Source organism: Emydura macquarii, unplaced genomic scaffold, assembly GCF_026122565.2.
Source record: "Emydura macquarii macquarii isolate MOO-44397 ecotype Brisbane River unplaced genomic scaffold, CSIRO-AGI_Emac_v2 contig_1827, whole genome shotgun sequence".
In the NCBI taxonomy this organism is placed as follows: Eukaryota; Metazoa; Chordata; order Testudines; family Chelidae; genus Emydura; species Emydura macquarii.
The window spans coordinates 685,523-757,611 of record NW_027131964.1 but is presented as its reverse complement, the minus strand read 5'-3'; the positions used below and the strand labels follow the sequence as shown (position 1 = coordinate 757,611).

At 44.9% G+C, this 72,089-nt stretch overlaps 2 protein-coding genes across 2 annotated transcripts; one reads left to right on the top strand and one right to left on the bottom strand.

The window, feature by feature from the left end:
- Window positions 1-27,021: 27,021 nt before the first annotated feature.
- On the bottom strand, window positions 27,022-48,920 carry NDUFS6 (NADH:ubiquinone oxidoreductase subunit S6). The gene is made up of 4 exons (XM_067557418.1): window positions 48,631-48,920; window positions 42,816-42,869; window positions 31,918-32,040; window positions 27,022-27,169 (listed from the first exon to the last, which is right to left on the bottom strand). The coding sequence occupies exons 1-4, from the start codon at window positions 48,769-48,771 to the stop codon at window positions 27,101-27,103; spliced, it is 387 nt and encodes a 128-aa protein (XP_067413519.1). The 5' UTR covers window positions 48,772-48,920; the 3' UTR covers window positions 27,022-27,100.
- Window positions 48,921-48,958: 38 nt separating this feature from the next.
- On the top strand, window positions 48,959-50,240 carry MRPL36 (mitochondrial ribosomal protein L36). Its single transcript, XM_067557419.1, has 2 exons — window positions 48,959-49,146; window positions 49,531-50,240. Exons 1-2 carry the CDS (start codon window positions 49,112-49,114, stop codon window positions 49,880-49,882), a joined length of 387 nt encoding a protein of 128 aa, XP_067413520.1. The 5' UTR covers window positions 48,959-49,111; the 3' UTR covers window positions 49,883-50,240.
- Window positions 50,241-72,089: the final 21,849 nt, after the last annotated feature.

The window sequence follows — 72,089 nt, the reverse complement described above, 5'->3', positions numbered from 1 at the left end:
TTAATAGAGTAATATACACATACCTGGAAGGTAGGGATAGGATACAGAAGGACCTAAACAAACTGGAGGATTGGGCAAAAAGAAATCTGATGAGGTTCAACAAGGACAAGTGCAGAGTCGTGCACTTAGGACAGAAGAATCCAATGCACAACTACAGACTGGGGACCAACGAGCTAGGCAGCAGTTCTGCAGAAAAGGACCTGGGGGTTACAGTGGATAAAAAGCTGGATATGAGTCAGCAGTGTGCCCTGGTTGCCAAGAAGGCTAATTGCATATTGGGCTGCATTAGTAGGAGCATTGACAGCAGATCGCGGGAAGTGATTATTCCCCTCTATTTGGCATTGGTGATGCTGCATTTGGAGTATTGTGTCCAGTTTTGGGCCCCCCACTACAAAAAGGATGTGGAGAAGTTGGAGAGGGTCCAGTGGAGGGCAACAAAAATGATTGGGGGCTGGAGCACAAGACGTATGAGGAGAAGCTGAGGGAACTGGGCTTGTTTAGTCTGCAGAAGAGAAGAATGAGAGGGGATTTGATAGCAGCCTTTAACTACTTGAAAGAGGGTTCCAGGGAGGATGGAGCTAGGCTGTTCTCAGTGGTGGCAGACGACAGAACAAGGAGCAATGGTCTCAAGCTGCAGTGGGGGAGGTCTAGGTTGGACATTAGGAAAAAGTTTTTCACTAGTAGGGTGGTGAAGCACTGGAATGGGTTACCTAGGGAGGTGGTGGAATCTCCTTCTTTAGAGGTTTTTAAGCTGTGGCTTGACAAAACCCTCGCTGAGATTATTTAACTGAGGTTAGTCCTGCTTTGAGCAGGGGGTTGGACTAGATGACCTCCTGAGGTCCCTTCCAACTCTATGATTCTATGATTCTATGAATAAGCTCTTGCAATTGATGACTAAAACTTTTATTTTTAAATCATGTGGGGTCAAACGAAACATATTTGAATCAAAATGAAACATTTCCTTTCATTTTTGAGGGGTTTCTGGTTACCTTTTTTGAATTGTTTAAAATAAAATAGAAATAAAATTTGAAACAAAAAGTCGTTTCAAACTGAAAAGTCAAAATGTATTATTTTGAAAATGTCAGAATGAAATGCTTCAGTTTTTTTGGAATTTTTTGTGTTTAGGCTTTTTTGGACACAAAAAATTTGGTGAATTCAACACGCATTTGATACATTTTTCAGTCAACCAAATCTGCATTTTTCTGTGAAAAAAGGTTTCTCTAAAAATTTCACCCAGCTCTTGCGTGCTCCCTCCCTCCCTTCTTCATATGTCCCAAAAAGCCTTCCATAGTCAACTCCACATCACTGGGACTCTGACTGACTCACACATATCATGTCTGGGGAACAGAACCACGGAACATCCACAGTGTGAAGTATGTTCTGTCCCCAAACAACTGAAAAACAGATGGCAAAAACATCTAGCAAGAGGATTAACTGCCACTCAACTCTCTCCTCCCTGACACGGCAGGAGAAGAGAATGAATGGCAGCATTATTCCCAGGACCCAAATGCCAGGAGGGAGGGAGAACCCAAAGTGCACCAGGGAGAGGCATCTCTTCATTGAAACTTCCTTTCCCTTATGCCCCGTCCTCCTCCACAGGCCCCTGTTCTTCCTAAGGAAGAGCAATGAACATGACTTGGAAATGCTGAGTTCCATGGTAAAAAGTATTCTGTCCATACTGAAGGGTTTTATGACAGAAAAGCATGATACAGATCACAGTACACAAATATCAAGCAATTATTTCTCCCTCTGTTCTCATCTGGGGTACAAATAAAAGATAGGGAAAGCATGTGTTATTCCACTGCTCAAATCTTTGGAGTAATATATATACATTTTATGTTACAGATTCATAGATGTTAAAAATGGAGAGGGAGAATGTACAATGAGCAGAGCACTGGACTGGCAGTCAGGAGCGCTGGATTCTGTTATCAGCTTTGCTACTCTTCTGTTGTGTGACCATAAGCAAGCCACTTCAGCTCTCTGTGCCTCTGTTTTCATTCCTATGTTTTGCCTCTCTTGTCTCTCTTCGGGTCAGGGATTTTCTCTTCCTCTCTGTATGTAGTGTGCCGAGCACAAAAGGGCCCAAAATGTTTTGAGGCCTTTAGGTGCTAGTTTAACACAATTATTATTAGTAGTAGAAGTTATAAAATGGAAGATGTCTATTAGGACAATGAGGTCATCACATTGCAAGTAAAAGACATGGGCACTGAAAGAGGACATATCAGATGAATATCTGATATGACACTTGATCTATAGTAAAAGAGGCCAGGTCTGCAAAAATGCAAAGTAAAGTACAGTATTTTTCTGGGCATAAAATTACAAAATATTTTAGGCAAATCCTATCACTCAAATTATTTTATCTTAATTTAATCCGTTTCCATTGTCAGCATACATATTTAATCATGTTTACACAGCTGAAAATAAGCTCTCATAGCTTTTGACTTTGAATTATGAAATTGACTAAAATCCTCAAAGGGAGACATCAAATGTATAGATACGACTATTAAAGTGCAATCGCGAGAATATAGTATGCATGAAACAGGCCAATGACTTTAGTGCCAAGTTAGGTCAAATCAGTTTTCAATATTGTATCCCTTCTGATCATAGATCAGCTCTTTACTTCCTAATATCTACTGTGTGACATGGCAATTTGAAAGACTGATCATTTATATGAAGATTAAATTGTTATAAAAGTTCCAAGGAATCTTTATACATATTTTATAAAACTTTTTGTGCATTTAGAGAATGATCAACTGAAATTTAATTTGTTTAGACTTAATCATTTTAAATTTTAAATAACTGCACAAAAATAAAATTTTAAATCTAGCCATGTCTAATAAATTAGTACTATAATACTGATATTAGCCTCTCAGGAATCAAACTCGGTTTAGCATGACTAAAGAGGTTCTGTCAAATATGAATGCTCTAGCTATCTGTCATTGCTCGAGTTCATAATGTGCTAGAAGTAGTTGATATAGTGAAAGTTCAGAACATAATGTTCAAGAAGTCATGCAAGTAGCATTTTCAGGCCTGGATAAGCCCACTGGAGTTGAATCACACAATTTTATAAAAGGTTCTAAAATACTTGTCATTGAAAATGCAAGTAGGAGATAGTGCTTTAAGTATAATCAGTAAAGGCAGTTACGCCTGAATTTTCAGAAGGGGTCAACACACACATTTGGGCTAGATGCAAATGGTTATTCTCCTAACTCAGGCACCCAAATAGAGGCCAAATTTTCAAAAGAGCTCAACGTGATGAATGCATGAAGGGGGTGGATCTCTTTTGAAAATCTGGCCTTTATTTAGGTGCATAAATAGGAAATGATTGACTGTGGCCTGACCTACACTTACCGCAAAACTCGACTTCCTAAATTCTAATGAGCATGGCATCCCCATTATGCTGTGCTGATGGGAAATGCCCTCCCATCAATGCAGTGTTACTCTTCCAGGGGTGGATTTATTAAGTCAATTTCTGGATTGATAAAGCAGGTCTCCACTTCTGCACAATCAATCCCAAAGAATCAATTTGTCAGCTGCCATCAGTAAAGACATACCCTTTGAAAATTATTGGCCCCAGGAGTGGTTTCTGAGCACTTGAAAATCTGGTCCTGAACTCTCTTGAAAATATAGCACTTAGTTTCAATGGTTTGTGCTGGTTAGCTTCCTGTGCTTAGCTCCAATGTACTGTAGTTTTCTGGATGAAGGCAAATTTTCCCACTTGAGCCCTGTTTCACCTAAAGAAATAACCCAGGCCAAGTATTTTACAGTGAAGGGCTTATATTAGCCGTTCTCTGAGTACCTTTCTCAACACAGCCTTCTTGCAAACTTTCATCTTCTTCACAGTTTTGAAATTACCTCCCTGCACATTGTTAATAGCTTTTGCCTTGAAAACATGCTAACCCATAATTGTATTTAATTGCAGTGTGCTCTTTTAGAGCTTATCGAGATGGGAACGTTTTTTGGCTATAACTTTAGGGGTTTTTTGAGCATAAACTGTCCGATGTCTACACACAAAATTTCCTCCTTTGATTTAGCTGCTTTCCTATCCTGCTTTAATTAATCTGCTTTGAAAACAAATTAAATCCATTCTGGAATGAGTTATACTGGTATAAGGTACATGCAGACACATTTGTATCTTGGATTAACTATTTCGTATCCTGTATGCAGTGCTGTTGTAGCCATGTCAGTCACAGGATATTAGAGAGACAAGGTGGATGAGGTAATATCTTTTATTAGGAAAACTTCTGTTGGTGAGAGAGGCAAGCTTTTGAGCTACACAAAGCTTTTCTCCAGGTCTTGAAAAGATACTGAGGGTCAGTCTACACTATAACTTAAGTTGATCTAACTTACGAGGTGTGAAAAAGACACCCCGCTGAGTGACACAAGTTACAGTGATCTAACTGCTGTCCACACCAGCACTATGTCAACGGGAGACGCTCTCCCACCAACATAGGTTCTGTCTCTCATGAAGGTGCAGAAATTACACAGATGGGACAACACTCTCCCATCAGCATACAGCGTCTTCACCAGACATACTACAGAAGTGCAGCTGTGCCGATATAGTGCTTCTAGCATAGACCTCCCCTAAAAGTGTCACAGTTAAATACAAATTTGAACAAGTAGCATAAGTAGCTAGCACATGTTCTAAGGGACCATTCAAGTGAAGTGGCCTGTTAACACCCCTGTATTCATAGGATACAAAGGCGGTTAGTGGGTTACAAATTGTTGTAATAAGTCATAAATCCAGTGTCTTTATTAAGACCATGATTTTTACTGTCTAGCAAATTATTAATTTAATCTCCCTATCTGTTCAATCTTGTATTTAGCTGTAATACTCTTAGTACCTTTCCCAGACCTGAAGAAGAGCTTTGTGTAGCTTGAAAGCTTGTCTCTCTCCCCAACAGAACTTGGTCCAATAAAAGATATTACCTCACTCATCTTGTCTCTCTATTTCATACCTGGCAGTCCTCCCACTGCTGTCCCATACTGCATTGCTTCAAAACTGGATTGACCCATGCACTTATGTGTCCTCACCTATGCCAGGGCCATTTTGATTAGACATTATTTCCCCATGTGCTCCTTGGTGATTGCAGATTGTGGTGAATTCACACACCCAGAGTCACATACCCTTATAGCAGCCAGACCCTGTGCTTCCACATGTTCCTATCAGGAAGCCCTGGATTTCCTCACCTTCAGGAGAGAGGAGCATGTCCACTCCCATCTTAACACTAGTCACCAGAATGCCAAGAGTTACAAGTGGCTGGCAGAGCAAATTCAGAAGAAGACATTCTCCCGAGACACAGACCAATGCTGCTACAAAGCAAAGGAGCTACGCAGAATAATAAGATCACAAGAGACAAGAACAGAACCTCGGGTAATGTTCCCAATACCTGCCTGTCCTAAGAGAAGCTGGACTGGATTTTTGAAAGAGAGGCCACCGTCAAACCACAGCATGGGGTTCTTGACAGTCTGGAGTAGACTGTAGAAGGCACTCAACTGACGCTACCAGGAGGAGATTCCCTTGGACAGCCAAGATCTCTTTGGCATACCTAACCCTAAGCCAGAGACCTGGTGAAATTCTCTGGGAGTTTGAAGGAAATCTTTATTTTTTGTAATGGATACAATCTCTTGCCAGTACAGAACACATACTACTAAACCAGACAACCTACCGACAAGCTGCCTTTGGTATCTTGTGTCAAGAAACTTTTCATAGATTCAAGAGCTGAAGATCAGAAGGGACCATTAGATCATCTAGTCTGACTTCCTGTATATCACAGGCCATTAAGTTTCACACAGTTATCTTTGTATTGAACCCAATAACTTGGTTTGACAAAAGCATAACTTGTGTTTGGCTTAAACATAGCTTGCAGAAAGGCATTCAGTCTTTATCTGAAGCTATCAAGAGATGAAGAATCCACCACTAGCCTTGGTAGTTTGTCCTAATGGTTAATCACCTTCACTGTCAAAAATTTGTGCTTTATTTCTAATTTGAATTGTCTGACTTCAGCTTCCAACTATTGGTTCTTCCTGTGTCCTTTAATATCTGGTGTTTTCTCTCAGTGAAGGTACTTAGACACTATAATCAAGTCACTTCTGAGTGGTTTAATCTTTGACAAATAAAAGTGTGAAATGCAAGTGATGTATTATGTTGCACTTTGAAAAGATATCTGCCTGTTTTTGCTCCAGCAGAGTGCTTGCAGAAAGCTAATGAATGAAATACATATGTATACCAGACAAACATACGTGGCATGTATTTGGTGAAAAACAAGGTTACTTTCCAGTAACTGTTGTTCTTCGAGATGTGTTCATAGAATCATAGAATCATAGAATATTAGAGTTGGAAGGGACCTCAGGAGGTCATCTAGTCCAACCCCCTGCTCAAAGCAGGACTAACCTCTGCTATATCATCCCAACCAGGGCTTTGTCAAGCCGCTCATATCCATTCCAATATAGGTGAGTGTGTGCCCCGTGCACGAGTCTCCGGAACCTTTTTTGCCCTAACAACCCCTGCAGGGTCGTCTCCGGCGCCCCCTGGAGCGCCGCGCTCATGCCGCGGTATATATGGCGCCGCCGACCCTGCGGGCCCCCAGTCCCTTCTTTCTGCCGACTCCGACAGCGGGGACGGAGGGCGGGTTTGGAATGGATATGAGCAACACATCTCGAAAAACAACAGTTACTGGTAAGTAACCTTGTTTTCTCTCTTCGAGTGATTGCTCATATCCATTCCAATATAGGTGATTAAATAGCCATACCTTGGAGGTGGGTAGGAGTCATTGGTGAGTAGCCCTTCTCAGCACGGCCCTGCCGACACCCGCGTCCTCTCTCGCTTGCTGCACGATGGCATAGTGGGACGTGAAGGTGTGGATCGACGACCAGGTCGCTACTCTGCAGATGTCCTGCAGGGGCACTCATTCCAGGAAGGCTCTGGTTGAGTGCGCTGTCACAGCTCCTGGAAGTGGCACCTTCACCTGCTTGTAGCAGGTCCATATGCAGGCGGTGATCCAGGTGGAGATGCGTTGGGTGGAGACAGGTGAGCCTTTCATCCGGTCCACCACTGTCACGAACAGTTGCATTGATTTCCGGAATGGCCTGGTCTGTTCTATGTAGAAGGCCAGGGCTCATCTGACGTCCAGCGAGTGCCATCTCCGCTCCTCCTCCGAACCATGCGGTTTAGGAAAGAACAAGGGGAGGAAGATATCCTGGTTACAGTGAAACTGAGACACCACCTTTAGCAGGAAGGCCGGGTGGGGTCTCAGCCGCACTTTATCCTTGTAAAAGACCATATAGGGAGGCTCCGAGGTCAATGCTCTTATCTCGGAGACCCTCCTAGCCGATGTAATGGCCACCAGGAAGGCTACCTTACATGAGAGGACAAGCAGCGGGCATGTAGCTATAGGCTCGAAGGGGGGTCCTGTCAGCATGGTAAGGACCAGGTTCAGATCCCAGGGAGGCACCGGGTCATGGACCTGCGGATATAGCCTCTCCACCCCTTTGGGAACCTAAGGGACATAGGGTGTGAAAAGACCGACTTTCCTTCCATCGGCCTGTGGAAGGCCAAGATGGCCACTAGGTGTACCCTCAGGGAGGCCAGTGCCAGGCCCTGTGTCTTTAGGTGGAGCAGGTACTCCAATATCACCTGTATGGGCAAACAGCTTGGCGGGATACCCTGGGACTCTGCCCAAACAGTGAAGCGCTTCCATTTAGCCCTGTACACCACCTGGGTGGACTGCTTCCTGCTTCCCAGCAGGACCTGCTGGACCTGTGCTGAACAGGCCCTCTCTCCCTCCGTCAACCACAGAGCCTCCGTGCTGTCAGGTGGAGGGAGGCCAGGTCCAGGTGCAGCAGGCTCCCCCCGTCCTGGGAGAGCAGGTCGTAGCGCTTCGGAAGCGGTGTTGGCGTGGCTATGGACAGGTCCAGCAGCATACTGAACCAGTGCTGCCTCGGCCAAGCCGGTGCGATCAGGATGATGTCTGCTTTGTCTCTCTTGATTTTTAAGAGTACTTTGGGCAGCAGCAGAATGGGAGAAAACGCGTCCATGTTATGAGGAAGGCGTCGGAGATGGAGCCCGGCTCGCGACTCCGAAGCGAGCAGAACTTCGGGTACTTCTTGTTCCATGCCGACGCGAATAGGTCCAGTTGGGGAACACCCCAATTGCGGAAAAGAGAAGTTGTCACCTCCCAGTGTAGTGACCAGTCGTGGCAGGGTAAGAACAACCTGCTGAGGCGGTCCGCCTCGTTGTTCCTGACCCCCGGGAGGTGAGAGGCAGACAAGTGGAAGTCGTGCCTCACCGCAAGGTCCCAAAGTTGCACTGCCTTCTGGCAAAGGGCCACGGAGTGTGCTCCCCCCTGCCTGTTTATATAAGACATGGCTGCCGTATTGTCTGTCAGGACCTGAACCACCTTGCCCCTCAGGAACCTGAGGAACACCTTGCAGGCCAGCCGGACTGCCCGGAGCCCCCGAACATTGATATGGAGACATTGCTCCTGTATTGACCAGAGCCCCTGTGTGCTGAGGTCGCTGCTCATGTGAGCCCCCCAACCCACGTCGGAAGCGTCCATGATCAGGGTTATGGAGGGTGTAAAGTCTGCAAAGGGGACACCCCTCAATACCTCCCTCAGGTCTGTCCACCAATTCAAGGACGCTAATACTTGGACCGGGACAGTGACGACCTTGCTCAGAGAGTGCCTGGCCGGGGCGTATACCGAGGCCAACCAACCCTGGAGGGGCCTGAGTTTGAGACGAGCCAGCCTCACCACATAAGTGCATGCCGCCATGTGTCCCAACAGTTGAAGGTAGTACCTGGCTGTTGTCGTGGGGGACCTGTGGAGATCTGTGATTATGGCGGTCATTGCCTCGAAGCGAGGTTGTGGAAGGAAGGCCCTGGCTTGAACAGCATCCAGGGTGGCCCCGATGAAGTCTATGCATTGTACAGGTGTTAGGGTGGACTTCTGCTCGTTTATGAGCAGCCCCAGTCTGGTGCATGTTGTGCAAGTCAGTGTCAGGCTGTTCTGAACGTGATCCTTGGATCTGCCCCGGATTAACCAGTCATCCAGGTAGGGGAAGATCTGAACCCCTTTGCGGTACAGGTGGGCAGCCACCACCGCCATGCATTTTGTGAAGACCCTGGGCGCTGAAGAAAGGCCAAAGGGCAGGGCCAAAAACTGGTAGTGGCCACCAGCTACCTGAAAGCGCAGAAACCTTCTGTGTCCTGGGAGGATAGAAATATGGAAATAGGCGTCCCTGAGGTCGAGGGCGGCATACCAATCCCCTGGATCTAGAGTGGGAATGATGGAGGCTAGGGAGACCATGCGGAACTTGAGGCACCTGATAAACTTGTTTAGATGCCGAAGGTCCAGAAGAGGCCTGAGGCCTCCCTTTGCCTTGGGGATAAGGAAGTACTGGGAATAAAACCACCAGCCCTTTTCCTGGGAAGGAACCTCTTCCACCGCCCGGAGGAGGAGGAGAGTGTGTACCTCCTGGATGAGGAGCAGCTCATGAGAGGGGTCCCTGAAGAGGGACGGGGTAGGGGGAGAGTCCGGTAGGAAGGCCGAGAGTTGCAGGACATAACCTCTGTGCACTACACTCAGCACCCAGCGGTCTGAGGTTATGCTCTGCCACTGTGGGAGGAACGGCCGCAGTCTGTTCGTGAAAGGCTGGGTGAGATCCAGGGAGATGGGAGAGGATGCCACCCTTGGGCGCACCATCAAAATGGCCGTTTCGTGCCTTTCTGCGGCCCTTGTTGGGGTCCCCTGGCAGGGCCTTGGAGGTCCCGACGGTTTGATTGCCGGAACCGGTCTCGACCCCTCCTTGTCTGAGCGGGTCTGGGAGGTGGTCTGGGTGGAGGCTGCTGGTGTCTCTGGGGGCACAGTCTGCCCTGGCACCTTGCAGCTTGCGGCACATATAGGCCTAAGGACTTCAAGGTGGCCCTGGAGTCCTTCAATGCGTGCAGCTTCTCATCAGTTCTACCAGAGAAGCGGCTGGCTCCAGTAAAGGGCAGATTTTGAATGGCCTGCTGAACTTCTGTTGAAAGGCTGGACGATTGTAACCAGGCAGACCGGCGCATGACAATGCCTGATGCCATAGCCCTCCCTGCAGCATCCGTGGCATCGCTGGCCGATTGGAGGGCGGCCCCTGCCACCAATGAACCCTCCTGGACTAGCATGTTAAAGTCCATTACCAGGTCCTGGGGAAGGGCTTGGGCAAACCTCTGGAGGGAGGACCATAAATTCAAGTTGTAGCGCCCTAACAGCGCTTGATGGTTCGCGATGTGGAGCTGCAGCGTCGCTGTGGAGTAGACCTTCCTCCCTAAAAGGTCTAATTTCTTGTTCTCCTTACTTTTTGGAGTATTGGCCTGGGCACCCTGTCTGTCCCACTGGTTAACCGCGTCAACCACCAGTGTTCCCGGGGCGGGGTGGTTATAAAGATATTCAAAACCCTGAGGTGGGACATAGTACTTGTGCTCCGCTGTCTTAGAAGTGGGTGCTACTGAGGCCGGGGTCTCCAGGAGGGGCTTAACTAATTTAAGGACCTGATCGTGTACAAAGAGAGCAACCCTAGATGGCCCTGCGGTCTCTCCCCACCCCTTCCGGAGATCTACTCCAGGATGACCAAGAGCGGTCCCGGCGGTGTTCACAGTGTGGGCGTGGGGGCGAGTGGCTGGAGGAGGTGGATGAGTGTCGCCTGGGCGCCTCGGGCTTGGGGTGGCACTTGTCGGCAGGAGACCTGGAACAGTGCCACTCAAAAGAATGCCCCCTGTGATGGTGCAGTGCCAAAGGCTCGCTCGATACCAAGTGCTCCGGTGCCGAAGCCCGCACCGGACTGCGTGTCGGGGATCTGGAGTAGTGGTGATCTTGACTATGACCCCTGGGTGTGGAGAAGCGAGTATGGCTGTGTTCGGGGGCATCGGTCGGTGCTGAGCCGCTCGGTGCCGTGGACCGCAGCGGACTGGTGGCTTCATGGCGGCTGTAGGAGCGGGAATGACATCTCGCCCGCCCAGGATGTTGGGGCTGGGTTCACGCCGGGCTGTAGACCGGGGATCTAGACCGGTGCCGAGAAGTTTGAGTCCTCTCAGCCACCGGGATCAGTGCCGGGCTGCGTGCTGGAGATCGGGAGCGATGTTCATGCCTCGATACCGAAGGTTCTGGCACCTGGATTGGTGATGGTGATCGGTGCCGGGTGTCCCCTGGGGAACAGGACCGCGTAGGCAAGCAGGATCGGTGCCGCGTGTCCTTAGGCGAGTGGGACCAGTGCCGGGTGTCCCTAGGCAAGCGGGACCAGTGCCGGGTGTCCCTCGGTGAACGGGAGTACTTTGGCGAGTGGGATCGGTGCCGGGTGACCTTCGGAGAGTGGGACCACCTAAGTGAGTGGGACCTGTGCCGGCAGCGGGACCAGTGCTGGGAGTAGTTGCTCGGTGACCACATGGAGCTGCGCACCAGGGTAGTGGTGTGCCTGGTCTCTCCCGTCTTTGCCGGTGTCATGGTTCGGGTGGGAGAGTGGTGCCAGGATTCGGAGGACCGGTCACCGCAAGAGGCAGAACTGTGACGACTCCGCCTGGAACCTCGCGACCGCCCCCGGTGCCGCGATGTCAAGGCGCTCAACAAGTCTTGGTCGGAGGTGGGAGGGGAGCTCTCGCTGTCCCTCCTCAACAACCGTCTGGGGGGAGACCTCGCGTCCCGTCTCCTCCACCCACCGGGGTAACCCAGCGTGGGTTTACCCTGAGACGCCGGTCCCGGAACCCTCAGCCGAGGGGGGGACGGAGGCGTGGGTATGCCCATGAGGGCGCGTGTCATCGCAAATGCCTCCGGCGTCGATGGCCCCTGCAGGGGCGCTCCTTCACCCCATGGGGTTGGGGGAGGCTCCCTGCGCAGAGATGCCGGTGCCGGAATGATCTCGATGGCACATGGCTGGGGTATCTCGTGAGTCACCCCCTGCTGTACTGGTCGCAGGGGGAGTCCATAGGCACAGCCTTGGGCGGCTTCTTTCTCTTCAGTACCGCTTTTTGAGACGGTACTGGTGCCGGTGGAGTGCTCTGCACCGACGAGACGCTCGGTGCCACCGGAGACCTGGAGGGTTCGGAGTTCAGTCGGGGCGCTGACTCCATTAACATTGCCTTCAGGCGAGCGTCCCGCTCCTTTTGCGTCCAGGGTTTGAAGTCTTTACAGATCCTACATTTTTCTTTACGATGCTGCTCCCTGAGACATCGGAGGCATCGGTCATTGACCAGGAAGGCCTTTGCACAGGTCAATCAGGCTTTAAACCCCGTCGAGCCCGGCATGACTCAGTCCAAGCCCCTAAGGGCTAACTATCTACTACTTAACACTAATCACTACTTAACACTATCTAACCTACTTAACACTTATCTAAACTATGTAAGAACAATAACTATAGAAAAACGGGGATTGCTACTTGCTCAGCGAAGCAAGGGGCAAGCGTTCCAGGTACCGTCACAGGCGGAAAGAAGGAATTGGGGGCCCGCAGGGTCAGCGGCGCCATATACACTGCGGCATGAGCGCGGCACTCCAGGGGGCGCCAGAGCCGGCCCTGCGGGGGTTGCTAGGGCAAAAAAGGATCCAGAGACTTGTGCACGGGGCGTGCACTCACCTATATTGGAATGAATATGAGCAATCACTCGAGGAGAGAACAACGGACATTTGTTGAAAATATTTGGAAATCAGACACGACACATGTGTTAACCATTTGAAAGAGACCTTTTATTCTGATAATTTACATCAGCATTGGCAAAAACAGAACCTGCACCTCCCTCCCTTCCTCAAGATAGCAGCACTGTAAGGCTTTAAAAATCAAATATTATATGGTAGGCATGTTTAGTGTAACAGCAGATAGAAAAAAAAATGTTTACCTTTCTGCATTCCTCAGCTTTGGAGTCACCTGAGCAGGATGTCCACCTTTGTTCAAATACCATTTGCACAACTCTGTCCCACACTCCCATCTCCCTAAATCTGTGTGCTCCCTCAGCCCCATAACAATGTACCCCATTCTCCTGCCCCATGCCAAGATCTCTGTGTTTACCCCATTTGTCCCTCAACAGCATCCAGAAGCTCCCCACTGTTATTGTGATGACAGAGGCAAATCAGTCAATCAACCATTTTAGTATATATAAGGCTTTTCTGGTTTTCCAGTTGTTTCCAAAATCAGTAAGATTCTGCTTACTGATACCTAGAACAGTCCCAGAAATCGTGGAATTGGATGGATATAGTTTTTAAAAGTTTTGTTATATGCAGTCCAGGGCCGGATTTAGGGGCAGGTGACCCAGGCAACTGCGTGGGGTGCCAGGCTTGGGGCATGATGGGTTCAGAGTGCTGTTTTGTTGTTAGCAACAAAAGGGAAAATGGAATGTTTGAAGTAAAATGTTTCAAGTATTCCATGTGTTGATTCATTTTTCACTAACCTTCTAGAAGGTTCTGGACCTTTGCAGAAACTCATGGAACCTTCCAGACTTTGAGAACTACATTTTCCTCAAACCTCCTAGAATGCTGTCAGCCATGCTCTCATGGGTATATAAGGGGCAGGATATCACCAGTCAATCAGTGAAATAGAAGAACAAACTGAAGTGAAATGAGAGCCAAGCTGCACTATTGTGAACCTTATTTTATTGTGTAATTGTGGTATGAATAACTACAGATTTACAGATCCTAGCATGCAAATTTATCATCTTATATGACAGGGATAAATCATGCATGCAAATCTTGCATCAAAGTCGTAAAATGGGCTACAAATGCAATAAAAAAATGAAGGTACTAAAAAGATTAACAAATGGAGAACAGGGGCACCGAAGATGCTCCTTGCCTGGTGTGCCACTTGGTCTAGGGCCGGCCCTGATGCCGACAGACAGACAAACAGATAAATGCCATTGAGTTGAGTATAGGGCCTCACTTCACTCAGCCAAAAATCATTTTTGTTGTAAGTTTTTACAGTCTACAAATATTTAGGTTTTATGGTCTGTTATAAAGCACCATCCCCTTTTGTCTTTTAATAGTTACTCTCCTTCCCTTTGGTCATTATTGTTACTCTTGCCTGAACAATTTGACAGTCTGGTAGTGTATTGTGCAGAACTGAACACTTTATTCCAGATGTAATCCAACCAGAGCTGTACAAAGAAGCACTATTAGCAATTTGCTCTGTAATATGATGTCCCTGATTATGGAGCCCAAAACAACATTGTCCTTGGACTTGTGACAGTTACAGACATTGTACCTTACTGAAATCTAATGGAGAGAGGGTTTTTTTTAAAAAGGTAAGTTTTATCTGTGTCAACTGTTCACTTTGACTGTTCAATTATGTTTCAAATCATATTCCCAAGAAAGATTTCATGCAAGTTACATGTTGTTTTCTGACAGATTGCTGATAGGTTATGGTACAGCTTTCGTCTGCCTTTTCCACTGTAGGTAAGGACACATCCATTCTGAAAACTGGGAACCAGGTCTGAAGACTTCCTTATGTTGTTCCTTTTTATGATTTTTAATATCTCCCAAGTAGTATTGTTGTATATCAATTTGAAATATACTTCATTTTTTCCCCTATGGTATCTGGTATTTAGTGTTTTCCAAAACTTCTGACATATGACAGATACTATTTTCTGTAATCTGAGAAAATCTGAGCAAAAGTAATTAAAATAACCTGGTGTGAATATCATTAACCCCCAATACATTGGATTTGGTGGCATATGTAATTTTTTATTCAGAATACCATCCATGGCTCTTGGCAACAAAGAACTTCTAAAAATGGACACCATGCAGGCAATTCATAGAGTTTAATAGCTATGAAACAGAAAGTAACTCAGGAATTTTAGTGAATATTTAGCACATACTTTTCCCAATGGAATTTGTTTGGAGAGAGGAAGGGAGAAATTGATTTTTGCCTGGACATGTATATTTAGCTAAAGCCACATATATACTAGGACACAAAGAATGTATTAGTTTTGTTTCACATTTTGTATTAAAAATAATAAACTTTTGACAGAAAATATTTCATAGGTGAGCTGCTGCAAAGAAGGATTTGAATTATTTTGAGGCATTTTTAGTTATGAGGTCTCAGGATAAAAGAATAGAACATTAAGAATAAGAATTAACTCACTTAACCTAATAGTCCCGAAGGAACACACTGCTAAAGTGAACCACATATTCATGTTGCCTTACCTGCTGTAATGAATGATACATGAAACACATTAGATAGTACCCTGGGGTTCATGGTGATGAGCTGCCAGTGTGAGTTGCCTTGGATTCATTGGCAAACTATCCAAATAATTTATTAAACCATTTTTATCTAATTTTGTACACATTCACAAATAAGGTCCATAACTGTTCTTAAATTATATATTTTTAAAAGACAGAAGATTTACTCCACTCCACATGATGAACAAATATAGCATATATATATTAAAAAAAAAACAAAAAAACCCCCGATAACTTCCTTGTATGTAAGACAAGATTTACCAAAATAGAGAAGCATACATTACTCATTACCACCTATTGTAGTGCTCATTTCATAAATATGATTAAGAGAAAATTTCATGAAAGTATGAAGAAATGAAGATGAACAACCCCAAATATCTCTGAGAATACAATTATCTTAAATTCATATAGTATCTACTAGCTAATTTATTTGTAGTTTCATCCACTCTGGTTCCACAGTTTCACTGATGTGAAATAATTAAGGAAAGGTAAAAGGAAAGAATGCTATATATTCATCTTGGCACAAGACTTTACTTAGGAACTGAATATCTAGCACTGTCAGTGAATTGGCCTATGCTGGAATCCATCTTTCCACTACTTGTTATATGTACTTTTAAAAATACTATTTTATTGCTATTCACCAAAAGAAAAGCATAAAATGTATATACCATTGCACACCACCCAGCATAACTTGTCCAACAGTGTACATATACATGGTCTTTACAGGTCCCTACAGGGGACCCTGCAGTCCTATTACACCCCACCCTAAGAAAGAGCAGCAAAGGTGGGCTCTGCTGGCCTGCCTAGAGAAGCTGCACAGAAGCAGCCAATCACAGACCAGCAGCTCAGATAAAAAGAGTTGCAGGAAACGTAACTGTACAGTTCCTGCCTGGCACCAAAGGGGCATGGATGGATGTTCCTCCTGCCCTCTTTAGCCAAAGGTACTTGAGGAATAACCAGAGTTTGGTTCTGGGTACATTTGCTTTAGTTGGAAGAGAGAAGACCTGAGGACTTAAATCCTGAGATAAGGGGTGAAGATAAAGGGGCCAGATGGAAAGAGATCCAGGGAAGTAGCAGCAATGAACTGAAGTGACTGGTACATGGCTGCTGTTTATAGGGTCCCAGGGTTGGAATAATGGTTAGAATAATGGACAAGCCTGGGTTCCACCACTGGCAAAATGGTGTAAACCCCGAGAAAAGGAGAGTAGAGGGGGAAGTTTTGTTTGGAAGCCTGAGCAAAGGGCTTAATTTAAAGGGCCCAGAGTCAGGGCTGAAGATGCTGATGAGGGTGGATAGAAGAAGTCTAACAAAACTGTTCATTTTGATTGTATGACTTGGCAGGTCTTTAGTGGCTCAGCCCTTCAGCTAAGTGGGGTTGATAACTTAAAGAGGGTGCCAGAAGTGGGAAAAGGCCTGCAGTACCACATGCATCAGCAGGGAGTGCTCATGCCCTCTATTATAAGATCAACAGAATGAGTGCCTTTAATTGCACTCATTGTCCCAAATTCCTTCCCTTTCCTCAAAATAATCAAACCATAATAATAACTGTCTTAAGACCTGGGGCCAGAACCTTAGCTTGTATAAAACTGAATTCGATTAAGCTATGCTGATTTACACCAGCTAAGGATCTGGCCCTTTCTGCCCACGCTATCCCCTGATGGGGTGAGAAACCTCCCTTTAAACTTCTATACATTTGCTGTGGACTATATCCCTGAAACGTCTGTCTCTTGAATTCACGCAGAGAAAGAGTTCAGAATGATTTCCAGTCCTTATATCAACTGTCAATTTCATGTAATTTGGCAATGTTTTCCCCCTCCATGGAGATGATTTGCAGAAATGCTGAGTTCCATGGAGATAAAATAGAGGGGAAGTCACTTATCCAGTCTATAGGGTTACATTCTGTACTGCAAAAGTGATAAAGCTGAGAAGCTCCTGACAAAAACATTCCAACACCCTTCTAATCTGAGGTCTAACAAAAGTTCCTGTTCTAATTAATAATTCATTTATGAGAGATATACAGGAACCTGGGTATCCAGCCTGGATTCCAGGAGTGAAAGACATAGGCCAATGTCTACTTCACATATATGTGATTCTGTGAGGCTTCTAAACTGAAGTTAAGCAAGAAAATCAGATCTAGGAAGCGCTCTTTTCTGTAATTCTGTAAGAGTACAGACCTCTGAGACTATATATATCAGTCAGATATATAATATCAGCTTTCCTTCAAGCCCTGAACATTGACTTAGTTGAGATAGATGGGGAAAGAAACTGGATTTAATGGAGATAGAATTGGAAACTTACCAATCCATGCTGCCTACCAAATAACTATTAGAGAATAGAATATTCAGTTTTGAGGATCTGACAGTCCAAAAAGAAGTTTAGTTGCCATATTGAAAGAAGAAAGCACAACATTTATTTGATCTTTTTTTTTAATCTGGATGAGTTATTTGGGAATCAGCAAATTAAAAATGCTATACCACTAACAAGGTGAATTCAGTTTCAGGACAGGAAAGCCAGATACAGCCCCCCCTTTCACTGAAAAAAGTGCAGGTCTATCACGTGCAGGATTTTTGGTCCACAATTTTTTTTTGGAAAATAACTTGTGCTGTTTCAAAAAGACCGAACTGAAAATTATCAATAGTTGTTAATTATATTGTATACAAGGCATAATTTTCACTGTAAAGACTAATTCTCAAATAAGTAAATGGAAAGTAGCAGCCATCTTAATGAGTCAATCCTAGATGTTGTTAGTTCAGGAAGGGATGTTACTAGAGCTCGTAAAAACATTATCTTAAAAAAAAACTTGACAAAATTACTTTCTGACCAAATATTTTTTGGAGAAAATTTCTACTTTCATCATTTTTTCAAGCTTAATCAAAAAATACCCAATTATACACATCATTTTTATTGCTGTTTTCACCTCTGTTCTTAACCAGGATTAATTATTTATTTCAACTGACAAAGTCGCCTTTTGTGATCCCAGAAGTGTGGGGCCTGTGGCATCTAGTAAAGGTGGAGAGCAACAATAAAACAACTATGAGCAAAATTGACTGAAATAAAATTTTCATATACACACAAACCACCCAAATATTATTTATATTGTTTTATTTAATGTTTTTCATCCTGAGCAGTTTTGCTCATAATTATGTTCAGCTTCAGGAATTTGATTACTTTAAAGCACTGAAAAGATGTATGACTGTTTGGGATGATACTCTGTTTGCACATAAATATAACTAGATCATGATCACTTGCAACTAGGCAACACTCATCTTAGTGCAGTGATCAATTCGTCTTTAACTGAAAACAAAGATTGCCTTTGGGAATTAGACCAATCACAAAGTGGGAATTCAGGTCTCAAGATAATCTAAGTATTGGTATGAGGCTTTCCCTTGTCCAATCCCTGTCCTCAGTGCAGACATTCAGACTGTACCTGGAAGAGGAGGATACAGAGACAAGTTACATGAACTGCAATATATGGATACGCTATGTACTAGTTTGTGATACAAAGTAACTTGCATGATATATTCATACCATCTAAAAAAGGTTACCACCTCTCGCTAATATTAGTCCAGAAACTTAAAATCAGTATTGTTCCCAAAATTTGAGAGCTCCAGAAAATCAGGTGGAATTGCTCAGTGGTAAAAGAGTGGATTGGTTATTGCTGTGAACTTTGGTTTGTCATCCAGAAACCTAATCTAATGGCAACTGACTTTAAGTAAAGGCTGCCCCACTTCATTTTAGCAAACTAAACACATCATGTATTACATATATAGATTTAAGGAAGGCACTCGTGAAAGTGGCTTTTATTGTTACAAAAGACATATTCAGAATTTACCAGTACACTCCAGCTGCTTTGCACCTCTACAGCAACATAAAACAGCCATAAATGCAGCTTACCTGGCCAGCCTAAGTGCCATTCTAAACTGATGGTAGAAAAATGTCCCAGCCACAGCCTCTCCAGCTTCCTCCAACATACCAATTACACTGAAAGGAACAGAATGTAGAGCTAAAGCTGTTGGAATGGGGCTATTGAACTAACCTAACTATGAGCCCTTGGTATTTATCTCTCTGCTCAAGATACACTTCTGAACTTAAACTTCACAAAGTTAGAGTTACGATTTTAAATACAAATCAATTACTTCACTGAGGAGTAGGTGCTCAGCAAACTTTGTCCTCAACCCTTTTTCTGCTCATAGAATGTAAAAAAAAAAATCATCATCTTGGCTGTGTTCATTATTAGGATTTCCTCAATAACTTTTGAGCTTTTGGGGTTTTAGTTATTTTAAAGTGATTGTGAACAGTTTGCTTTGGTAAGTCTTGATTTTTTAAATTTGAGTTCTGTTAATTGATTGTGATTGGTTCTATTCCCAGAGCGGGTGAACATAACTTATTCACATGCAACAATTTCTTTAATAGTTAAGGTTACAATTATACAATAGTGACCTGTGATGCTTGTGTTCTTGATGAAGGTACATTTCAATCCCCAAACCTCAAGAAATGGAAAACCAGGAAATGTGAAATTAAAGCTCCTCTATATATATCTTCCAAGAGTATTAGACTTACAGTAAAAACAAGAACATTAAAAAGTTGGGAAAACAGAGTTAATACACAACCACATGCCCTTAACTCCACCCCATTTGAGCTGCCAACAACTTGTTTCATCATTCTTTTGGAAGTGGGAATATTTGCCTTTAGTGATCTGACCTTCAGGAAAAAGACTCAACAAAATCCTCTAACGTACTGTCAGCCTCTTTCACTGGAGTCATACAGCTGGAAGCAAGGAAGAGAGGCAGCTCAGTGTCTCAGATGAGATCTGTGACCTGCAGCACTTACTTTCCTGATCAATGTTGCTACAAGGATCAAACTGAAGGCCTCATTGGACTGTGTGACTTTGATTTGAAATTGCAGTGGTTACAGTAAAAATGGCAGATTTTTTTGAGGACGGGGTAAGGCATGTTGATGTTTTTTGTTTTGCTACATCCCTATGAGACTAGAGTTAAAGATGTATGGTTATATTCTGAGGAAAGTACGATTAATTCCCACATTTTCCCACATTTCTCATGTTTTAAGCTTACTTTGGGAACTGATCCTCTGTTGTTCAGGAAGGGCACAAACAGCACAAGAAGCACTGTTGCAGCTACAACCTTGAAATCCATGTGAACTTTTTAATTTGAATGTTTTTCATACTGACTACATTTTTCTCGGAATAATGAGAGAAATTAATTATGTGGTCTATGCAACCTTAATTATATGCATATGCATTGCAATACAGGAGAACTGTTTCAAAAGTGCTTGGTTTAGGAGCCTAAATCCCATTTTCCTTAGACTTAGGCATGAAGACTTGTAGTGTCTCAGAAAAAGTCAATGGGATTTAGGCTCTCATGTCACACAGGCACTGTTGAAAAGTCTTGACTGCCTAAGTCACTTAGATTTGTAAAGGTATTTAGGCACCTCAAGATGAAGATAGGTGCCAAGAAGCGGTTTTCAAAAGCACCTCGGCACTGTTACTCTGAAATACTATGGTGAGCTATTGATTATCAGATGCTCACTCAGCTTGAAACATCAAGGGCCTAATATTTCAGAGGTGATGATCACCCACAGATACCATAGAATTCACTGGGAGTGGTGAGTGTTCACTGCTTCTAAAAATCAGATCCTATTTTTTATGATTTACATTCACATACTCTATCTGTAGGTCTCAAATGTTTTGTAAATGTGAGTATGTAGAAGCAGCCTCATTCTGCAAACAACAGTCACACAGCCTCTCAGAAAGAATATATTAAATCTAGATGTTTGGCTAAGTGGATGAAACTTGGGTTTGCTATGTTAGAACTGGAAAAAGAACTTTACTCTTAAGCAAACTTTTTGGGACTCAGTTACCCTACCTACGAGATTAGAATCTCATAGCTAGCTCCATCAAGGGTAGGGATATGTGGTCTTGTTCGTTAATGGTGATGAAATAAAGAAAATTATTAATGCCATTCAGTCAGAGGTACAAGCAGGATGCATTGTCTCCTGGCTTCCAGCCCAATGTTCCTGATCCTAAACCAAATGGTGTACTGATGAAGAAAAGCAGCAATAGCAGGTCATTCATTATGCCTATGCCCTATATGGCTGAAAGCCTGACACCTCCATCATAACAAGCAGCATGGGCTCATCTAAGAAGCGATTCAGGAATTCAGCTTCCCTAGTAATGAACCTGGTATGAATGACTAGCAGGAAGTACTAAGCTGACAAACCAGAGAAAACTGTAGCATACAGACAATCTGACAGTGGCTTGCCAGAACTGTCATTCCAGAACAGAAGCCCACAGCTATTGGGGTGATTCTAAATCCAACGGAATACTATATGCCCACTGACTTGCATATCTATACCCATGTAACTTTTGCATTATGAGACAGGAAAAAGTCATTAGAATGTGTGAAGTAGAAGCAACTAACCCATTCTCTGAGATAGAGCAGTACTAGAATGCTGTAAGAAAAATTCAATCTAAGGCCCAGCTCTGCCATGCCATTTTTCAGACCTGTCAGCTTTTATTTGCAGATGTCAGAGGAAGGTGAAAATTGGGGCTGAGGATCAGGGTTACAACCTTAAAGTTGAGGTTGGGTACCACCTCCTCCATAATAATCAAAAAGGGAAAATGAAAATGCCTGTGGAACTTTGAACCTGAATGAGGTGGTAGGTTAGAGAGAGATGTTGCAGTTAAACAGAATAGGGAAATTTATGAACTTCCAAACACTTACTTGCTGCAGCCAAGGTATTACTCCAAGGTTTGTTATCTGGTATAGAGTTTAAATTATCTCTAATTACATTCACAAAGTAATTCTGTCTAGATGTAGTTCAACTGTGAAAGGTGATGTCAGCTTTCAGGCACTCTAATTCTTTGCCAGGTTGTAGTGAGTCGGGGTGGGGGTTGGTGTGTTATCCTTTGTCAAACTGTATTCTATCCCAAATAAAATCACTGCAGGTGCATGCAATTTTAAAATGTATTATCCATAAGTACTGAAAAGATGCAATCTTGAAATTTGCTGTCAGCACTCCTTTATGCCTCTGGAAGCTCAGTCACTTAAATATTTGAGGAAAGCTAACACAAGGGACATACATGATTACAGCTAAAACAAGTTCATTTTTAAATTACTGAATACTCATAGTAGAGATTTTGCACTATTTGCCCAGCTCACGCCACCATAACTTCATTTTAGAGCATTATTATTTCCTAACATCTTTCTTCCTCCACATTTGTAATTTCTCTATTGATAAAAGGCTTCCCCCCCTCTCCCCTTTCTCAACTATACGAAAAAATAAAGATTTGACTTCTTATTCCACACAAGGCTTTAACAGTTCTAGCCACATACTCAGCTACTTAAGCGCTTCATAATTACCCCAAGTAATCCATAAGAGGTCACTTTTAGATTAGTGGCTCTCAACCTTTCTAGACTATGGTATCTTCTTCAGGAGTCTTATTTGTCTTGCATACCCTCAAGTTTCACCTCACTTAAAAACTACTTGCTTACAAAATCAGACAAAAATACAAGCGTCACAGTACACTATTACTGAAAAATTGCAGTCTCTCATTTTTACCATATAATTATAAAATAAATCAATTGGAACATAAATATTGTACTTACATTTCATTGCATTGCATTGAGCAGTATAAACAAGTCATTGTCTGTAGGAAATTTTAGTTTGTACTGACATCACTAGTGCTTTTTATGTAGCCCATTGTAAAACAAGGCAAATATCTAAGAGTTGATAAACCCCTCGTTGAGAACCATTGCTTTAGATCACTTTAAGATGATACAATTTTTCAAAGATATAAATTCAGTAAAATTGGAGAACCAAAAAAAAGTTGTTTTTTTTTTTTTTTTAAACAGACATACTGAGATATCAGAAGTCCTAGGCTTGCTCTTAAATTGGAGGTGTACTAGAAACAAATGAAGTCATCCTGAGGATATCAGTTTGAATACTCGGCAATATTTACTCAGGGTGGCAAACTATACCTAGTATATCAGCATAACTACATAGTGTTTGAAGGGGGAAGAGAAAAAGGCATTCCAGCCATGGAAGTCTTTATTTGCTTTCCCTCACCCTGCATAGACATCAAACAATGCCTCCCTTGAACCTGGACCCTAACAGTGCACAGGGAATGGATTTTGCTAGTGCAGGGTCACTAGTATTACATCAGAGATGCTCTTGCTGCTGAAGCTTGTGATCTTAGTGAAACTGTTCAGCCTGAACTAGCAGCATTTCACAAAGAACGGCATCCCATGCTTTGCTGAAGAGTCTGTTCTTCATGAAACTGTGCAGATAATTAAAAGGCAGCTTTGGAGCTAGGTCTCTTCTTGCCTCAGAATCTATGAATGTATAATTTCTTAATAAATGCCCTATAAAAAAATCAATCAGCCAGAATATATAAAATCACTGCTGTTGGTGAGGGGGTAAATAAGGGCAGGTTGCTGACACAGCAAGCCAGATTGTAGGAGAGTAAAGAGTTAAAAGCTGGACAAATGGTCAGGCCTAAATTACAGGGAATGGGGTCATGGCATGGGCAAAACTTGTTACTGATAATTGGTATGAATTCTACTTAGAGTCTGATCTCTCTTTTCCTCCCTTCCTGGCCATCTGCACAAGGGATGAGACTGACATAATAACTATTGTCACTCCTGCACAAGGTCTTTGATGGGAAGAAAGCATTATCTTCTTTCCCCGCCTGGCATGCCTTTACTTCAAAGAATGTTAGTGTAAAATTAATAGGTTTTAAGGTGATGTGCCTGCCCTCTGTATGGTAATCCTGTAAACAACAAACAGGGGCGGATATAATTGTATTCATCATGTAGTTGTTAATATTCATTTTATAGGTGTCGATGTAACCAAATAAGGGTCTATGGGGAGTTGCTGACAATGTATACATTTACATACTGTTATGGATAAAAGAATTGTAAAGTAACCCCTTCGTTGCTCACTCACGGCATCAAGGTGGAACAAGCAGGCAATAAAGGGTTCCATCTCCCCAATCCGCCCTAGGGACAACCTCTTTGGTTATTTCTAACACAGATCATGTGGTAAACTGAGTGCAATTAAACATGTAATAAAGCCAAAGGGATGATCACATTTAGGAAGAAATGTAGGGCTTACTTAAAGGACAGGGGGTGAGGGGAGGGAGACAACAGACTATCCAGGAAAGCAATGACTGAAAAGGATTTAGGGATTATATTTTAACCAACTAAACACAATCTTCCACTGCAATACTGTAGCAAAAAAGCCAATTTTTCTTCTTCTTATGATTCCATGTTATTTTGAAATGCTGGACTAGATGACCTCCTGAGGTCCCTTCCACCCCTAATCTTCTATGGCTATGTCCACACTGATGGCGGCAAATTTGCCACCATCAGGTCCATTTTTCTGGTTCGATTGAGCGGCAGTGAAGACACACTCAATCGATCCGGAAGTGAATCTAATAAAACCACCTTCCCAAAAAGTGTAGCACTGCATCTACAGGTAAGCATTTCCTGTCGGCGAAGCACAGTGGAGACAGTGCGCTAAAAGAAGTGATGAAGTCAACGGGAGTTACGCAAGCTACTCTGTGTAGCATGCATAACTCCCATCAACTGCCGCCAAATTTTGACAGCCGTGTAGACCAGGCCTATGATTTTATATTGGATTGTAAAAATGGTTAGAAATAGGTACTGTTGCCTGATAAGCCTCCGACAATAAAGTGTACAGAAAGTTAACGGTTCTGAGGAGGCATTTTAACTAGACCCTAGATTGTGAATCAAATATATATTATTTAATGAAGAGTAACACATGAACCAATGAAAGAGAAATGCTCTTTTACATATTCTGTCATCAAAATATAGGGTTTGCTGTCTGAAGCTGGATTTGACAGAAGAATATTAAAATTAGTATGTGTAGCTACTCATATGCAAACATGACACAATCAAATTGGGTCTGAATAGGGATTTGGAACGGTTATGTCATTACAAGAAGTAATTGTCACTGTTCACACATTCTCACCTTCTAATCAATGGTTGTGAATAGGCCTCATCTATTCTAACTGAATGGACGTTGTTTACACCTACCCTCCCCATTGTTGTTCCTTACCCTTGGATGTATATATATACTTCCTATCTGATTTCTGTTTCTTGCATCTGACGAAGTGGGTTGCAGCCCATGAAAGCTTATGCCTGCAGAAATTAAATTTGTTAGTCTTTAAAGTGTTACAGGACTCTCGTTGTTTTTGCTATATACAGACTAACATAGCTACTCCTCCAGAACCTAATAAAATAAGTTATACTTGCAAACTATTTTAAGTGTACAGGTGGAGAAAAAAATATTTGAAAGTTTCACTCTTTCCACTCAACATGATGAAGAAAAACACAAAATTATGCTACTTGCAGTTGTACATACATGAAGGGATGAAGTGGTGATCAAAGTTCTACTTTTTTAAATTTAGTCTACGCTGAAACTAGAAAAATTTAGATGGCCTGGTTATCCACTATCCTGCACCAAATATAGTAATTTGCACCAGTACTAAGTGGATGTAAAATCCCACTAATTTGATCTGATAGCATTTTGTATCTACTTCACCATCCTGTAAATGACTATACATGATGCAGGATAATGGAGAACCAAGCCCTAAATGTCTTCTCAGTAGTTAAGATAGAAAGTGACCAAGATTTGCTGGTTATCAGCACCATAAACTTTTATGAAAAACTTTTAAAGTTTGTTTTTGGTATTTATGAAGGGAATTTAAGTGTGATCAAAACTTTTCACTGTATTTTAGACATTTGTGCTGTTTTCATGTAAAAAGGCCGAGAAATATAGCCAACTACTACATCCAGCTCTAGTCAGACATATTAACTTCTAGCTTTGAAAATGAGAAATCTTTATCCCACACAACAAAAGAACAAATGGACTTCAATTTAGTTATTTATATCAGCTGACAACTGGCACACCGTGACCAATCTGTGAACAGGAGCAATAATGAAGCCAAGAGACAAATACCTAGAATTACCAAACCACATATCTTCTAATCTAGAAACCCAAGTCTAATTCAGCCTGGAAAAGAAATTATATATATTTAACCTATCACAAGGGAAAGAGTATCAGATTTCTGTTTCCATTTGATTTCAATATCAGTAAAATGTCTTGGACTTAAAACTAACAGGCATCCCAGACAGCAAAGGTATAACCTGGCAGCATGTCGATCCCATGAATTAGTTCTAGATTAGAACTTCTACCTCAAAACTTCTTTTAATCATTCATCTTTCAAACACACTTAGGGCCATCTAAACAGCAGGAAAACGTGCATTATGGGGGTGTAATTTCTAAAGCACACTAATCTGTTGTCCATTAATTGGTCCATGTACAAGGGGTCATCAATTATTTTTATTCAAGGTCCGAATTTCTTGGTTAAGGTATAGTCAAGGTCCAGACTCCAGAGAAAATAATAAAAAAACAACGATAATAAGTAAATAAAAAGATTTTGAACGGAGTCCGTTCAAAAGCATCTGATGGTTGAGATTTGGCTTGCAATCCGCCTATTGACTACCCTGATACAGACCCTATTGGTGCACACTAAAAGTTCTCCAGTGTGATTTAACATAGCACTGATCACTACATTAAAGGGCACTCGGGAAACTTTAGTATGCATCAGCAGGGTCTACACGAACCAATTAATGTGAAACTTATTAATGTACTTCAAAAAGCACCCCTCAATCCTTGCAGGGCACGTCTGCATGGTGAGGTTAAGCCCTTAGTTTTTCAAATTTTAAGCTACAGAAACTCCATTCTTACAAGATTATTTTTAAAACAAATATAAAGACTCACTTCCAACTTTTAAATTTTATTTATTTTTAATATTTTAACACGGAAATCCTGACGGAATTCTGCAGGGCATGAAGAGATGATCTTCAGTGATGATGTTTCTGTTTAAACTGAAGTCCACAGTAACCACACGTTCCAGTTTTTGTATCTTTGTCCTGTAAAATGAAAAAACATAATAAAAATACAAGACTTGCCAAGTATAATTTTATTTTACTATTGCAGATTTTAAAAATTGTACTTCACTAAATTACCTGTATATTTATCAATCTTCTTCCTAAAATAACTAATATCCTGATTCAAATATAGTTAACTTTACATATTTCAACTATCTACACTGAAAATTGACTAGAAATGGCATTGAGAGGGTCATGTTTGACTTCCATATCATGTTCAGTTTACAAGTTATTTCTCCCCTCCTTTTAAAAAAAAAGACAGCTCTATAAGGTCGAAGTGGGATCTGAAAATCAAATTGTTATTTATTCCACCATATCAACAGTAATAAAGGTTTGTGAAGCCAAATTGGACCCACTGACAACCGTGCAATCTCACAAGTTGCAAAGTTATGTCAAAAATAACTTTACTGGATTTGCACAAGTGTCTCTGACTGAAACAATTATGTTGATGATACAAAACAGAAGTCTAACTCTCTTAAGCCATGTATACACTGGAAGTTTGGACAATAGCACAATCCCATAGTGTAGCTGACAAAGTGAAGGAAAGTTCTGAGGCTGAGTTCTGAGAGGCATCCTGAAGGGGAATTTTGGAAGAATGAGATACTGTGGAAAGTTCAGCCAAACACTGCCAAGACTTGTTAAGTAAAAACACAGAAAGTATTCATGCTCATCTGAAAGTGCAGAAAACTTGTTTCTTTTGAGGTGGAGGGATTTAAGATCAAAGGTGCCAGAGAATTACTTTGTTTACTGAATTCAGAACATAGAACACAAAGTTTTATTCTGCCAGCAAGACATTTGATGCCATTCTCACCCTCATTCCAACCTTAGAATCATAGAATCATAAAAGATTAGGGTTGGAAGGGACCTCAGGAGGTCATCTAATCCTACCCCCTGCTCAAAGCAGGACCATCCCTAATTAAATCTTCCCAGCCAGGGTTTTGTCAAGCCAGGCATTAAAAACCTCCAAGGATGGAGATTCCACCATCTCTCCAGGTAACCCATTCCAGTGCTTCACTACCCTCCTAGAGAAAAACTTTTTCCTAATATCCAATCTAGACCTCCCCCACTACAACTTGAGACCATTTCTCCTAGTTCTGTCATCTACTACCAATAAGAACAACCTAATTCCATCCTCCCTGGAACCCCCTTTCAGGTAGTTAAAGGCTGCTATCAAATCCTCCCTCATTCTTCTTTTCTGCAGACTAAACAAGCCTAGTTCCTTAGCCTCTCCTCATAAGTCTTGTGCTCCAGACCCATAATCATTTTTCTTGACATCTGCTGGAATCTCTCCAATTTGTCCGCAATCTTTCTGTATTGGGGGCCCAAAACTGGACCCATTATGCCAAATGTGGCCTCAGCAGTGCCGAATAGAGGGGAATAAGCACTTCCCTCAATCTGCTGGCAATGCTCCTACATTAGGAGCAGCCCAATATGCCATTAGCCTTCTTGGCTTCCTGTCTTCTTCAGGGCACACTGACGACTCATATCCAGCTTCTTATCCACTGTTATCCCCAGGTCCTTTTCTGCAGAACTGCTGCCTAGCTCGTCAGTCCCCAGTCTATAGCTGTGCATGGGATTCTTCCGTCCTAAGTGCAGGACTCTGCACTTGTCCTTGTTGAACCTCATCAGATTTCTTTTGGCCCAATCCTCCAGTTTGTTTAGGTCCTTCTGTATCCTATCCCTATCTTCCAGGGTATCTACCACTCCTCCCAGCTTAGTGTCATCTGCAAACTTGATGAGGATGCAATCTACCCCATCCTCCAGGTCATTGATGAAGATGTTGAACAAAACCGGCCCCAGGACCGACCCCTGGGGCACTCCGCTTGTGACCGGCTGCCAGCTAGACATGGAGCCATTGATCACTACTCGTTGAGCCCTCTGCTATAGCCAGTTCTCTATCCATTTTATAGTCCATTCATCCAACCCATACTTCTTTAACTTGCTGATAAGAATACTGTGGGAGGCGTTATCTAAAACTTTTTCCCTGTAGGGATTGTTACAGTCATTAAGTTTGTTTTTTCCTATTTAACCAGCCAACTTGTATTAATGTCATTAATTCTTTTAGTTTCTGTATTTTTCCTGTTTCTTCATTTGAAATACCTCATAGTGGACCTGACTGCCTTGGATATTTCCTCCAGATGGATTTAACAAAGTGCATCAATCACTTATTTTTTTAATTGCTAGTTAGTATAAAAGAAGGCACAGCCATTGGCCATTATCTTTGAAAACTCGTGGCGATTGCGGGAGGTCCCGGATGATTGGAAAAAGGCAAATATAGTGCCCATCTTCAAGAAAGGAAAGGAGGATCCGTGGAATGACAGACTGGTCAGCCTCACCTCAGTCTCTGGAAAAATCATGGAGCAAGTCCTCAAGGAATCCATTTTGAGGCTCTTGGAAGAGAAGAAGATAATCAGGAACAGTCAGCATGGATTCACCCTGTCTGACCAACCTGATTGCCTTCTATGATGAGATGATTAGCTGTGGATGTGGGGAAAGCAGTAGACATGATATACCATTCCTGCTTAGTGCTGAAAAGGAAGTCACAGATACCAGGTCTGCATTGCTGATGATGCCATCCAACAATGCTAAGAAAAATATTAGGTCTTTGCTATTTGCAGAAAACAAAAATAAAGTGAAAATGATGAGAACTTTTTGGATACAAAATTGCATTGAAGCTTGATCAAAAAATAGCACATATTTTACACAAGATGCTCTCGAGAGGGCGAGTAAGCTCACAAGAACAAATAAGTTTCCAGATACTTGTGTAGGGCTTGAGACTGTTTTCAGCTAACAAGTTGTACATTAAAACTCATGTAAATGGCTAGTGCAAACATCCGATCAATCAGGTAGCCAGATGTCCGCTTAGTGATTCTAATTCCAATGAGAACAGCACATTTGCTTTTAGAAATTCCTGTCTGCCACCTATCTGTAAGGATCCCCATCTCCCTTCTTCCTCCACCCTACCCCCCACCGAGTGTAACCCTAGCATCCTTGATATAAGGGAAGTGATTAAAAGTGTCTCTGCATGTATGTAACAACCACTGTTGTTATCACTGTTGTTCTCTCCGGATGGGACAATGTCTGTATTTGTAAGTGAATAGATAAAGAATTTAAAACGTACTATGTAATCAATAAGAAAGGGTATATAATTGACCACTGTAACATCATGACGTTGAAGCTGATTTATCGGACTTCCTGGTATCGTGAATAAACCTCTCCAGTATTGTTTGTTGTGCCTGATTCTTGGAGAAAGAATCCTTCATGCTTTACACTTGACAGAATGCAGACTGATGATATTGATGTTGCCATCTCAGTGAAAATCTGACAAAATCAAAAAGCTGTTCAAAGAAGCTATGGGATCTTTCCATTTGTTAACAAATGGCTGAGCCCAAACACAAACATCACAGGTTGAGACCAGAACAGGAAAAGACAGACTTGGAGTGATGGAACATAAATCCAGGGTCTTCCTCTTTCTTCTCTTCCACCATTACAACTGAAGATCCAAGTTACTACCCAAATATATATTTATAAAGGTGATTTGTTGCAATGAACTGAAATAAACAGTGAGAAATTGTGAAAGTTAAGTCACAGAAGAGAAGAGAATTTAATTAAGAACTGCAAATTAAGTTAAGTTATCTATACTTCTGTCCAATCAGCTCCACATTAACTGAGTAAATTTTCAGCATACTTGCATTAATTTGTTCAAAGCTACACAACGGCCTGAGAAGTAAAACAGCAATGTAGTGGGTAAAAGCATCTCCATCTTTCACACCAGATCTGAGAGAGATATGCCTCAATTGTTTAGAGACTGGGGATTCCATTACTTCATTTCATTCACAGAATCTCAAGCTTCCCCATTTTAGAAGATAACTGAGCCTTTTTCATGTCCGAGTAAAAAATATGCTTATAAAATTAATCATAGCCTGTGTTTTCTTCATAAAATGAATAGGGTTTTCCATGCTGGAAAAAACCATAACAATGCTGACACCAAAGAAAACCAGTAATTAAAGAGTTCTTGGTGGTCATCTTAGCCAGAGGCCACACTTAAAGATGGTTCCTCTTTGGCAGAGCAACACCCTGGAAAATGTCAGTACTTATGAATAGCAAGACAGTGAGGGGAAATTTGCACTGCACCTGCTCTTTGGATATATAAGGAACTTTCATTTTCAGAACTGTCAAACCAGCATTGTACACAAGCACTAAATTGACAGAATTTTTTTAAAAATTAAAGCATACCTAAGAAAAATCTCAATCGGAAAAGTGGAAAGAATATTATGAATCAACACAGATATTCAGGACAGAAACATCTCAATGAAGTTCCTACTTTTTATTTGTAAGGCATTAATTGTTCCTCACTTCTCTCTCCATAGCTCACTTTCTGATAAGTCTTTGTTTGGTCATGACATTCCTTCTCCTTCCTCTCCCCTGCTATCTCTTTGGGGCCTAATCCAAAACTTATTGAAGTTAATAGAAAGAATCCTGTTAATATCAATGGATTTGGAATCAGGCTCACATTGAATCATTTAAGACTGTAAACTCTTCTGAGCTGAAAACCTTAATATTGTATGTTATTATAGAAATATTAAAAGTGAAAGTCATCCTCTCCTTTACAACTCACTAAGCCAACACTTCAAAAGAGAGGGTGATTTTAGCTACCATAAATAAATTAGTAAATAAAATATACTACATGTGATACAGGACAGCAAAAAAGGAGGTTAAAGTTCTGTTACCAAATTTATGTACACTTTAGGATGTCCCAGAGCTCCACCACCACCATCGCAGGATATCACTCGGTTTTCAACTTCACTCACTGGCTCCTCAGCAATTAAGTCAATTGCAAAGGTCTCATTCACCTGCAATAAGAGAACAAGAGAAAAGATTTTTCCTGAGGTTCAGTGCTCTAAGGCACAAATCAAAAGATTACCATCTTAGTCCTCTCAGAAACCAAGTTCTGCATAGTAATTTTTAAAGAAGCATTATTAAATATTGAACAAATAACCACAGGTGATTGTTTAAGAGAACAACAAGCCACATATTAAATATCAATCAAAGCTTATCTAATTTCTACCAAACTATGGGTAAGTTTCCTAAACTTCAGTAGAATGATAGTTTGAACTCCTTCATGTTTGGGAAAAGACTGGGGCTTTTTAATACAGTGAACACTCAAGCGCACAGAAACTCCTTCAACAAAATTAATATATTTGAAACAGAAACCTCATGTTTTATAAACAGCTCATAAACATTTAAAGTAAGAATTACCTCAACTTGAAGCAAACAGATGTAAAAAATAACTATAGATCTACTCATCTGCATTAACATATGGTTTTGTCACAAACCTCTCTGTCCAGGATTTCCCAAATTCACTGTGTATTCTCTTCAAAGGCTCAGCCCACGTACTACTTTGTTTAAAAAAAAAAAAAAAACCCACACACGTCTAATTACAATGCAAACTTTTGCTGGTGTACCAAGGAACAAATTCAGCCCTCAAATCTGAACAGAACATCCAATGACTTTAATAAATTCTAAAGAGCAAATGTAGAATTCAGCATAAGTAATTCATATTTATACACACACCATTTCCTGGACAGCAAACAGGCTTTAATTTTGATCACACAGACCAAAGCGGAGAAAGTGTAGAGAAGATATTTGGAGAATATCTGTAAATGCTGAACACTAACTTTAACAGCTCTTAAAGTACAGCTTATTGAATTAATTTAAAAATATTAAGGAGAACACTTAAAATTACAGTAGCAGTTTAAATTGACCCGTATCTGTCAATGAAGACCATGCACATAGTTTTCCCTTTAAGACGTAGACACAGACTAACATACGACTTTTCCCAAAAAGATAACTTTAGTTAATACATACATGTCTGTGTGATGCCGGCCTCTATTTTACTAGAAATGCCAGGTATTTAAAAAAAAAAAAATCAGTTTTATAATACACAAGAGTAAAAAATATTTTGCAATGTCAATCCAAAAAGGCAGTATCTGCTGTATGTGTATCTTCGCAAGTATTATGCAAAACATGCAATTTAATTGGTTTTGAAAAATGCAGATACTCATGGAGAATAGAAGCATAAAGAGATACGTTTGTATCAGGTGAATCCTGAAGAGCTAAAAGTCATTACTTTATAGTTCTGGCGTAAGGCAACATGTAACAAATTCCTTGCCCCTAACTTCTCTCTTCCACCCAGGATTTAATTTCTTTAATACAAGATTGGAAAATTCATGTACCTAATCAAATCAATTATCCAGAGTGAATTTTTTGACAGCTAAAGAAGTTAATCAATAATTTCCATTTCGAACCAAATTTTAGCATGGCCTCGTGTCACATTTTAAGCTATTTGCCCACAAACATAATATATCTGCAAAAATTAGTGATTGCATTTTAAAACATGGAACTTTAAAATGATCAAATAATCATAAAATACAAAAACTCTGCTGAGCCAGTGTCTCAGAATCCCATTAGTTTTGTGCATGTGTGCATAAGTTGGATAGAACTTCAGTTAACATGTGAAGGCTTGGGTAAATTGTAAAAGTGGGCATGGAAGACGTCCTGTCTCCTTCCATACAAGAGGCAACAGGGAGCACAGAAGGAGATGGGAACCCAACTTTCCCAAGACCTAGTCAATGCCTAACAATTTCAATTGCCACGGGAATCTCTGCCTCGTTAACTACACAATTTTGCCTCATGTACTGTTCACCCCGTACATAGAGTGAAGCTACAAGCCTATGGAAAAAGAATAAGCGATTAAGTAATTAAGGACAGTAACATCATGCACATGCATGGGGTGGGGAGAATTAAGGTTACAATGTTATCTTGATGTCAGTATTTCCTACCAGTGGAGTTCCTCACTTTGCAATTTTAATATTCTTTGGCATGGACTATGAGTTAGGTTAGTGTATTGTTATGGATGACATTTACTATAATTTAAATTGACAAATATGGACAAGTAAAGCAACTGATCTGTTATACTTGCCCTTCTTGAAGGTTTAAATTTTTCCCCCTTTTCTAGTTTCATTGCATTAATTAATTGCCTCTTATGCTTACTGCATGACTTATATGTACCTATTAATTTACAACATTCAGACTGAGAAGCCAACCAGCCACTCAGAAGCTGGGAAATGCAGAGTTCAAGTTGAAACTCTGACCTCAATCTCTTTTCCTCCCTTAAAGCATCAGCAGGGCAGGGATAGCCGCTCCCCCCATACTCCTCTGGACCAGCTACCACCACTTCCAGGGCTTGTGTGTTCAAGAGGCAGAACCTAATGTGGTATAGCTCATGTTCTCTCACATGTGCTTTCTCAGGAGGAGCAGTGGCCTACATTACACCAGCAGTACTCTTGGGCAACTTGAAGCTAATATACATAATGTGTTGTTTAATCAGTGTGACAGATGTCACAATATCCAGCAACTTCCTGGACAAACCTTACTGAATTTAAATTTAAGTATTTTAGCAGTCCATTTTACTGAAAATGCAAAGGCTTGTGTACTATTGTGGAACTGTGCAGAACTTCTTTAGTGGGAAGACAAGATTAATGCAATTTCTGGGAGATATTAGGCACTTCAAAGGATTTTGTAAAGTGCATTTCCTAGGAAACACTTGGAAGGTGAGGAGGGTGGAATGCAAATGACCCACCTCAAATCCATCCTACTGAAGCTGTACTTTGAGCAAGAACCCGTTATCTGGCTAATAATCTATTAACCTTCTCTTCAAAGAGCCAAACTGGATAAATGAATGACTCTAAGAGCCATGGGTTATTCTTGTTCAGAAAAAAGGATTTGATTAATTTAAAACCAGTGTTGAAGGATTGCTCCTACCAGAGCCCATGTTGCAGTTGGGGTGGTCTCTGGTAAGCTTACTAGCAAGTGTTATGCTTTCTCCGTATTGCTTTTACCATAAGAATACAATACGCTTGCTTAAAAAGGTCAGTGAGGTAATTTATAACTGAGGCAATTATACTGAGTAACGTCTAAAGAGAGAAGCAAGCAGATCTGCTTAGGCAGACTGTCTTTTACTAGGAATAACAGTGAAGGCAGAGAACTTGTTCTGCCTGGAAATACTCCAGTCAGAAGAGAGTAGAACACTTGTCTCCACCCAAGAGAGTTATTGGCTGGCGAACTGGAAACATAGAGAGGGTGCCTTTGTTGGACCACTATCTCTGGATTCTTTGGGTTTGACACTTTATTGTTTTGCTACAAAATTCATTTTTAGTTTGTATTAACAATTTGTCATTTTTTCCAGAGACTGTTGCCCAGCCTTTGGGTGATATTCAGGGCCCCTACATGGGGAGAAAAAGGGTATACTTTACCAGGGCACAGAGGCTCTGGGGGGCCTGGCCCAGGCTGCAACCCCCATTACCATAAGGAAAAAATTTGTCATGGCTCATGAGATTGTATGTATGGAATGGGGGATTGTGGTATGTGTGTGGGAGGGCACCCGTGTCACAAGTTTGTACTGGGCCCAAAAAAATTATGCTTGGGCCCTGGTGATATTGTAACTTCATAAGAAACTGTTAAATAGTTTGGACTGAAAGCCCAAGATTTTAAAAAACAGTAGTCTACACTTAGGCTTCTAAATCCATATTTAAGCATATAAATAAAGCCCTGATTCAGCAAAGCATTTAAATACATATTTCTCTGAAGAGGCCTGGACTTAAGCATCTGCTTAAGTGGCCTGATTTTCAAAGTGCTGAGAATTCAGCAGCTTCCACTGAAAATCAGGTGACTAAAGTATCTAAATATTGATTCAGAAGCCTAAATTTAGGCTATTTTTGAAAATGCTGGCTCAAAACTACAGCTAAAAATGCACATTGTTCTAAAATATAACAATGCCTTTGCTTGTTTTAGACTATTCAATAAGAAGACTTTCATGCCTAAACAACTTTCAAGAGAGATTCTAGCATTCAGGCTAGCCAGCCTTAAAATAAAAAATATCTTAACACTAAAGAATCTGCAGAAGGTTCTTAACTTCTGATCAATTATTAGGAGTTGACATTTATGATCAATTAGATGTGCAATTGTTTGAGAGAAATCAGATTTACCTTTCTAACTGAACAGGGGAAAAAAGGAAGTTTAAAGCATTCTAATAGGTTTTAAAAGGTAAGTAGTGGTTTTACAAGTCCTTATCTTGTTTTCAATTAAGAGGTACAATGAATTATCTTGCAGTATTACAGATTGCAGTGAATGATTAAGTTAGTTACTTGTTCACACAGGTGATTTGAATTCATGGATGTTACTTGATGTTACTTCATCTGATTACTAAACCCCTTTTCCTTTCCCTGTATTTTCAATTTATTACTTCAATAAACCTAGAGGAGTACAAAGATTTGTTAGCATTTATATGTAATATTCTATCTAAAAATCTAGATTAAGTGAGCCATTACAACTACTTCATTTTTAAAAATACGGTTATCAGTAATTCTGAAACACTCAATCAGCCACCATGTTGCCTTAAAATTTTGGGGAAAGAGCTAGATCTACCCTGCAGTTTAGCACTTCAAGGGCTGTATTTCCAATTTCCAGCCACTTATGAATTAAGTGAAAGCACAATGCTGTACCTCAAGGGGGTTAACAACAACAGGTACTATCAGATTACTAGGATTTATTTCCTCACTGGGCCCCTTACGATTTATCAATTTAAGATGATGAAAAAAACTAACTCCATTCCTGCTGTATAAGAGCATATCCAACTCTTGACTTGCCCATATCAAAACAAGTACACCAGGATGCAGTGTTAAATATTTATAGCCCGCAATCACAAAATATTAGCAGTTTGATTCTCTTCAGAGGTGGTAGCTCACACCTGAGTAAAATAGCTGCTGTAATATCAAGCATAGCTCCCCACAAAGAAAAAGCAGTCTTCTTTATGCAACAGTTGGTCAGTCATTCCTTTTCAGTCCACGTCCACAGTATTGACTCATTCCATCTATGCGCTGAGTGGGTTCTGTTCCAAACCCTGTACTCCACCTGGTCACAGGGCAAGAGTCTAACTAAGGCTGCCCAGACCTTTCAGTTCTGCTAGGTAGAAAAGGGTTACCCTGGTTAACAATCCCCTTCTGAACCATCATCTTGTTTATCTTTGAACAGTCATGCATGTTTCTATTTGAACCTATCGGATAACAACAGTGACGAATATTGCAAAATACCTCCTCAGTGGAAACAGCAGTACCAGAAAATAGTCACAGTATTACTTGGGATATTCTGGGATCTCAAGCTTCAAGAATGCAAAGCAAACCCTGACTAGAGTACTTTCCCAAAAAGAGTTCCTCAATACTAGTTAATTTCCAAAATTCACTGTACCAGTAGTTAGATACCATAGCACTAGAGGATATATGCATAACCACAAACATACAGATACAATCATGCTGTAAGAGTACTAAATATGAAGGTCTCAGGAAATAATGGTACTGTATGGATTTGATTAAATCCACTGAATACACATAAACAACTTCCGTTTTCAGAAAGTGTAGCTGGCATGCTACTAAATGCAATGTAGAAAAATTGGGCTTTAAAGGCACAGACTAATTCTGCAGTTTTGGGTTCTTCTCCAGTAGTTTTCTGCCACTTATGCCAGAAGGGTAAATATGAATTCAATAAAAGAAAAACTGCATAACATTACAGTATAGCGAACTTATCTAAAAGATTCAAAAGAAAAAAGAGAGGCTACTTACATATTTTAATATCTGTACAAAAGTAGGGATTTTAAGAAAAATTGTAATATAAGTAGGCTAAGAAAGATTAATTTTAATTGGTGTCAGATTTCTTCCTTCACCCAAATAACTTTTAAGTTTCCATTTTCATAATTCAGATGTAGACTGGGCAAGTTACATTTGATCCTACTAAGATTTATTTCAAAAACTGAGCTTGCATCCAATTTTGCTTCTCTAAGATCTATAAAGAAGGCCCTCAAATCTAAGTTTCTCTTTTCTTTTTTTAACCGTTAAAAATACTAGGAATGTCAAGACTGATGTTCCCTAGTTTTATCAAAGGGAATTCAGGGAAGTCTGAGGGACTTTTTTTGTGAGCTCCAACACCATACTTCAATGGACAAAGGTGTTTAATATCAACAAAAGTCTTTTATCCAAAATGTTAGTTGAAATTAAATAGCTATTAAAAGAGATCTTTAGTCAGGCTGTTTAAAACTTTCTCTTCTCAACTGCTTAGCTTTCACTCTCCTGACTTTTGTGACGTCCAGTTTCACTAGTTCTACACAGGAACTGAATTTCTAACATAAAAAATGATAGAAAAAAACATTTTTAAAAAGTGTCAGGCCTTCTTTATACATCATAAAGAATGAAAGAAAAAAGCACAAACATTTTCTCTTTTGCAGTTCACCTTTAAAGGGACACTTCCAATTTTAAAAAGAAATTATACTTCTATCTGAAATAATTTTTATCTAGTGTTACTTTGGAAGAGAAGCTTTGTACTGGACCATTATGACAATAATTAATGCAGATATACCTATACTTATTAGGAAATGCTACCCTTGTGTCTGAGGTTCTAATAAAAACTAATATTTGAGGAACAGTACATGACCAGGTAATTTAAAACTGCAACATAACACCTATGCAGAAGGGGACAGAGTTAATGTTGCACTTGTACCCTCAACTTCAGCATGACTTGAGTGTTTGACATACTCTTAATGTTGCTTTTTGATCAGAAGTTCTCTCTAAGGTCTGTCTTACTGTTTTTCTAAGCAAATAAGAGGATTTTTTTCTCCCTCAAGGCAGATGTGTCTTGGAACAATAAACTACTGCCTCTCAAGCCGCTTCTCAGAGGATATTATAGAGGAGATTTTCAAAGGCAGAAATGGGAGCTGGGCACCCAACTCCTGTAAGCTTACGTCTGCTACATAGCAGTGAAACCATTTTGTATTTTTTATGCCACATATCCTGAAATATTCTTGAGAAAGCACAACTGCTTTCTCTGAGAATGGGTGTACTTGTTAATATTAAAATGTGTAATAAATAATTAATAGAATTTATACTCGTACATTAATTTCAGTATATTTTTAATCAGCCAAGTAGATGTAAATAGAAAATTTAACTCTTCCATAAGATGTCAAAATCATCGGCATATTTAACTGTGTATTCACATAGAGACATAAGAGGGACCTCCTTGGTTATCAAGTCTAGTCCAACAGTCATGTAATCCCGTTCATAAACTTAACAAGATCCATCTTAAACTAGTTAGGTTGTTTGTCCCCACTACTATTAGAAGGTTGTTCCAGAACCTCACTCCTCTGTAGTAACATTGTAAGATACATTAATGAACTAAGGCCCCATCCTGCAAACACACACCCATCCCATTGATTTCACTGTGTTTACAAGATCAGGACACAATACTCTAGTAGTCTAGCAAACACTTAAGTACTTGACAAATGAATAGTCCTATTGGCCTTCAATATAACTCTACGAGGAGTTTAACCGTTTTGCTGAACTGAGGCCTCACAATGCTGTAATTTAATTTTAAAGCCCTATAAATTGGTAGAACATTTTCCCTACAATTCTCAGTTGTTATGCTTCATCTGTAATATATTGTCGATGTAAGGTGTACTGAGTACTCTTCATACAAATAATGTTTAGGGACTCTAGCACACACACTAGTACAGATACTTTACACATGCAACTACGGTTGTAGAAAAATTTGTGATTATGTAATTAAAAACTATTGTAATTCATTCTCACATAGAACAGAAAGAAGGTTGCATGAGCATTCTTTGCTGTGATATGAAAGTTTAGTGCTTGACCATGCAGCCTTAATGGTCTCAACTTGTTTTTGGTATTTGCATTACTAGGAGAGGAGAGGAGAGGAGAGAGATATTTGGTTTTTAAAAAGATGTTCTACAAAAACTTCATAAAAAAGTGTTCAAATATATATAATCTTTGATTCCCATTTGTCAGCTGAACAGCAACAATGGGACTGAATGAAGTCTGTCCACCATAATACATAATATCTTAAAAGTTTTTCTATAGAAGCTTCAGGCTGTAGGACTTCAAAGTTCTGCTGGTTTCCAACAAATTGCGAACAGTGCACTGAATTTCTGCAATCTAACTCCCACATAACAATCTTATGCACCTCATGGGATCCACTGTAGCCCTTGTTTTCCCTGTGCAGTTTATGAAGTCAGTTGGAACCTGTAGGAAGGCGCAGTGGCCTTCCTCGGAGCCTGGGCCCGCGGAAGGGCCGCAGGCACCCAATCAGACTCTAGACTTGCCGGCAGCCCAGTCTGCCCGGCAACCAGGCCGCTGGGCCCCGATAGGTCCTGCCAGGCGGCCAACCCGACAACAGGGGGGCGGAGCCTTAGGGAGGGCGGCAGCCATAAAGAGCAGGCCTTGCAGCTCAGAAGCAAGAAGGCTGCCGGCGGAGGCAGATGCACTGCCTCGCCGGCTATGGCAAGGGGCTGAACCACGCCAGACTACGGCCGCAGGTAACCCCCTCCCGGCCTTGCGGCCCCGGCAACCCGCCTCTAAGGCCTGGGTTGGGCCTCCGGGCCCTCTGGACTGGCCGAGGTCTCCAGGCCCGAGGCGCAGGGCCCAGCCTCAGGCCCGCAGCGGCTGGGATGAGCCACCTGAACCAGAGAGCTGGGAGTTCCGCCCAGAAGCTGGTCCGGACCTAGAAGAGCTGCCAGACGCCCAACCCCAGGAGGCGGGATCCGACCTGGAGGAGTTGCCGGAGGCTGAACCGTACCCCCAACCCAGCAATCTGGAGGAGCTGCCCCTCGCTGAGGAGCTTCCCAGTCTACCCCCCGTGGATGCCGAAGGACTGACTGGCCTACCCCGGGCGGTGTACCCCAATGACCCCGAGGAGCCGACGGACACAGGTACCGGGGAACCCGGGGAGGAAGGAGCCCAGGGACAGCCAGAGGCGTGGCTGTACTAGGGGTAACGCCCAGTCGGCGTGTTGCGGCAGGAGCCCCGCCAACTGGGTGGCAACACCCGTGCCACTGCTAGGGCCCTGGGCTGGGACGCAGTGGAGTTGGGTGGGCCTGCGTCCCCCTCCCCTCCCCCCTGATCCTTGCCAATCCCCAAAAGGGAATTAGCCTCTGCCACCCGCTAAACTCGAGCCACTGCTCCTTGCTCGCCCGCCCTGCCTGGGGGCCGGGGCGAAAGACTCCTTGCTCGCGCGCCCTGCCTGGGGGCCGGGGCGAAAGACTCCTGAGCGAAAGACTGCTCGCCCGCCCTGCCTGAGGGCCGGGGCGAAAGACTGAAAGACTAACATTCCCCTGTGTTGTAGGAAGGCGCAGTGGCCTTCCTCTGAGCCTGGGCCCGCGGGAGGGCCGCCAGGACTGGACCGGGCAGGAGCCCGTCCTACAGAACCCTTACACAGCCCTTAAATTACCATACACGGTACATGAAAGTTCTTGTTTCAACCCTGACTCTAAGGCCCCAATCCTGCATACATTTGCACACGTAGTGCACACAAGTGCATGCTTAAGTGTCTATAATCAGAGCCTAAACTGACTGGACCATTCCTTGTGAATCTAACAGTGCACAGGCACATGCCATCAATCTTCTTCAGTGCACAATTATAAACCTAAAAAAAGTTACTTCACATGGTCATAATCCAGTTTCAAGTACCCATAAAACAGTGAAATGAAAACCTTTATCCGCTGAAATAAGGCTGAGACTGCTCTCAGTGGAAACTAATTTCATGCCAAATTTCAGCTTCAATCCTTATGCATTTAAGGCAGTAGGGCTGCCAAAACATGTATTCTTTTCACTCTCTCATTTTTTCCAGAGATTATAAATCCAGAAGGAATCACTATGATCAACAAGGCTGACCACCCTCCCAATCACCCCGCAAATATAAAACACACACCACAGGACTTCCTTAAAGTAGTTCCTGTTTGAACTAAAGCATCTCTTTTTAAAAAAAACACACAATCTTTAAATCAAGATTTCCAGTAACTGCAAATCCACCGCAAGCATGTGTTAATTGTTCAAATGGTTACTCTTACTGTAATAAATGTGCACCATATTTTTTTAGTCTGAATTTATCTAGCTTCAACTTCCAGTCAGTGGATCTTGCTATACCTTTGCCTGCCAGAATGGAGATCCCTTTGTCATCAAATTTCTTTCCTTTTCCCTACTTTCATTGAATAGATGGAATAAAATGTATTGTTATTAATTGAAATTTAGTGATCAGTTTATAGAAATTTTGAAAAGTTTAAGAGGAAATTCTTCAAAGTAACAGTATCTGAGGGATTAAAAATTTGTAATTACATATTTAAGGCTTGTCTACACCTAGTGCAATGCTGGATAATTCCATGAGTGGACACACTTAATCCAGAGTAAGAGTGCCTTGTTCCTCTTTATCTTAGCTCAATGGATTAATAGCTGTTCCTGAATAGCTCGATGTGTAGACAACCCCTTAGATCAAACCCATGAAACAGAGGAGTATATAAGCAGTCTGACATCAAAGTGAAGAAGTACACATCAGCAAGAGACTGCAGGAGCACCTTGTTCTAACACAGCACAAGAGAGATCTGTCATTTCCACTGTAACAAATTTAAAAAATTGTGGACACTAAAAATATTTATTTTGACAAACCTGAATATTTAAGACATCATTACCCAAGAAAATTAAAATCATATCTTGAAGAGTCTAGATATGTGTTTTACCTCCTTCTGTCGTGCAACAAATCGAACCTTCCTGTAGTCATTATCTTCATACACCTGAAATACAAAATTAGTTGAATCTTAATTAGAAAACAGTTACCATGACTAGGACATATGAATATTTAAAATACAATAAAAATCTGCTTGCGGTTCAAAACAAAAGTGAAATTGACTTTCTGGGCCTCAAGTTCATTGTCATCTTGGGAGTGGGGAGTAATTACTTCCCACAAAATATTTCAAATAGGCAAATGATACAAATTAGAATATAAGAACCACCATATGAGGCCAGACCAATGATCCATCTAGCCCAGTATTCTGTTTTCCAAAAGTGACCAATGCCAGGCGCTTCAGTGGGAATGAACAGAACTGGCAATCATTGAGTGATCCATCACTTGTTGCCCACTCACATATTCTGGCAATCAGATGCTAGGGATACCAAGAATATGGGGGTTGCATCCCTTACTATCTTAGCTAAAAGGCATTGATGAACATATCCTTCATTAACTTATCTAGTTCTTTTTTGAACCCCATTATAGTTTTGGACTTTGGACTTCACAACCTCCCCTTCCACAGTTGAATGTGGAAACTAGTACTTCTTTTTGTTTGTTTTAAACCTTCTGCCTATTAATTTTATTTAGTGACCCTTGGTTCTTGTGTTGAGTGAAGGAGTAAATAACACTCACTTCTTCACTGTCTCCTCACCAGTCATGATTTTTAGACCTCTCTCAGATCCCCTCTTATTCCTCTCTTTTCCAAGTTGAGAAGTCCACGTCTTTTTAATCTTTCCTCATAAGGATGCTCTTTCATATCCTTAATCATTTTTGTTGCCCTTCTCTGTACCTTTTCTAATTCTAATATAACTTTTTTAAGATGAGGAGACCAGAACTGCACGCAGTATATAAGGAATGGGCATACCATGAATTTATATAGCAGCATTATATTTTCTGTCTTATCTATTCTTTTTCTAATGGTTCCTAACATTCTGTTAGCTTTTTTGACTGCTGCTGCACACTGAGTGGATGTTTTCAGAGAACTATCCAAAGTAACTCCAAGATCTCTTTTGTGAGAGGTAATAGGTAATTTAGACCCCATCACTTTGTATATATAGATTGTTTTCCAATGTGCATTACTTTGCATTTATTAACATTGAAATTCATCTGCCATTTTGTTACCCAGTCATCCACTTTTGTGAGATCTCTTGGTAACTCTTTGCAGTCTGTTTTGGACTTAACTGTCTTGAGTAGTTTTGTCTCATCTGCAAATGTTGCCACCTCACTGTCAGCCCCTTTTGCCAGATCATTTATGAATATGTTGAACAGCACTGGTCCCAGTACAGATCCCTGGGGGACACCACTATTTACCTCTTTTCATTCTGCAAACTGGCCATTTATTCCTACCCTTTGTTTTCTGTCTTTTAACCAGTTACTGATCCACGAGAGAACCTTCTCTCTTATGCCACGACGGCTTACTTCGCTTAAAAGCCTTCGGAGAGAAACTTTGTCAAAGGCTTTCTGGAAGTCCAAGTAAACTAAGTATCTATTGGATGACCCTTGTCAACATGTTTGATGACCCACTCAAAGAAAACTAATAGATTGGTAAGGCATAATTTCCCTTTACAAAAGCCATGTTGACTCTTCCCAAATAACTCATATTCATCTGTGTCTGATAATTCTGTTCTTTACTATAACTTCAATCAATTTGCCTGGTACTGAAATTAGGGTTATTATCTTATAATTGCCAGGATCATCTCCAGAGTCTTTCCTAAAAATTGGTGTCACATTAGCCATCCTTCAGTCACCTGGTACAGAAGCTGATTTAAATGATAGGTTAACATAACAGCATTAGTAGTTCTGCAATTTCATATGTGAGTTCCTTCAGAACTCTTGGGTGAATACCATCTGGTCCTAGTGGCTTACTACTGTTTTATTTATCCATTTGTTCCACAACCTCCTCTACTGACACCTCAATTTGGGACAGTTCCTTAGGCTTGGTCTACACTTACCTCGGTGATTCGGTGGCAGTCGATGGGAGTTACACAAAGTACACAAAGAACTTGCGTAACTCCTGTCAACTGCTGTGCTTCTCTTCTGCGCGCCGTCTTCACTGCACTGCGCTGGTTCCCGTCGACACAGCGCTATGCCACTTGCAGGGGTGGATTAATAATGTCGACTTCTGGATCGACTGAGCGGGTCTTCACTGACCGCTCAGTTGACCAAGATAAGTCGATCTGATGGCAGCGACTTTGCTGCCATCAGTGTAGACATCGCTTTAGATTTGTCACCTAAAAATGTAGATAAATCATGTTCAAAAATGTCTGGAGGAAAATTCATTTACATTTCTCCCAGTAACCAATCCTTTCAGGGTATGTCTACACTAGAGATTTCACCTTGAGTTGATTGCCCATTAATTTGAAGTAGTTTACATGTTTATAAAAAACTAGTAGAAAGGCAAAGAGCTATTTAAACTAAAGGACATCAATGGCATTAGAACAAATGGATATAAACTGGTAATGAATAAAATACAGAATGGAAATTAGATTTCAACCCAGCAGAGGGGTGAGGTTCTGGAATAGCCTCCCCACAGGAGCTGAGGGTGCAAACAACTGAGTTAATTTTAAGAGTGAGCAGGACAAATTAATTAGTGTGGTTGTATATGTTGAGGTTGCTTGTGACCGTAGGGAGCAGGACTTAGCAACTCTGGGCTTACTTCTGGTTTATGTCTTATGTTCCTAAATCCTCATGTTTCATGGTTTCAGCTGGCCACTGGCAATGGGTCAGGAAAGAATCCTCCTCTCCCTCACAATGTACCGTGTTGGGTTTTTCGTTTTAAATCTCTAGTCTCTGAAACAACAGGGATGGCCATAGCTGGAAATGGGAAATTGGGTGGGGGGGGGACTGCGCCAGGGCTCTGATGTGGTACTGAGCATTCTCTCTCTCAGGTACTCACATACTCAGGCTCTAACCACACGTGGGGTCAAGAAGGAATTTTACTGCCATTTGACCTGGAGTACACTCTAGGTTTTGCCTCCTCTGCAACATGTGGGTATGAGACACTTGTCAGGATTATCACATCATTTCCCTACTATTGTGGGGGTCCTGGGTTCTGGTACACCTTGATCCTTCCAATCTCTGCCTATGACACATAAAATAGTGTTATCTCCTGTGAGCTGTAATATTTTGGTCTAATTTTAGTTGCTGGGTTTAATGTGCAGCTGCAAGGTGGTGTTAGTTACCTGTGATATACCAGAAGTAAGACTAGATTATCTGGTGGTCCCTTCTAGCCTTAAGCTCTATCAAATAGTCAATTCCCATTTTAAAATTAACTATTTTGATTCTATATTTTCTTCTATAAGTCAGAAAATATCATATTGCCCCTCTTTATAAATCCATGATATGCCCACATCTTGAATACTGCTTGCAGATTTGGTTGCCCCATTTCAAAAAAGATATATTAGAATTGGAAAAGGCACAGAAGAGGGCAACAAAAATTATTAGGGGTATGGAAAGGTTTACACATGAGGAGAGATTAATAAGACTGGGACTTTTCAGCTTGGAAAAGAGACAACTAAGGGGAGATATGCTAGAGGTCTATAAAATTATGACTGGTGTGGAGAAAGTAAATAAGGAAGTGTTATTTATTCCTTCTCATAACACAAAAACCAGGGGTCACCAAATGAAATTAATAGGCAGCAGGTTAAAACGATAAAAAGAAGTGTTTCTTCACACAATGCACAGTCAACTTCTGGAACCCCTTGCCAGAGGATATCGTGAAGGCCAAGACTGTAAAGGGTTCAAGAAAGAACTAGGTAAGTTCGTGGAGGATAGGTCCATCAATAGCTATTAGCCAGGATTGCTGTTTGCCAGAGGTTGGGAATGGCCAGCAGGATAGATCATAGAAGATTAGAGTTGGATGGGACCTTAGGAGGTCATCTAGTCCAACCCCCTGCTCAAAGCAGGACCAACCCCAACTAAATCATTCCAATCAGCACTTTGTCAAGTCAGGTCTTAAAAATCTCTAAAGATGGAGATTCCAACACCTCCCTAGGTAACCCATTCCAGTGCCTCACCACCCTCCTCGTAAAAAAGTTTTTCCTAATATCCAATCCGGATCACTTGATAATTACCTATTTTATTCATTTCCTCTGAAGCACCTGACATTGGCCACTGTGGAGAGACAGAATACTGGGCTAGATGAACCATTGGTCTGACCCAATATGGCCATTCTTATTTATTACTTCTCTCCAACTCTTTACTCTGCCCTACAAAAGAACCTATGAAATATTGTATGCACCCATCACCTGGAGATACTAAAACAATTTTGCTTTACAAATACATGCTGACAGTAAACCAGAGCATTCAATTCTGCCTCTCTCTGGCACTGCTGCAGTGAGGGGAAGGAAATGGAAACACTAAACACAAATCTTAGCTCTGACCAATCATGCTGGCAGATGGAACTTTGGGGGTAACAAGCAGTTATGATACTACTACACATTGTCAAATTGACTACAGAGCTGAGCAGGGAAGAAAAGTAAATCTCCCATTAAGCAGACTCGGGACAGGATCCTCCCACACATAGGGCAGGAAGAAAAGGCAGAGCAAATGTTAACTTTGTATGACGCTCGTGATCACACAGTCAACTTTAGCCTTGCTTTTCCCCATTCAAATTCAGTTTTCATTTAAATCTACACTATGTCACCAGCTGGTTGTAGATTTTAAGATAATTTTCATTATAACGTCTTCAAAGCAGGGACTGGTCTCTTAGATTTACTGTCAGGGGAAACAACTCCCTCAGTAAGTGAACCTCTTCTGTTTGCCAGTAAAGGAACTCCTCTCTCTGCCCCACACACCCCCTGTGCTCACCCCCACACTGTATGCCTCTCTCCCCAGAAGTGTCCCTGCCCATCCATTCTTCTGTTACCTCCTCAAAATCTGCCTCCCTGGTCCTCAGCAAAAAATCCAGCTGGGCACTGTCAGATGACACTGTACTCTACCACACTCTCCTCACATAATCCTCACATAGTAACCCACTCGGCCATGTCTATCGTATATGTCCACATGCAAACCAAACACTTCCAGCAGTTATCTCTAGCTCTGACTGTAACAGTCCTCAGCTGGTGAACCAGTGACAGGAGGCAATTACTAGAGTTAGGGGAAATCATATGGTGGGGGGAGACATACTGTGAGGATATAGACTGTAGTCTCAGCCACCAATCCATAGATGAAATACTACTAAGGGCATACAGAGAAAATAAGGGGGATATGGAGATGACCCATGGCTGTGGTGTCATTTCTGGGGAGAGGAAATACTGGGGGGAAAGGGGGCTGGAAAGAGCATGGTCTCTTAGCTAGTCAATCACAGACGTTTGTCAGTGAGGGCCCTGCCAAAGATGACAGCACACAGCTCCATTGATAAACGGTACCCGAAGCATGGGTGCAAGTGCAAGCCTCATCCGGGGAACGGGCTACTGGGGACCCCTTAGACATACACGCAGGGCGATTTGAACACTCCGGCAAAGGAGCCCTGACTACGGGGTACCGTGCACACGCGCAGCGCCCTGGGCCCCTAATCTGACGGGGGGCTCGGCCCGGCTAGTACCACAATTCCCAGACGAAACGCTACTAGGTTAACGGCGAGCTGAGGATCAGGGCGGAAGCCCTGAGAAAACCCAGGCTGGAGAGCGGCGCAGGAGCCGCGCACCTGACACCGGCCAACAGCTCCCGGTCGGGCCCGCGTCCCTCAGAGCCGCTCGGCTGCCCCCGCGCGGGGCGTCTCAACTCAAGGGGAGCCGGGATCCCCGGCCCGGTCACAGCAACGTTACCTGCCCCGTGTGCGTCACTCGCTCGCCGCTCTCTGACACCCGCGCGCCGTAGCCTCTCCGGGGGGGCGCGGCCGCCCCTCGGACCGGAGCGAGGCGCCTGAGCAACAACAATCCGCGGGAGGTCGAGCCGGGCGCCGCCATTTTGACTTAACCACCTGATCGAGCATGCCGGTGCCACTGCACATGCGCAACACGCTTTACCCCTCCCCCGAGGCGCATTTGGAGCACGTGACAGCGCGGTACAGGAGCCCCGCCTCCACATCCAGGGCCCGCCTAGGGGGTGTGAGCCTTGCGGGGCCGGTCGGTCGCTCGCCTGCTTTGGAGGATGGGGGGCGGACTCGCTTTGGTTATGGGTGGCGCGAGGGCTTGGCGCGGCGGCTGTAGAGGCGGGTGGGCCGGGCAGCGCCCTCCTGCTCACGTGACCGACCCGCGGCCCGCGCGCGCGCTCTGTAGCCTCCGTCGCTGGCGCCGCTAAAGCGCCATGTTTAGTCGCTCGCTGGTGCCGCCGCCCAACCCGTAGGTGCGGCGCGCACGGCCTGGCCGCGGGAGTGACTGCGAAGGTCGGTGGCTCGGTCGGGGCGGGGGCTAGCGGCGGCGCCGTTCGGGGACCTGGCCGGGAGCCGCCCCTTGAACCTGCCCCAGCAGCGAGCGGGGCACGAAGTCGGGGGTCGCCGCGCCCCACAGCCTTGTTGTGACTGGCCCCTGGCAGCACCGGGGACCAGGGACCTTCTCGCCCCGCTGTGACTGAGCCGGGGGCGGGGCGCGGCCCGTTTGTTCTGTCGGTGGCTGCGTTGACACCGGCTGGCGGGGCGGTGGGGGGACGTTAGAGCCCGGGCGGGCGCTTGGCCGCGGGCGAAAGGCCCTTCAGTCACACTCCGTCCTCTCTGTCCTGTCCCGCAGGTGTGGCCGCATCATGGCGGCTCTGCTGCTGAAGACCCTGCTGGCGGCTGCCGCCACCCCGCTGTGCTACCTGCGGCGCGGCCCGGCCCCCCGCCTGCTCTTCTCTTCCCTGAGCCGCTTCGGACACTTGCAAACGATCGCTCCAGCGCCAGCTCTGGCCGCCAAGTCGCGCTGCCTGGCAGGTCAACCGCTGCTTGCAAGCAGGCAGCTTCCAGTCACGCAGGCGGTCATGGGGATGAAAACCAAAGGCATAGTGAGAAGGCGCTGCAAGGACTGTTTTTTTGTTCGCAGGCGTGGGCGGCTCTTCGTGTACTGTAAAACTCACCCCAGACACAAGCAGCGACAGGGATAATTTCAGTTTTGTAATGCAGGCGAGGTGCCTGTTTTCTGAAAATCACCCTCAAAAGATTAAGTAAACTTTTGAAGGAAAATATTAAACTAATTCTGCATATGAAATGGTGGTCGCTGTAAAGATTGCATATGATAGCAAAATACACGTGAAAAATGGCTACTGGGTTGTCAACAGCTGTGGCCCCTAATCCAAAAGAAGTTATGCAAATGTCTGTCATTAGACTGCAAACATAAAAATTTTGTTTGGAAGTAAGTTTACTTTGAGTTCCTGATATTTCTAACTCTTATTTTTCGACAATATTTCAAACTGTAACAAATTCCACATGAGATGCTCAATAATAAAGAAAAACTCAAATGATGGTGTTTTCATACTTTATCTAGAAACTGTAATGGTAATCATTAAAGTTTTTGTAAGATATAATTTTTCCACCACTTAAGGGAGTAAGCAATAGTGAAGCTAAGTTTTAATTGTCTGTAAAGTTCTAAGGTATTTGACACTAGTCACAATTAAGAATCAAGATAAAATAATTATAACTTGAAGTGGTATAGCCTGTAGTGGTGCAGTAACACTTATAATTGTGCAACAGTTTGTTGCATCTAGATCAGTGGTTCTTAACCTTTCCAAACTAATTGTGCAACAGTTTCATGGCGCCCCTTGCTCCAGGCAATCTAGCCACCCCCAATACCATATATGTTGAGAAACACTGATCTAGATTATATATGCCATCAGTCAAAAGCCTAATTTAAAAAAATAAACAGGTATAATACTTAGTGATTTACTTGTTTATTATGTGATTCTGTACACACAGTTTTGGTATTGGTATAACTGTCAGAGGTGACTTGTTTTTTTATTAATGCATTTATGCTGGTATAACCCCCAGTGTGAAAACATCTTTATCGGTATAAATGTGCTTTAGGGTGGGGCAGCATTCTACTACTTTAACTACACTGGTATTGTTAGAGCAATAAAACTTTAATGCATAGACAAGGCTTTAGTTTACTGCTGCCAGCTAAATTTACATATGAGCATACAGATCTTCAGGCACCAAAGATGTCAATTGCTCATCCTTAAGTCTACTGAATTATCTATTTTTCTAATAGTTAATAGTGGGTTCTTTTTCTAAAACTCTGTATTGATTATAATGTATCCATATAGTAAATATGAACTGGCTGGTAATAATATGGATTAATAATAGTATTAGGATCCATATTATTTGCAGTGGGTTTCTGTAATGCTATGAACCCTTGTACATAAGAGTATGGGAAACTGGCTATAATCTTTTCAATTTTTTGAATTCTCGCCATTATAAAAGATTCTTGTGACTTTTTTTTTTTTGTGAATAGTTGCAACACTACAAGTGTTGCCAGCAATCCTTCGAAATTTGATAGGATTGATAACCTTGGGGTCCAGGGTGTGCCTTTTGCTTGCCTGTAAATCTGTTGAAATTTAGCCTTGTTACAAGGTGAAAATTGTTATTTCATGACTGGTTTCACAAAACACACAGCTTTTGGGGGGCTGCATGCCCAAAACTCTGAAGTTTTTAAAGTGTTTTTTTGTATGCAACTTTTTCCAGTGTCTCAAATGTTCCACAGAGAGCTGAACCTCAGACAGGACACACAAAATTGAAATAGCAATGGATGTGAGGGCCAGAGAACATGGAGTGGAGTGACTGCAGAATATGTGTTACGAATTTCATTTGGTTTTATGAACACTACTTGCACTTGTCATTGTGAATTAGGTCACTTTGTAGCAGGAACTTGACATGTAGGGAAGGTGTGACCAAGCAAATAAGGGGCCATCCATCAATGAATGGCTCTGAGCTGTTTGAACAAAGTGGTTTCTTCCAGTGTTGTCTTGCCTTTGAATGGCTTACCTCTATCAAAATCTGTTTTAGGGAGTAGGATGGGAGGGTCTGGAATTCCTCCCCAGGAACTTGGGTGGGAGAGCTTTCTTCATCTAACAAAAGAGGGACAAGAGACTTTAAAAAGTGTGCTTCTCTAAGCCAAGAAAACTATTTCATTGCCAGAGCCAGACAATCCAGAAGAAGCTGGCCTAAACCAGAGATTCATAAGAAGGGGTGAGATCAGAGTGAGGGAAGATTGCTTTCAGGAGTTCTTTCAAATCTGTAACTCCCTGCTTTTTAAGAAAAAAAAGATTGGTTTAAGAAATTCCTTTATCAAGCCTATGGATCTCCTGTGAGGTGGTCCCTGAAGGCTTGTAACTAGGAAAAACGGGTCACACAGTCAGGTTGCCTCTGGGAGAAATGTGTTGAAGCAACTGAGGAGTTCAGGAGAGCTGAGGCACTGGTCTTGGACTCTAGGTACCTGGATTTAGGGTCCCACTGCTAAGAGGGATGCCAGACACAGGGTCTGCATATGGGGAATCACCTGAGTGACCTAGAACTAGGAACGGTGATCAGTTGCTACCCAGACCCATAGGAGTTAAGTTTATGGAATTCAGCAAATGGGTCCTCTCAGAATAAGCTGGATTCTGTTCAGACAGTGGGACTGGACCAAGTTGTGATGGGAAACAGAGCCTTAGAGCTGGGAATGCTATGTGGAACAGAGTTTGTTACCCACCACCATTGCTCTGGTCCACAGAAGATAACTACCTCCTGTTAGCAGCTACTAAACTCAATCCTTTAGCTCAAGTGTTACAAATCTATAGTGCTAAAAGTGAAGGATTTAAACCCTGCTGCTGATGTATGATTGGGGGTTATTATAGTTGTACATAAAATAGAACCTCAGAGTTAACACTGGAGTTAGGAACTGACCAGTCAACCACACACTGTATTTGGAACCAGAAGTACAAAATCAGGCAGCCACAGAGAAAAAAAAACCCAAATACACCACAGTACTGTGTTAAATGTAAACTACTGAAAAAATGGTTCTTTTCCTTTATTTTTCTTCTGCGTAGGACTGTTTCAAAGTTGTATTAAATTAATGTTCAGTTGTAAACTTTTGAAAGAACAGCCATAACATTTTGTTCAGAGTTATGAATATTTCAGAGTTACGAACAACCTCCATTCCTGAGGTGTTCGTAACTGAGTTTCTACTGCAGAACATATGTTCTTTCTCCCTTTAAAAAAAACAAACAAACTAGGAAGTTACAGAAACTGTTAAAAAGGCCAGCTTTGATGTTATCTCTGCATTCTTAATTCTGCCTCTTCTACATATGCTTCATGATAGTTTTTAAATACATGAACACATACAATTTGTTTCCACAGGACCCCTGCCACTGAATGCAGTGGGATTCTGGAAGTGGATTAAGTTTGCACAGCAAATTAAGCTGATGTTTATAGGATCCCTCTCTCATTTGCCGTAGAAGTTGGAATATTTTATACAGAATGAGGGAGGGCATGACAAGGAGAGAATTGCTTTGTGATTAAAGCAGTTGAATGCCACCCAGGAGAACTCAGTTCTCTGCCATCATTTCCTGTGTGATGCTGAGCAAGTCACTTACATTAAAATGTTTGCAAGTGGCCACTATTCCTTATTTTCTGGCTGACCAATTTGAGATATTGAGGATCTGAATTGCAGAAGTGCAGAACTCTAAAAAACATGATTGAAGTAAATGGGAGTTGTGGATGCTCAACTGTTTTGGCAGTAAAATAGTGTATTCTGGAGAATTGATTATAGGGTTGAAAAACGAGGTTTTGGGTTCTAATTTGAGTTGTCATTGTGTGACCTTGGGAATCACTTTGTCTTTCTGTTTCAATTTCTCTATCTCTGAAATGGGGATACTAATAGCTATCTCCCCAGGGCTGTTATAATTCATGTCTGTACAATATTTTGAAAATGAGTATCTAAGTACTCTGAAAAATCAGGCTCTAGCTGCATCTAATTTGAACTCAAGCATTAAGGTATCCAAAATTAGTGGGGATTTCAGAATATGTTGGCCTTAATCTCCCTGTGCTTCAGTTTCCATCTGTAAAATGGGGAAGTGGAAAGATGGAGTAGTGGTAGGACACTAGCTTGGGTGTCAGGAGATCTGGATTCAAGTCCCTGCTCTGGCACCGACTCACTGTGGGCAAGTTGTTTAGGCCCAGCTCCTCAAAAGATAAATCAATGGAAGTTAGGAACCTAAATACTCTAGGGCCTTAGTCTCTCTGTGTCTCAGTTCCCCATCTGTAGAATGGGGATAATAGTACTTTTGTACCACTCAGGGATATTGACAATGGGAAAGAGCTTGCATCTGATTACAACTACTTCCCTTTTACTCTTGCCTTTAAGCAGTATTTTTTTGTGTTTAGTTATTTGTTTTGGCCACGGGTTGTGTTACTCCTGCTGGAATTCCGTGCCACTGCGCAATGCAAAATTTGCGCAGAATTAATGTTCCTCACAAAATTTTATTTTTTCCTGCATAGTTTGTGATTCCCCCTCCCCCTCCGGCATGCCCACCCGCACGTGGCACGCGCGGTTGGGGTTCCTGCTGTCAGCCCCAGGCAGCTGGGGCTGACAGCAGAAGCATAATTATCATGTGTTGTTTTCACAAAAAATATGTGGAATTTTAAAATGTTGTGCACAGAATTATTAATATTTTGGTGCAGAATTCCCCCAGGAATATTGTGTGTATCAGTCCACAGTGGTACTTTCTACTTGCAATTTAAGAAATCTTTTATTTTTTAATGTCTTAAAATTAACATTAAACAACTGTTAAAAACTTAAAGGATTAGCATTGGCAGTGGCACACTTTGTTCTGTACTCTTGGTCAATTTCAAAGGAGTGGACCATTGAAGAAAATTATCAAAACACCTCTTATTTATTATTCATTTCATTATGGTACCACCTCAGCTGAGACTGGGACTTAGGCGCTGTACAAACAATAAAAGACGAGCTGACAATCTAAATAATACAAAGCAAGTGCTCAGGGGGAAGAGAGTCAAGATGAGTGAAAAGAATGATGGTCAGGAAACATTAGTTTCACAATTTGTGTTGGTGGGCTTTTTTCCTTTTTGCTTTTTTCGGTGGGTTTTTTTGGGGGGATGCTTTTGTTGGGAGGAGATTTAGCTAAAAGACACAAAGCAAAGGATAAAGGTGATGGGGAAAGGAAAAGATATGAAGGGCAGATGGAGTGAGGCTGGAATGAAGAGGCTGTGGGAAAGAACTGGAGCATACATCCAGTCAGTATAGGAAAGAAAATGTCCAAAGTGAAAACTGAAAAAAGCAGTCAGGAACTGATGAGGATATCAGCATCTGAGGTCCCTGTTACAACTGCTTGTCTGCCCCTGCTGGCTGAGTTTCTGGGTTGCCTCTCACAGTGGTTTCTCTTTTTTCCCTCGCAAAGCTCAATAGCTAGAGGTGCCTCTTGGATGTGGGGTGTCTTCCCAGTTCTGAAAATAATTTACATTCTTCTTCGAGTGCTTGCTCATGTCCATATCATTATAGATGTGTGCACGCCTCTGTGCACGGCTACCGGAACTTTTTTCCCCTAAGTAGATCCTGTAGGGCCGGCTCCATCACCCCCTGGAGCCCTGTGCACATGCTACGGTATATGAGGCGCTGCTGGCCCTACGCCCCCTTAGTTCCTTCTTTTCAACCATGACAGTTGCTGGAAGTACCCTTGCTTTGCAAGTGCTAAATCCCTTTGTCCTGGACTTTTTTTTTATATCTTTGAGTGATTGCTCATATCCATTCCAATATAGGTGTGTGCGTGCCCCGTGCACAGATTTCCAGAATTTTTTTCCCCTTAGCAAGCCCCTTAGGGCCGGCTCAGGCGCCCCCTGGAGTACGGCGCTCATGCCGCGGTACATAGGGCGCCGCCGGCCCCGCGGGCCCTCAGTTCCTTCTTTCCGCCTGTGACGGTTGCTGGAACGTTTGTCTCTTGCTGTTGCAAGTAGCACCCTTTAGCATTTACCAGTTTATTGTTTGAGTTAAGTAAGTGTTAGTGATAGTAATTAGAATAGTTTCCCTCAGGGGCTTGCGGTTGAGCCATGCCTGACTCCACCGGTTTCAAAGCCTGCACGTCCTGTGCTAAGGCTTTCCCCGTGAGTGACCCTCACGATCGCTGCCTCCGATGCCTTGGGGAGCAGCATAGAAAGGACAAATGTAAGATTTGTAAAGCCTTCAAGCCCCGGACCCAGAAAGAACGGGACTCCCGACTGAAGGCGATATTTATGAAGTCCGCGCTTTGCATGGACTCTGAACCATCCCGATCCCCGGCGGCACCGAGCTTCTCCTCGGTGCGGAGCGCTCCACCGGCACCGGCACCGAAGTCCTCGGTGCCGAAGAAGAAGAAGCAGCCTGAGGCCGTCCGCATGGACTTCCCCCTCTGACCAGTACAGCAGGGGGTCACCCAGGAAATGCCCCAGCCACGTGCCGTGGAGAGTACTCCGGCACCGGCATTTCCTTGAAGAGAGCCTCCCCCGACTCCTGGGGTTGGGGGAGCGCCTCTGCAAGGGCCGTCGACACCGGAGGCGTTCACAGCGGCATGCGCCCTCATGGGCATGCCCACGCCTCCATCCCCCCCTCAGCCGAGGGTGCAAGGGTAGGTGTCTCGGGGTAAACCCGCGCTGGGTGCCCCTGGTGGGGGGAGGAGACAGGAGTCGAGGTCTCCCCCCAGACGGCCAAGGAGGGTCAAGAGTGTGGGCTCCCCTCCTCGCTCTGACTCCGAGTCGTCGAGTTCCTCAACACCGCGGCACCGAGGGCGGTCAAGAGGCACACGCGCGAGGTCATGCCGCTCCAGTTCCGCCTCACACAGAGGTCGTAGCTCCAGCTCGCGTACCCCGGTACAGAGCCTGGCCCGGCCCGTCATCGATCTCCATCCCCGGTGCGCAGCCCGATGCGGGGACGGCACCGGGCGAGATCCCCTGCAGGCAGTCCACGCCGCCGTCATGTGCCGACCGCTTCAGCACCGACCACCTCGGCATCGACTGCCTCGGCACCAACCGCCTGACCACTGACCTCTACGCCGATTGCCTCGGCACCACCTGTCTCGGCACCACAGAGCCGATCATGCTCACAGTCAGCACCGCGACAACATCGGCACCGCTGTTCCCTGTCCTGAGGTGGGAAGCGGCACCGCAAGAGCTCAAGGAGGAGGAGGCAAGTATCATCTAGCTCCTCCAGCAGCTCGTCCCCCAGACGGCACCGCAGACGTCGGCACCAACGATCACCTTCATCCTCATCATCGCGGGGCCGGTCACCACCCAAGAGCCGTAAGCGAAGGTCCAGCAGCTCTGGGTCTCAGGGCCGCCACCCTGAGGCAACCCAGCAGGTGTCCATGCCTGGTCCGACGTGGGCTCAAGGCCCCTGGCAGTGGCCATACTGGGGGCCTTGGGGTGCCCAGGTGGGACAGGGTACCACCTCCGTCCAATCCTCTGTGGCCCAACCAGTGCCCCCTCCTCTTAGCCAACAGGACCAGGGACAACCCTCGGATGAGGGTTCAGACCCGGAAGAAGGTGCCTCCACAGGGCCCATCCCGCAATCCTCCTCCTCATCCCAGACGATGCGGCTACCAGGGACCACAGGACTCCCTTGTATGACTTTAAGGCTCACCAGGACCTTCTTAGAAGGGTGGCAAGCAATCTCAACCTGGAGCTCAAGGAAATGTCAAAGGAGGAGGACCCCCTATTTGGGGCCATCAAGAGTCGCCCTACCAGTGCATGACAGGGTCATGAAGTTGGCCAAGACCCTGTGGCAGACCCCTTCCTCAGTGGCCCCCACCTCCAAGGGCACCGAGTGAAAATATTATGTCCCCAAGGAGGGTTTTGATTTCTTATATACTCACCCTGCCCCAGGGACTTTGGTGGTCGACGCTGCTAATCAGCAGGGCGGCCAAGGCAACACTCCTAAAGAAAAGGAGAGTAAAAAATTGGACCTCTTTGGCAACAAAATGTACTCGACTGCGGCCCTGTAGCTGAGGATTGCCAACCACCAGGCGCTCCTCAGGAGGTATAACCTCAACTTGTGGTCCTCACTGCAGAGGTTTGCTCAGGTGTTGCCCCCAGACCAAGCGGCGGATTTCGCCACCATCACCCAGGAGGGCGTTGCAGTGACGGCGACAGCCTTACAGTCTGCTAGTGATGCAGCGGACTCTGCCAGCAGGGCCATGGCTTCGGCCATAGTCATGAGACGCTGCTCCTGGCTCCAGGCATCGGGGTTGTCCGAAGAGGTCCAGCAAGCCATTCAGGACCTACCGTTTGATGGCGCTGGCCTCTTTTCCAGCAAAACAGACGGAAGGCTCCACGCCCTCAAGGACTCCCGGGCCACACTGAGGTCCCTAGGGCTTTATATCCCACAGACCTCGAGGCGTCAGTCTCGGCCTCAGGCCCAGGGGCATCCTCAGCCTCCTCCCAGGTGGCCCCCCAGACCTGCCCAATCTAGGAGAGGTTGGGACCGGTACCGGGCACCCAACCGCCATGACCACCACGGGCCCCCGGCAGGTTCCCAACAAGGCCCAAGCAAGGGCCAGGGCAATAAACGTCAGTTTTGACGGGGCGCACGAGGGTGGCAATCCTTCCTTTCCCCTGGATCTTTCCCGGCCCTTCGCCCACGGGCTTTGGCCGCACTACACCGAGTGGGAGGCTGTTACTACGGACCACTGGGTTCTTGGGATAGTCCTGTGGGGCTATGCCCTGCAGCTTACGGCCTTCCCCCCGGACTCTCCCCTACCCTGTCCCTCTCCAGGGACCCCTCTCACGAGCAACTCCTCACACAGGAGGTCAACTCTCTCCTCCTACTCGGAGCTGTGGAAGAGGTTCCTCCACAGGAAAGAGGAAAAGGGTTTTACTCAAGGTATTTCCTATTCCCCAAGGCCAAGGGGGGCCTGAGGCTGATTCTAGACCTCTGCCGTCTGAACAAATTCATCAGACGCCTCAGGTTCCGCATGGTTTCTCTAGCCTCCATCATTCCTACCCTAGATCCAGTGGACTGGTACGCTGCCCTCGATTTGAAGGATGCATATTTTCATATTTTGATCCTTCCCGATCACAGAAGGTTTCTCAGGTTCATGGTAGCTGGCTGCCACTACCAGTTCTCAGCCCTGCCCTTTGGCCTCTTGTCAGCCCCCATGGTCTTTACAAAGTGTATGGCAGTAGTGGCGGCCCACCTGCGCCGCAAGGGGGTCCAGATCTTCCCATACCTGGACTACTGGCTGATCTGGGGCAGGTCCAGGGCCCATGTGAGGAACAGCCTGGCACTCACCTGTGCGACGTGCACCAGAGTAGGGCTGCTCATCAACGAGCAGAAGTCCATACTCACCCCGGTGCAGCGCATAGACTTCATAGGGGCCACCCTGGATGCCACCCAGGCCAGAGCCTTCCTCCCACGGCCTCGATTCGAGACCATGGCCACCATAATCACCGATCTACACAGGTCCCCCATGACAACAACCAGGCACTGCTTCCAGCTGTTGGGACATATGGCGGCATGCACGTATGTGGTGAGGCTGGCTCGCCTCAAGCTCAGGCCTCTCCAAGGGTGGTTGGCCTCGGTATATGTACCAGCGAGGCATTCGCTGAACAGGGTGGTCACTATTTCCGCCACGGTACTGTCCTCCCTAGATTGTTGGAGGGAACCGGGGGAAATTCTGAGGGGCGTCCCCTTCAGAGACTTAGCCCCATCAGTAACCCTGATTACGGATGCCTCAGATGTGGGATGGGGGGCCCACATCACCAGCGACCTGATCACCCAGGGGCTCTGGTCGACAAATGAGAGGTGTCTTCACATCAACGTCAGGGAACTCAGAGCAGTCCGCTTGGCCTGCAAGGTCTTCCTCAGATTCCTGAGGGGCAGAATGGTTCAAGTCCTCATGGACAATACAGCAGCCATGTTCTACATGAACAGGCGGGGGGGCGGAGGGCGCTCCTCGGCGTTGTGCCAGGAGGCCATCCGTCTTTGGGACTTTGTAGTGAGGCACGACTCTCATATATCAGCTTCTCACCTCCCCGGGGTCAGGAACGATGAGTTGGATTGCCTCAGCAGGTCGTTCTTATCCCGCCACGACTGGTCACTGCACCTGGAGGTGGTGACCTCAGTTTTCCAAAAGTGGGGGGTTCCCCAACTGGACCTGTTCACGTTGTCCTGGAACAGGAAGTGCCCGAAATTCTGCTCGCTCAGGGGTCACGAGCCGGGCTTCCTCTCTGACGCGTTCCTTCTAGACTGGACGGGGACCCTCATGTATGCATTTCCCCCCATCCCGCTCCTGCCCCAAGTCATCTTGAAAATCAAGAGAGACAGAGCGGACATCATATTGATTACACCTGCTTGGCCGAGGCAGTACTGGTACAGCATGCTGCTCGACCTGTCTATAGACACGCCATTCCCGCTTCCGAGGCGCTACGACCTGCTCTCACAGGACCAGGTCGCCTGCTGCACCCTGACCTGGAGTCCCTCCACCTGATGGCATGGAGACTCTGTGGCTGACGGAGGGAGAGAGAGCCTGCTCGGCGCAGGTCCAACAGATTCTGCTGGGCAGCAGAAAACCTTCCACTCAGGTTGTGTACCGGGCCAAGTGGAAACGGTTTACCTGTTGGGTGGAGTCCCGGGGCATCCCACCAAGTGGTTCGCCCATACAGGTGATTTTGGAGTACTTGCTCCATCTAAAGCTCCAGGGTCTAGCACTGGCCTCCCTGAAGGTGCACCTGGCGGCTATCTCAGCCTTCCATCAACCAATGGAAGGACGATCCCTGTTCTCCCACCCCATGTCAGTCAGGTTCCTCAAGGGGGTGGAGAGGCTATATCTGCAGGTCCGTGACCCGGTGCCTCCCTGGGATTTGAACTTGGAACTCACAATGTTGACAGGACCCCCCCTTTGAGCCCTTGGCTACATGCCCGCTGCTTGTCCTCTCGTGGAAGGTAGCCTTCCTGGTAGCCATTACATCAGCTAGGAGGGTCTCCGAGTTAAAAGCTCTGACCTCGGAGCCCCCCTACACGGTCTTCTACAAAGATAAGGTCCAACTGAGACCCCACCCGGCTTTCCTGCTGAAGGTGGTGTCTCAGTTTCATTATAACCAGGATATCTTCCTCCCTGTGTTTTTTCCCAAACCGCACGGCTCGGAGGACGAGCAGAGATGGCACTCCCTGGATACCAGACGAGCCCTGGCCTACTACAAGGCTCACTTGTCTCCACCCAGTGCATCTCCTCCTGGATCACCGCCTGTATCAGGACCTGCTACGAGCGGGTGAAGGTGCCGCTTCCAGGAGCTGTGACAGCGCACTCAACCAGAGCACAGGCCTCATCTGCGGCCTTTCTGGGAGGAGTGCCCCTGCAAGACATCTGCAGAGCAGCGACCTGGTTGTTGGTCCACACCTTCACATCCCACTACGCCATCGTGCAGCAGGCGAGAGAGGACGCGGGCGTTGGCAAGGCCGTGCTGGCAAGGGCAGCTCAATGCTGACTCCTACTCACCTCCAAGGTATGGCTATTTAATCACCTATATTGGAATGGATATGAGCAATCACTCGAAGATAGAAACCAGGGTTACTTACCAGTAACTGTTGTTCTTCGAGATGTGTTGCTCATATCCATTCCAAACCCACCCTCCGTCCCCACTGTCGGAGTCGGCAGAAAGAAGGGACTGAGGGCCTGCGGGGCCGGCGGTGCCCTATGTACCACGGCATGAGCGCAGTACTTCAGGGGGCGCCTTAGCTGGCCCTACAGGTCTTGCTAAGGGGAAAAAAGTTCCGGGAATCTGTGCTCGGGGCACGCACACACCTATATTGGAATGGATATGAGCAACACATCTCGAAGAACAACAGTTACTGGTAAGTAACCCTGTTTTTCTGTCGATGTATTATTAAATAGTTTAGTTAAGTAGTAGTTAACAGTGGTAGTAGACACTTAAGGTAGTTGCGACTGGGACTTAGCTGAGACCGGGGTATGCCCTGGTCACCAGGCTTCAAACCATGTGCCTCCTGCGGGAAGGCTTTCCCACTCAGCGACCCCCATGATAGCTGCCTGAAGTGTTTGGGGGAAGCCCATTGTATGGACAAGTGTAAGATCTGCAAGGCTTACAAACCAAGGACTCAAAAGGACAGAGAAATTTGTTTGAAAGCCTTGCTCATGGAGGCAGCACTTTGCCCGGCCTCTGAGCCAACCCGCTGTGTCTCGGTATCAAGTGTGAGGTCAGTACAGAGTGCACTATTGGCACTGGCCACGACTTTTGCGGTGCAAAAGAAGAAGAGGAAGCAGCATAGGGAGCGCGGACACTCCCCCGTGCCATCTAAATGGGCGGGGTCGAGCACAATGCTGGACCGATGTGGGCCCGTGGAGACCAGCTCATCGGAGCCAGCGTCTCCAGTCAGGGAGCCACTCCCGACTCCTGGGAGTGGGGGAGCCCCTCTGTCCCTGCCGGCGCTGTTGACACCAGAGGCCTTTCAGGAGGCAAGAGCCTTGTCGGCCTTGCCTATGCCACCTACGCCCCATCCTGCACCGAGGGAGAAGGGGCTGGTGTCACAGGGGAAACCCACGATGGGTCCCCCTGAGTGGCTGAGGAGATCCCCAGTACGGGGAGGAAGATCTCCAGCTGGATGGTCACCTAGGGTGGAGCAGCACTCCCCTAGCAGTCGCTCCAGGTCGGGGTCATTGGACTGACCTGCACAGACACGGGATGCGGAGTCTCCGTCCCAACACCGATTTTGATCCCTGGCACCGGGAGCAGCTCACTTCAGGCACTGGTCGAGGCAGTGGTCGAGGTTGCCCGCCAGGCGCCGCACCACAGACAGTTCCCGCCGTTCCCGCTCTCCGGCACTGAAGATTTCGCCTGCACCGAGGCAGTGCAGAACCCAGTCATCGGAGACTGACTCGGTAATGAGGACTTTGCCCACACGGAGGCAGCGCCGAACCTGGTTGCCGAAGTCCGACACAGCACCGAGAGGCAAGGGGGCGCCGAAAGTTGTCGGTACCGAGACAATGCTCCGGTACATCTAGCTCCTCTGAGCGCGGCTCTGTGCACCGGCATCTATCGTGGTGCTGAAGGTATCCCTCGTTGAGGTCGGCATCATCGAGAGGATGTTCTCTGGAAAGACAGAACACCCGTGACTCGGGACACCACTCCCCCCCGCTAGGTACCACACGGCAAGGGCCTCAGAGTCTTGGGACGCTGCTTCAGGGTCCTCCCAGGATGGAAGTCGTCGGGTGAGCTGCCGTCAACAAAAGGTGCCAGAGCCCCCGATGCAGTTAGCCCCTGGATGGCCTCAAGGGCAGTGGCCACCTCAATGGCCGTATTGGGGCCCCTGGGATTTTATGGTGGGGCCAGGACCCCCATTTGTTAAGTCCTCGAGGATACAATCGGTGCCCCCGATACTGGGGAAGGTCCATCACTCACCCTCGGACGATGATTCGGACCTATAGGAGGGAACCTCTGTGGGTACCACTCGTCGACGGGAACGGGTGCCACCTCCTGCTGCACTCCTTCAATCCTCCTCACCGAACGAAGCAGTCTCCCAAAGCCACACAGTGCCACTGGATGATTTCAGGGCACACCAGGAGCTACTTAAAAGGGTTGCCTCCAACTCGGAGCTGGAAGTGGAAGAACTAAAAGAGGCTTCGGACAGCCTTTTCAGTGTGCTGGCAGCGGCTGCCCCAGCTTGAATAGCCCTCTCCATCCATGAAGGAGTCCTCAAAATAGTGAAGACCCTGTGGCAAACCCCTCTTCGATGGCCCCAATGTCTAAGGCGGCCGAGGAAAAATATTATGTCCCGGCCAAGGGGTTTGAGTATCTGTTTACCCACCTCTCCCCATGGACCCTGGTGGTGGATGCTGCCAACCAGAGGGATAGGCAGAGGCAGCCGGGGTCTTCTCCCAAAAACAAGGACAACAAAAAAACTCGACTTGTTTGGGAGAAAAGCTTATTCTACGGCAAGCCTCCCATTTAGGATTGCCAATCACCAGGCTCTCCTGGACACGTATAATTTTAACCTGTGGGACTCGCTGAGATGCTTTGCTGAGGCCCTGCCCCAGGACCAAGCGCTGGACTTTAATACCATCATGGAAGAGGGTACCACGGTAGCTAGAACAGCTCTCCAGGTGTCTTTGGATGTGGCTGACTTGGCGGGCAGGGCTATAGTCTCCGCCCTCTGCATGCGCAGATGCTTGTGGCTCCAATCCTCTGGGCTGTCAGAGGTTCAGCAGTCCATCCAGGACCTTCCCTTTGATGGGTCAGCCTTGTTTTCCAAACAAACTGATGTTAAATTGCATGGTCTGAAGGACTCGAGGGCCATGCTTCACTCCCTGTGCCTTTACACGCCACAGTCTTCTAGGCCTCCGTCATGTCCCCAGGCACAGCAGCAACAAAGATTCCAACCTCGGCCGTTCTCAACTTATAGGCAACGGAACAGAAATAGGGGGTCTAGGAGACGCAATCCGCCCTCGAGTTCCTCCTCAGTCCCCCAGCAGGGGTTCTCCTGGTGGTTGGGCAACCAAAGGAGGCATTTTTGATTGTGTGCCTGAGGGTGACGCCCCAACCATTCTCCTGGATCCGTCCTGCCCCTTTTTGAAATACCTAGTGCCCTTTCACTCCGAGTGGGCCAAAATTACTTCGGACCACTGGGTCCTTGGTATAATTTTAGTAGTCTGTGCCCTCCAGTTTGCCTCATTTCCCCCCAAAAGCGCTCCTCCTCCATCCCTCTTCAGGGACCCCTCTCACAAGCAACTCCTCATACAGGAGTGGAGACCCTCCTCAGCTTGGGAGCAGTGGAAAAGGTCCCTCAGGGCATGGTGGGGAGAGGGTTCTACTCGAGGTACTTCCTCATTCCCCAAGCAAAAGGGGGTCCAAGGCCCATATTAGACCTGCGTCGTCTCAACAAATATATCAAGAGACTCAAGTTTTGCATGGTCTCCCTAGCTTCCATAATCCCTTCCCTGTATCCAGGAGACTGGTATGCTGCCCTCGATCTCAAGGACACATATTTCCACATATCTATCCTCCCCAGCCACAGGCGCTTCCTTATCCGTGGTGGCCGGCTTCCAATACCAATTTGCAGCCTTACCCTTTGGCCTATCTTTGGCCCCAAGAGTGTTTACGAAATGCATAGTGGTAGTAGCTATGCACCTGAGGCAAAAGAGTACAAATTTTATCATGCCTGGACGATTGGCTAATCAGGGGTAGATCCAGATCCCAAGTTCAGAGCAGTGTGACCCTCACTTGCCGCTGGCTGGGCCTGTTGATAAACAAATAAACGTCCACATTAAAGCCTGTGCAGTGCATAGAGTTCATTGGTGCTACCCTTCACACTTCCCAGGCCAGAGCCTTCCTGCCCCAACCGCACTTCGAGGCGATGGTCTCCATTATTTCCCATCTGCACCAATACCCCACAACAACAGCCAGGCTTTGCCAGCAGCTGTTAGGTCACATGGCGGCCTGCACCTATGTGGTGAGACTCGCTCGCCTGACGCTCAGACCGCTTCAGGCATGGCTGGCCTCAGTGTATGTCCCGAGCAGACACCCCCTGGATCAGGTGGTCACAGTTCCCTTGCCCATCCTAGCCTCCCTAGACTGGTGGAGGACCCCCTGGGCAGTTTTGAAGAGCATTCCATTTGAGGTACTAATCCCCTCAATTGCCCTAATATTGGATGCTTCGGATATAGGATGGGGGGGCCAATATCAGTGCCAACCTCAACACACAAGGGATCTGGTCAAGAGAGAAGAGGTGCCTTCAGAGCAGTGTGAAGGAATTGCGGGCCATTCGCTTAACATGCAGAGTGTTCCTCCACATCCTTGCAGGCAGGGTGGCACAGGTGCTGACAGACAATACAGCGGATATGTACTACATCAACAGGCAGGGGGGAGCCCGCTCCTCAGCTCTCTGCAGAGAAGCTATCCGCCTGTGGGATTTTGCCTTGAGGCACGATTTCCACATGATAGACTCTCACCTCCCAGGAGTGAGGAACGACGAGGTGGACCACCTCAGCAGGTGGTTCTTACCCCAGCATGACTGGTCGCTACACACAGAGGTGGCATCTATGATCTTCCGGAGGTGGGGCTCTCCCCAGGTGGACCAGTTAGCGTTGGCCTGGAACAAGAAGTGGTCAAGGGACCGGGTTGATTTCCGATGCCTTCCTCCTGGACTGGCGGGGAGCCTAATGTACGCGTTCCCGCCCATTCCCCTCCTGCTCAAGGTCCTGCTAAAGATCAAGAGGGACAGAGCGGATATCATCTTGATCGCTCCAGCCTGGCCATGCCAGCATTGGTTCAGCATTTTGCTGGGCCTCTCGATTGCCATCCCTTTGGAGCTTCCAAGACGTCATGATCTCCTGCTCCAGGACCACAGTTGCCTATTGCACCTGGACCTGGACTCCCTGCACGTCACGGCATAGAGGTTCTGTGGCTGACAGAATGCGAGTGAGCCTGCTCGGTGTAGGTCCAACAAGTCTTGCTTGGCAGCAGAAAGCCTTCTACACAGGTCCTGTATAGGGCTAAGTGGAGAAGGTTTACCTGTTAGACGGAGTCCCGGGGTATCTCGCCCAGCCTTTCGTGTATACAGGGGATCCTGGTGTATTTGCTCCTGCAAAAGCTCCAGGGTCTGGTGGTAGCCTCGTTGAAGGTTCAGCTACCGGCTATTTCGGCCTTCCATCAGCCGCTAGAGGGGAGGTTGCTGTTCTCCCATCTGATGCCAGTCAGGTTCCTCAAAGGGATGGAGAAGCTCTATCCGCAGGTCTGTGACCCGGGGCCTCCCTGGGATCTCAGCCTGGTCCTGGTCCTCTCGCGACTCATGGGACCCCCCTTCGAACCCATGGCTTCATGCCCTCTGCTCCTGCTTTCCTGGAAGGTGGCCTCCACGTCTGCAAGGAGAGTCTCCGAGATTAGAGCGCTGACCTCGGAGCCCCCCTATACAGTGTTTTATAAAGATAAGGTTCAGCTGAGGTCGCACCCGGCCTTTCTCCCCAAGGTGGTTTCCCAATTTCATTGTAACCAGGATATTTTTCTCCCCTTGTTTTTTCCCAAACTTCACGGTTCGGAGAAGGAGAGGAGGTGGCATTCGCTGGACGTGAGATGAGCCCTGGCTTTCTACATCAACCACACAAAGTCGTTCCGGAGCTCGACGCAGCTCTTCGTCGCAGTGGCCGATCAGATGAAAGGCTCACCTGTCTCCACCCAGCGCATCTCCTCATGGATAACATCATGTATCAAGTTCTGCTACAAGCAAGCGCCGGTGCTGCTTCCGGGAACCATCACATGCATTCAACCAGAGCTCAAGTGTCGTCTACAGCCTTCCTGGAGGGAGTGCCCATGCAAGACATCTGCAGAGCCACCACTTAGTTGTCGGTGCATACCTTCATGTCCCACTACGCCATCGTCCAACAGGCGCGAGAGGACGCAGGCTTTGGCAAAATAGTGCTATGGGCAGCTCATTGGTAACTCCGACCCACCTCCAGGGTATTGCTTGTTAGTCATCTACAATGGAATGGACATGAGCAAGCACTTGAAGAAGAAAACAAGGTTACTTACCAGTAACTGCTGTTCTTCAAGATGTGTTGCTCATGTCCATTCCATGACCCACCCCCAGTCCCTGCTGCCAGAGTTGGCAAAAAGAAGGGACTGAGGAGACGTAGGGCCGGCAGCACCTCATATACCGAGGCATGTGTGCAGGGCTCCAGGGGATGCCGGAGCCAACCCTACAGGATTTCCTAAGGGGAAAAAGGTTCCCGTAGCCGTGCACGGAGGTGTGCACACACCTATAATGGAATGGAGATGAGCAACACATCTCAAAGAACAGCAGTTACTGGTAAGTAACCTTGTTTTTATCACTGAAGAAAATTTTACTTCTTTCTGAACTTCAATTTTAGAAGATTCTCTTTTTCAAGATCCTGATGTACAACAGGTGGATATATAACTAGGTCAACTGGAGGGAAAATCTTGGAGCTTATGTATATTAATGAATGTCAGGCTTAGACTGTCATAGAGTGTATAGGAATCATGGCACTGTTTGCTGAAATAAGGACAGTTACTCTTTAATAATGACAGGTGAGGAAAAAATCTATCTGAACTCTACTACTTGGGGAGCTATGTCTGACTTGATCAGTGAGGTATATACTGAGGCTAGCTAACTGACAGATGGCTGTTTTCAGATGCCGACATAGCCAGAGTAAATTTCTTATGCGTTGCTAAAATAACAGCTTTCCTGTTCTGTAAACATCTTGTTTTTCCATTATTTTACCATATTACTGACATTGTCAAAAGGGAAAGCATAGGGATCAGAGAGAACATGTTAATATGATTTGCATATGCATTATAGAATCATAGAATCATAGAATATTAGAGTTGGAAGGGACCTCAGGAGGTCATCTAGTCCAACCCCCAGCTCAAAGCAGGACTAACCTCAGCTATATCATCCCAGCGAGGGCTTTGTCAAGCCTCAGCTTAAAAACCTTTAAAGATGGAGATTCCACCACCTCTCTAGGTAACCCATCCCAGTGCTTCACCACCCTCCTAGTGAAAAACTTTTTCCTAATGTCCAACCTAGACCTTCCTGCCCTGCAACTTGAGACCATTGCTCCTTGTTCTGTCATCTGCCACCACCGAGAACAGCCTAGCCCCATCCTCCCTGGAACCCCCTTTCAGGTAGTTAAAGGCCGCTATCAAATCCCCCTCATTCTTCTCTTTTGCAGACTAAACAAGCCCAGTTCCCTTAGCCTCTCCTCATAAGTCCTGTGCTCCAGCCCCCTAATCATTTTGGTTGCCCTCCGCTGTACTCTCTCCAACTTGTCCACATCCTTTTTGTAGTGGGGGGCCCAAAACAGGACACAATACTCTAAATGCGGCCTCACCAATGCCGAATAGAGGGGAATAATCACTTCCCGTGACCTGCTGGCAATGCCCCTCCTAATGCAGCCCAATATGCCATTAGCCTTCTTGACAACCAGGGCACACTGCTGACTCATATCCAGCTTCTTATCCACTGTTACCCCCAGGTCCTTTTCTGCAGAGCTGCTGCCTAGCTCGTCGGTCCCCAGTCTATAGCTGTGCATGGGATTCTCCCTTCCTAAGTGGAGGACTCTGCACTTGTCCTTGTTGAACCTCATCAGATTTCTTTTGGCCCAATCCTCCAGTTTGTTTAGGTCACTCTGTATCCTATCCCTACCTTCCAGGGTATCTACCACTCCCCCCAGTTTAGTGTCATCCGCAAACTTGCTGAGGGTACAATCTACCCCATCCTCCAGATCATTAATGAAGATGTTGATAAATTTAATTCCTGTATATGTAGAGAAATACAATGGATGATAGAAAATCCTTTTAATTCTCATTTTTCTTTCTGTGGCTATTGCAAAGAAAACTAAAAATTGAAGCATTTGTTTTACAAATAAGGAAAGAAAACAAAATAAAATTTAAAAAAATCAAACTCTGTGAAAGACAGAAAAAGAGTGCTTCAAAGTGCTAATACTGACTCAGACCAACAGTAGTTCATCTAGCCCAGTATCCTGTCTTCCAACAGTGGCCAATTCCAGAAGCTTCAAAGGGAATGAACAGAACAGGGCAATCATCAAGTGCTCCATCCACTGTTGTCCAGTCTCAGCATCTGACAGGCGAAGACTTAAAGACACCTAGAACATTGGGTTATATCCCTCACAATCTTGGCTTATAGCCATTGATGGACTAATCCTCCATAAACTTACTCTTTTTTGAACCCAGTTCTATTTTGGCCTTCACAACATCCCCTGGCAATGAGTGCCACAGGTTGACTGCAATGTGCGAAGAAGTAGGTTCTTTTGTTTCTTTTATACTTGCTCCCTATTCATTTCATTGGCTAACCCCTGGTTCTTATGTTATTTGAAGAAGAAATAACACTTTCTGCACGTCATTCATGATTTTGTAGACCTCTTTCATATCCCACCTTAGTTGTTTCTTTTTCAAGCTGAACAGTCCCAGTTTTTTTAATATCTCCTCATAAGGAAGCTGTTCTAGTCCCTTATTCAGTTTTGCTGCCCTTCTCTGTACCTTTTCCCATTCTAATTAGTCTGACCGTAGAGGTGGGCGACTGCGCAGGGTACCGTGGTCTGGGCGGTGCCTTGGTGAAGAGGCCAAGGGCTCTGGCTCTCCCTTGCTGCTTGCGGGGTACAGCCTGGTGCAGCAGAAGTGTCCTTTTCCAGAGTGGAGGCCCTCTATTCACCACTGCACTTGTTTTCCTAACCCAGCTCTTAGTCTTGCCTCTGCACTCTGTGAACCAGCAGGCTCTTCCCCTGCATCCTCTGGGACTGTTCCCAGCCTGGACAGTTCCTCCTTCAGTGGGCAGGCTGAATGAAAGCAATGCTGCTCAATGGAAGGCGAGTATAATATCTTGGCCAGGACTCTTCCCCGGTGCCTGTCACCCTGTCAGAGTGCAGAAGACCACCTGCTACATCATCTTGGCCATCCTGCTAAACGACCGGGGAGGGGTCCCATTAGCACTAGCTGGGAAAAACTATGGGGTTTCCTATGCTATGGGGTTTCCTATGGTGCCCATCACCATGGCATCCAGATGTGTGTCATTGCATGGCAGGGCCAGTCCTACAGGTGGGTGACGTGGTCAGGAGGGTACTGAGGTCAAGCGGCAAAGAGCGGGGCAGGTTTGGGGTACAAGGTCATGGAAGGGATCTTGGGGCAACGGGAAGGGAGGGAGCAGCGGGGACCAGGGCGATGGGAGGGTAAGGAAGGAGTTGGAGCTGGGATAAGGTGGGGATGGAGAGTTCAGGTAGGCAGTGGGGACCGTGGCAATGAGGATGTGGGTGGGGAGCTCGGGGCTGCAGCAAGGGCTAGGGGCACCAAAATACAACTTGCCCATACTGCTATTTTCCCTAAGGCCAGCCCTGATTCTAATATCTTTTTTGAGAGGTGACAACCAGAACTGCATGGACATACCATGAATTTATATAATGACATGATATTTTCTGTCTTATCTATCCCTTTCCTAACGTTTCCTTACATTGTTAGCTTTTTTGTCTGCTACTGTACATTAAGCAGATGTTTTCAGAGAACTATTCACTGTGACTCTAAGATCTCTCTCTTGAGTGGTAACAGCTAATTTAGACCCTGTCATTTTCTATGTATGGTTAGGATTATGTTTCCCAATGTACATTACTTTGCCTTTATCAACACTGAATTTCATCTGCCGTCTTGTTGCCCAGTCACTCAGTGTAGTGAGATCCCCTTGTAACTATTCACAGTCTGCTTCAGACTTAAGTATCTTGAATAATTTTATATCATCTGCAAATTTTGCAAACTCACTTTTTACCGCCTTTTTCCAGATAATTTATGAATATGTTGAACAGCACTGGTCCCAGTACAGACTCTTGGGGGACATGGCTATTTACTTCTCTCCATTCTGAAAACTTGATCATTAATTCCTACCCTTGTTTCCAATCTTTTAACCAGTTACTGATCCATGAGAGGACCTTCCCTCTTATCCCATGACTCCTTACTTTGCATAACAGCCTTTGGTGAGAGACCTTGTCAAAGGCTTTCTGAAAGTCCAAGTACACTATATCCACTGGATTACCCTGATCCCATGTTTGTTGACGCCCTGCAAGAATTCTAATGGATTGGTGAGGTATGATTTCCCTTTACAAAAGTTGTGTTGACGCTTCCCCAACAACTTGTGTTTATCTGTGTCTTTGATCCATCTGTTCTTTATTATGGTTTCAACCAATTTGCTTAGTGCTAAAGTTAGGCTTACAGGCCTGTAATTGCCAGGCTCACCCCTGGAGCCTTTTTAAAAAATTGGCATCACATTGGCTATCCTTCCATCATCCAAATGAGTTTTAAAATCCACTTGAAGGTATTGTGCAGAATATCTTTGATATATTGGCACAGTTTCCTCAGTCGACTTTGAGAGCTGTTTGTTTTATGACTAAGACCCTGCTTCAGCAAGGTACTTAAATATGCACTGCACTTTAAATTATCTGAGTAGACCCACTGACTTCAATGAGACTATTCACATGCCCTAAACATCTTGCTGAATCAGGACTCCAAATCTGAAGTAGTTGTGGGTCAGGACAAAGTCACAACTACTTCAGATTTGGAGCCAATCTATACTTTCAAGTAAATGGCACAGTTATGGGCACCCGCATGGCCCCACAGTATGCCAACATTTTTATGGCTGAACTAGAACAACGCTTCCTCAAAACTCATCCCCAAGCACCTCTCCTTTACCTATGCTACACTGATGACATTTTCATCATCTGGACCCACGGGAAGGAGTTCCCGAAGAATTCCACCAGGATTTCAATAATTTCCACCCCACTATCAACCTCAGCCTGGACCAGTCCACACAAGAAATCCACTTCCTAGACA

Coding starts and splice junctions, on each gene's coding strand:
- MRPL36 (XM_067557419.1), top strand. CDS start 49,112: ATGTTTAGTCGCTCGCTGGTGCCGCCGCCCAACCC. Junction 49,147..49,530: donor CTGGTGCCGCCGCCCAACCC/GTAGGTGCGGCG, acceptor CCTGTCCCGCAG/GTGTGGCCGCATCATGGCGG.
- NDUFS6 (XM_067557418.1), bottom strand. CDS start 48,771: ATGGCGGCGCCCGGCTCGACCTCCCGCGGATTGTTGTTGCTCAGGCGC. Junction 32,041..42,815: donor TTGTTGCACGACAGAAGGAG/GTAAAACACATA, acceptor CTCTTATTGCAG/GTGAATGAGACCTTTGCAAT. Junction 27,170..31,917: donor CTAAAGTGTACATAAATTTG/GTAACAGAACTT, acceptor TTCATTTTACAG/GACAAAGATACAAAAACTGG.